Genomic DNA, 55,000 nt, shown 5'->3' on the forward strand with positions numbered 1-55,000 from the left:
TCCTCCCTCCACTCAGACTGACACAGTGGGAACAGGACACACATGGTTACATATCAGTACTCTACAGGGTGGCTATAGCTTAGAATGGTCTATAATGACATGTATGCTAGGGGCTGTAACCTAGAATGGTCTATAATGACATGTATGCTAGGGGCTGTAACCTAGAATGGTCTATAATGACATGTATGCTAGGGGCTGTAACCTAGAATGGTCTATAATGACATGTATGCTAGGAACTGTAACCTAGAATGGTCTATAATGACATGTATGCTAGGGGCTGTAACATAGAATGGTTCTGGAGTCTAGAATGGTTGTGTTCTCACCTGAGACTTGAAGTAGGTCTCCTGAGGAGCTCCCAGGATGTCAGCTGAGGCAATGTCCAGATGGAGCAGGATCTGACGGAATGATGGACGGTTCCTGGGCTTCCCTTGCCTGGAGAAGAGGAGAAACAGCAAGGAGAGAGGGAGGAGAAGAAGAGAGTGTAATGGAGACAAACCAAAAAGAGGAAGGAGAGGGAGAGAGTGAAAAGGGAGGAGAGATTACATGAATCCATGTGATTATACAGGCAGATATTACCTAGAATATTTGCAGGGCGTGTGATATATATTCCTCTTTAATAATCTAAGATCTGCATATCTCACCATGTTTGCTTCATGAGGATCTTGAACCCGTCGGGACAAGTGGAGGGAACAGGGAGGTGGAGGCTGTTGCTACCCACACCCCAGATGATGGCTGAGGAGTCTACGTCTTTATAGGGGATTTCTCCAGTCAGCAGCTCCCATAACACCACGCCAAACGACCTGCCAACCAGAGGGTTAACATATTATAACACCAAACCAAACGACCTGCCAACCAGAGGGTTAACATATTATAACACCACGCCAAACGACCTGCCAACCAGAGGGTTAACATATTATAACACCACGCCAAACGACCTGCCAACCAGAGGGTTAACATATTATAACACCAAACCAAACGACCTGCCAACCAGAGGGTTAACATATTATAACACCACGCCAAACGACCTGCCAACCAGAGGGTTAACATATTATAACACCACGCCAAACGACCTGCCAACCAGAGGGTTAACATATTATAACACCACGCCAAACGACCTGCCAACCAGAGGGTTAACATATTATAACACCACGCCAAACGACCTGCCAACCAGAGGGTTAACATATTATAACACCAAACCAAACGACCTGCCAACCAGAGGGTTAACATATTATAACACCACGCCAAACGACCTGCCAACCAGAGGGTTAACATATTATAACACCACGCCAAACGACCTGCCAACCAGAGGGTTAACATATTATAACACCACGCCAAACGACCTGCCAACCAGAGGGTTAACATATTATAACACCACGCCAAACGACCTGCCAAGCAAAGGGTTAACATATTATAACACCACGCCAAACGACCTGCCAACCAGAGGGTTAACATATTATAACACCACGCCAAACGACCTGCCAACCACAGAGGGTTAACATATTATAACACCACGCCAAACGACCTGCCAACCAGAGGGTTAACATATTATAACACCACGCCAAACGACCTGCCAACCAGAGGGTTAACATATTATAACACCACGCCAAACGACCTGCCAACCAGAGGGTTAACATATTATAACACCACGCCAAACGACCTGCCAACCAGAGGGTTAACATATTATAACACCACGCCAAACGACCTGCCAACCAGAGGGTTAACATATTATAACACCAAACCAAACGACCTGCCAACCAGAGGGTTAACATATTATAACACCACGCCAAACGACCTGCCAACCAGAGGGTTAACATATTATAACACCACGCCAAACGACCTGCCAACCACACAGAGGGTTAACATATTATAACACCACGCCAAACGACCTGCCAACCAGAGGGTTAACATATTATAACACCACGCCAAACGACCTGCCAACCAGAGGGTTAACATATTATAACACCAAACCAAACGACCTGCCAACCAACCAGAGGGTTAACATATTATAACACCAAACCAAACGACCTGCCAACCAGAGGGTTAACATATTATAACACCAAACCAAACGACCTGCCAACCAGAAGGTTAACATATTATAACACCACGCCAAACGACCTGCCAAGCAGAGGGTTAACATATTATAACACCACGCCAAACGACCTGCCAACCACACAGAGGGTTAACATATTATAACACCACGCCAAACGACCTGCCAACCAGAGGGTTAACATATTATAACACCACGCCAAACGACCTGCCAACCACAGAGGGTTAACATATTATAACACCACGCCAAACGACCTGCCAACCAGAGGGTTAACATATTATAACACCACGCCAAACGACCTGCCAACCAGAGGGTTAACATATTATAACACCACGCCAAACGACCTGCCAACCAGAGGGTTAACATATTATAACACCACGCCAAACGACCTGCCAACCAGAGGGTTAACATATTATAACACCACGCCAAACGACCTGCCAACCAGAGGGTTAACATATTATAACACCAAACCAAACGACCTGCCAACCAGAGGGTTAACATATTATAACACCACGCCAAACGACCTGCCAACCAGAGGGTTAACATATTATAACACCACGCCAAACGACCTGCCAACCAGAGGGTTAACATATTATAACACCACGCCAAACGACCTGCCAACCAGAGGGTTAACATATTATAACACCACGCCAAACGACCTGCCAAGCAAAGGGTTAACATATTATAACACCACGCCAAACGACCTGCCAACCAGAGGGTTAAGATATTATAACACCACGCCAAACGACCTGCCAACCAGAGGGTTAACATATTATAACACCACGCCAAACGACCTGCCAACCACACAGAGGGTTAACATATTATAACACCACGCCAAACGACCTGCCAACCAGAGGGTTAACATATTATAACACCACGCCAAACGACCTGCCAACCAGAGGGTTAACATATTATAACACCAAACCAAACGACCTGCCAACCAGAGGGTTAACATATTATAACACCACGCCAAACGACCTGCCAACCACAGAGGGTTAACATATTATAACACCACGCCAAACGACCTGCCAACCAGAGGGTTAACATATTATAACACCAAACCAAACGACCTGCCAACCAGAGGGTTAACATATTATAACACCACGCCAAACGACCTGCCAACCACACAGAGGGTTAACATATTATAACACCACGCCAAACGACCTGCCAACCAGAGGGTTAACATATTATAACACCACGCCAAACGACCTGCCAACCAGAGGGTTAACATATTATAACACCAAACCAAACGACCTGCCAACCAGAGGGTTAACATATTATAACACCACGCCAAACGACCTGCCAACCACAGAGGGTTAACATATTATAACACCACGCCAAACGACCTGCCAACCAGAGGGTTAACATATTATAACACCACGCCAAACGACCTGCCAACCAGAGGGTTAACATATTATAACACCACGCCAAACGACCTGCCACCCAGAGGGTTAACATATTATAACACCACGCCAAACGACCTGCCAACCAGAGGGTTAACATATTATAACACCACGCCAAACGACCTGCCAACCAGAGGGTTAACATATTATAACACCAAACCAAACGACCTGCCAACCAGAGGGTTAACATATTATAACACCACGCCAAACGACCTGCCAACCAGAGGGTTAACATATTATAACACCACGCCAAACGACCTGCCAACCAGAGGGTTAACATATTATAACACCACGCCAAACGACCTGCCAACCACAGCGGGTTAACATATTATAACACCAAACCAAACGACCTGCCAACCAGAGGGTTAACATATTATAACACCAAACCAAACGACCTGCCAACCAGAGGGTTAACATATTATAACACCAAACCAAACGACCTGCCAACCAGAGGGTTAACATATTATAACACCACGCCAAACGACCTGCCAACCAGAGGGTTAACATATTATAACACCACGCCAAACGACCTGCCAACCACAGAGGGTTAACATATTATAACACCAAACCAAACACTGTGCTATACTAACTTCCTCCCAACATAACCCTACAGTGCATACGGAAAGTATTCAGATCCCTTGACTTCAGATCCCTTGACTTTTTCCATATTTTGTTAAGTTATTCTAAAATTGATTAAATTGTTTGACAAGTAAAAACAGGTTTTTAGAAATGTTTGCAAATGTGTTACAAATAAAAAAAACTGAAAAATGACAGACCCTTTACTCAGTATTTTGTTAAAGCACCTTTGGCAGTGATTACAGCCTCGAGTCTTCTTGGGTATGACGCTACAAGCTTGGCACACCTGTATTTGGGGAGTTTCTCCCATTCTTCTCTGCAGATCCTCTCAAGCTCTGTCAGGTTGGATGGGGAGTGTCGCTGCACAGCTATTTTCAGGTCTCTCCAGAGATGTTCGATCAGGTTCAAGTCCGGGCTCTGGCTGGGCCACTCAAGGACATTCAGAGACTTGTCCCGAAGCCACTTATCTTGGCTGTGTGCTTAGGGTCGTTGTCCTGTCGGAAGGTGAACCTTTGCCCCAGTCTGAGGTCCTCTGGAGCAGTGCTCTGGAGCAGGTTTTCATCAAGGATCTCTCTGTACTTTGCTCCATTCATCTTTCCCTCGATCCTGACTTCTGGAAGGTTCTCCCATCTCCACAGAGGAACTCTGGAGCTCTGTCAGAGTGACCATCGGGTTCTTGGTCACCTCCCTGACCAAGACCCTTCTCCCCCGATTACTCAGTTTGGCCATGCGGCCAGCTCTAGGAAGAGCTCTTGGTGGTTCCAAACTTCTTCCATTTAAGAATGATGGAGGCCACTGTGTTCTTGGGGACCTCCAATGCTGCAGAAATGTTTTGGTACCCTTCCCCAGTTCTGTGCCTCGACACAATCCTGTCTCAGAGCTCTACGGACAATTCCTTCGACCTCATGGTTTGGTTTTTGCTCTGACATGCACTGTCAACTGTGGGACCTTATATAGACAGGTGTGTGCCTTTCCAAATCATGTCCAATCAATTGAATTTACCACAGGTGGACTCCAATCAAGTTATAGAAACATCTCAAGGATGATCAGTGGAAACAGGATGAACCTGAGCTAAATTTTGAGCCTCATAGCAAAGGGTCTGAATACTTTTGTAAATAAGGTATTTCAGTTTTTTTTTATTTTTTATAAATGTGCAAAAGTTTGGAAAATGAGAATATACCCCTATACTGTGGGTCAACTGATACAACGATATGATGCCAAGTTATCCATTCAAGTTCTGCTTCTTCTTAAATCTCATTATTATGAGTTTGTTCGGGTTCGGGTTCAGCTTATTGTTGTCCAAAGAGGTGGAATGGGTTCACACTCATAAAGCTTATAAATAATAATCATCATAAACTTCGTTATTATTCGTCTTTAATGTTTTCACTGCATCAGCGTATGCAGACGTTTCGGCTTTACAGTCTTCTTCAGTGTGTTGGTGCCATTTTCAGATAATATAATAACATGCCATTTATCAGACGCTTTTATCCAAAGCGACTTACAGTCGTGCGTGCATACATTTTTGTGTATGGGTGGTCCCGGGGATCGAACCCACTACCTTGGCGTTACAAGCACCGTGCTCTACCAGCGGAGCTACAGAGGACCAAGCGCCGTGCTCTACCAGCGGAGCTACAGAGGACCAAGCGCCGTGCTCTACCAGCTGAGCTACAGAGGACCAAGCACCGTGCTCTACCAGCTGAGCTACAGAGGACCAAGCGCCGTGCTCTACCAGCTGAGCTACAGCAGGTCCTACTAATCGCGGTTGCCACTCATCTGCCAATTAGTCAAAAAGAGATACAGAATTATAGGGTATTGGATTTTCTAATGAAACTACAAAGTATACCAGTTATTAGTGAAGGAGATTGGTTAGTTACTCTTGATGTCTCATCGCTGAATGACGGAGGTACGGAGGCCCTCAAGTTCTTCCTCTCCAACCGCTTAAGCGCTGTCTACAAATTATATAATTGAACTAGTGCTTACTAAAAAATTATTTTTTATTTGATAAATATTACTACAGACTTTTGGAACAGCAATGGGAAGTCCATTAGCTCACAACTATGCACATCTCTTTATGGGGAAATTCGAATAGGATTTTATTTATACTTTTTATTCGTGGTCCTCTGTAGCTCAGCTGGTAGAGCACGGCGCTTGGTCCTCTGGAGCTCAGCTGGTAGAGCACGGCGCTTGGTCCTCTGGAGCTCAGCTGGTAGAGCACGGTGCTTGGTCCTCTGGAGCTCAGCTGGTAGAGCACGGTGCTTGGTCCTCTGTAGCTCAGCTGGTAGAGCACGGCGCTTGGTCCTCTGTAGCTCAGCTGGTAGAGCACGGCGCTTGGTCCTCTGTAGCTCAGCTGGTAGAGCACGGCGCTTGGAACGCCAAGGTAGTGGGTTCGATCCCCGGGACCACCCATACACAAAAATTTATGCACGCATGACTGTAAGTCGCTTTGGATAAAAGCCTCTGCTAAATGGCATATTATTATTATTATAAGATAATCCTTACAACGATCATGTTAAATACTGGACCCGCTATATAAACGATTGCTTTATGATCTGGACGGGTTCCGAAATTAAATTAAATGAATTTCTTAACAACATTAACTCTAGAGTACAATCAATTTCCTTCACTATGGAAAATAACATTAACTCTATACATTTCTTAGATGTACTTACAAAGGGACAATCTCTAAGTATTACAGTTTACAGAAAACCTACAGATAAAAATACTATATTGACAGCTGATAGTTATCACCCTCTCCCCCTACCAGTCAGCCAACTTCATAGACTGCGTCTCATCTGTGACACAGAGGAAAAATATGATAGACAATCAAACTCTCTCCTTGAGTGTTTCTGCTGTAGAGGAAACCCTGATACCTGGCTTGATAAAGCTATAGAGGATACCCTGATACCTGGCTTGATGAAGCTGTAGAGGATACCCTGATACCTGGCTTGATAAAGCTATAGAGGATACCCCGATACCTGGCTTGATGAAGCTGTAGAGGATACCCTGATACCTGGCTTGATGAAGCTGTAGAGGATACCCTGATACCTGGCTTGATGAAGCTGTAGAGGATACCCTGATACCTGGCTTAATAAAGCTATAGAGGATACCCTGATAAAGCTGTAGAGGATACCCTGATACCTGGCTTGATAAAGCTATAGAGGATACCCTGATAAAGCTGTAGAGGATACCCTGATACCTGGCTTGATAAAGCTAACCCCTGTAGATCATGTACCTCATTAACCCCTGTAGATCATGTACCACATTAACCCCTGTAGATCATGTACCACATTAAGGAAATGTTGTAACTTAGTATGACCTCTGACTTCTAGGTCCAATGAGATAAAGTCATGTATTACATTTTACATTTCAGTCATTTAGCAGATGCTCTTATCCAGAGCGACTTACAGTTAGCGAGTGCATACATTTTTTATTTATGTTTCATACTGGCCCCCCGTGGGAAACGAACCCACAACCCTGCGTTGCAAACGCCATGCTCTACCAACTGAGCTACAGGGGACCTGTATAACTTGCACTTCTAAAGGAGTAATGTACAGTACCAGTCAAAAGTTTTATATTTTATATTTGAGATTCTTCAAATAGCCACCTTTTGCCTTGATGACAGCTTTGCACACTCTTGGCATTCTCTCAACCAGCGTCACCTGGAATGCTTTTCCAACAGTCTTGAAGGAGTTCCCACATATGCTGAGCACTTGTTGGCTGCTTTTCCTTCACTCTGCGGTCCGACTCATCCCAAACCATCTCAATTGGGTTGAGGTCGGGGGATTGTGGAGGCCAGGTCATCTGATGCAGCACTCCATCACTCTCCTTCTTGGTAAAATAGCCCTTACACAGCCTGGAGGTGTGTTGGGTCATTGTCCTGTTGAAAAACAAATCATAGTCCCACTAAGCCCAAACCAAATGGGATGACGTATCGCTTCAGAATGCTGTGGTAGCCATGCTGGTAAAGTGTGCCTTGAATTTTAAATAAATCACAGTGTCACCAGCATAGCACCCCCACACCATAACACCTCCTCCTCCATGCTTTACGGTGGGAGCTACACATGCGGAGATCATCCGTTCATCCACACCGCGTCTCACAAAGACACGGCGGTTGGAACCAAAAACCTCAAATTTGGACTCCAGACCAAAGGACACATTTCCACCGGTCTAATGTCCATTGCTCGTGTTTCTTGGCCCAAGCAGGTCTCTTAGATTTTACATTTACGTCATTTAGCAGACGCTCTTATCCAGAGCCACTTACAAATTGGTGCATTCAACTTATGATAGCCAGTGGGACAACCACCTTTTTTTAAAACATTTTTTTATGGGGGGTGGGGGAAGAAGGATTACTTTATACTATTCCAGGTATTCCTTAAAGAGGTGGGGTTTCAAGTGTCCCAGGAAGGTGGTCAGTGACTCCGCTGTCCTGGCGTTATTGGTGTCCTTTAGTAGTGGTTTCTTTGCAGCAATTCGACCATGAAGGCCTGATTCATACAGTCCCCTCAAAACAGTTGCTGATGAGATGTGTCTGTGACTTGAACTCTGTGAAGCATTTATTTGGGCTGCAATTTCTGAGGCTGATAACTCTAATGAACTTATCCTCTGCAGCAGAGGTAACTCTGGGTCTTCCATTCCTGTGGCGGTCCTCATGAGAGCCAGTTTCATCATAGCGCTTGATGGTTTTTGCGACTGCACTTGAAGAAACGTTCAAAGTTCTTTACATTTTCCGGATTGACTGACCTTCATGTCTTAAAGTAATGATGGACTGTCGTTTCTCTTTGCTTATTTGAGCTGTTCTTGCCATAATATGGACTTGGTCTTTTACCAAATAGGGCTATCTTCTGTATACCACCCCTACCTTGTCACAACACAACTGATTAGCTCAAACGCATTAAAGAAGGAAAGAAATTCCACAAATTAACTTTTAAGAAGGCACACCTGTTAATTGAAATGCATTCCAGGTGACTACCTCATGAAGCTGGTTGAGAGAATGCCAAGCGTGTGCAAAGCTGTCATCAAGGCAAAGGGTGGTTATTTGAAGAATCTCAAATATATTTTGATTTGTTTTACACTTTTTTGGTTACTACATGATTCTATATGTGTTATTTCATAGTGTTGATGTCTTCACTATTATTCTACAATGTAGAAAATAGTACAAAATAAAGAAAAACCCTTGAATGAGGAGGTATGTCCAAACGTTTGACTGGTACTGTATATGTTACAGTGTTCTTGTAATAATATTTATATTGGCAAAACATCCTTGAAAGTACGTCTTGGAGAACGTAAACCCACTATTAGACTTCAAGATATCACCTCTGCCAGTTGCGAGACACTTTATTGAACAAAATCATTCTATTAATGAATTGCGTTGCGTCGGCAAAAAGTGTATCCACCCCGTAGAGGAGGGGACTATGACAACAAACGACTCCATAGAGAAGCCATGTGGATATATACATTAAATTCAGTATCTCCACACGGTTTAAACAAATCATTGGATTTCACCTCCTTCCTACAGTATAAGCCACATTTAGACTGTTATAAAAGAACACTGTCCATATCAGATTTTGCATATGTTTTATGAGTTGGCCCCACATATTTATGAACGGCTTTGCCTGATGTCCTTTGTGGTGGGCTATCTCATGAATTTATATGTATTTAGGTGAGTTGCCCTTCGTGCCCGCCCCCATACCCTATAATTCTTTATCTCTTTGTGACTCATTTGTATACAGGTAGCCACATCCCCTGATTGGCCGATGAGTGGCAACCCTGATTTAGAATCACCTGCTGCTTATTGGTTGTTCTTTACAAACGCTGTTTTGAATTAAAGTAAATGGTACCAACACACTGAAGAAGGCTGTAACGCCGAAACGTCTGCGATGATATCTGATATCTGATATCTGTGATACAACGTCTGCGATGATATCTGATATCTGATATCTGTGATGCAACGTCTGTGATGATATCTGATATCTGATATCTGTGATGCAACACGTCTGTGATGATATCTGATATCTGTGATGCAACATGTTTGAGTGAGAACCTCTTTGTTTGGCTGGTTTGGTTTTTACCAGGCTTCTGGGAGAGAGATGGTTAGACATGGTTTTCTTTTCAGTACTTATTGTTGTACTCACCAGATGTCTACTTTCTCAGACACCGGTTCGTTCCTGATGACCTCTGGGGCCATCCAGGCCACCGTACCAGCGAACGACATCTGAGTGCTCTTATCACTGAGCTCCTTGGATGTCCCGAAGTCACTGATCTTCACTGTGTCTTGTTGGGTCACCAGCACACTGAGGGAGAAGGGGAGCAGAGTGACATCCAGAGCATATACAGTAGGACCTCAATGGACAAAACACAACGTGAAGGACCTCAATGGACAAAACACAACGTGAAGGACCTCAATGGACAAAACACAACGTGAAGGACCTCAATGGACAAAACACAACGTGAATTTGAGGAATTACAAATATGTGGGCAATAACCTATAACCAATAACCAATAACCTATAACCAATAACCTATAACCAATAACCTATAACCTATAACCTATAACCTATAACCAATAACCAATAACCTATAACCAATAACCTATAACCAATAACCTATAACCAATAACCAATAACCTATAACCAATAACCTATAACCTATAACCAATAACATATAACCTATAACCAATAACCTATAACCAATAACCTATAACCTATAACCAATAACCTATAACCTATAACCAATAACCTATAACCAATAACCTATAACCTATAACCAATAACATATAACCTATAACCAATAACCTATAACCAATAACCTATAACCTATAACCAATAACCTATAACCAATAACCAATAACAAATAACCTATAACCAATAACCTATAACCAATAACCTATAACCTATAACCAATAACCAATAACCAATAACCTATAACCAATAACCTATAACCTATAACCAATAACCTATAACCAATAACCAATAACCAATAACCTATAACCTATAACCAATAACCTATAACCTATAACCAATAACCAATAACCTATAACCAATAACCTATATCCAATAACCTATAACCAATAACCTATAACCTATATCCAATAACCTATAACCTATATCCAATAACCTATAACCAATAACCTATAACCTATAGCCAATAACCAATAACCAATAACCAATAACCTATAACCCATAACCAATAACCTATAGCCAATAACCTATAACATATATCCAATAACCTATAACCTATAACCTATAACCTATATCCAATAACCAATAACCAATAACCTATAACCTATAACCTATATCCAATAACCAATAACCAATAACCAATAACCTATAACCAATAACCTATAACCTATAACCTATAACCAATAACCTATATCCAATAACCAATAACCTATAACCTCTAACCTCTAACCTCTAACCTCTAACCTCTAACCTCTAACCTCACCCTGGATTGGTCAATAATATAAAACCTAAGTACAAACAGGAACAGAAACACAACTCTGCCGCCAGAGAAAAATAAGAAAGATTCCTTTCTCATCAAAACATGAGACAGACAGACAGAAGGTATTTGAGACTGACAGACAGACAGAAGGTCTTTGAGACTGACAGACAGACAGAAGGTATTTGAGACTGACAGACGGACAGAAGGTATTTGAGACTGACAGACGGACAGAAGGTATTTGAGACTGACAGACAGACAGAAGGTATTTGAGACTGACAGACAGACAGAAGGTCTTTGAGACTGACAGACGGACAGAAGGTATTTGAGACTGACAGACAGACAGAAGGTATTTGAGACTGACAGACGGACAGAAGGTCTTTGAGACTGACAGACAGACAGAAGGTATTTGAGACTGACAGACGGACAGAAGGTATTTGAGACTGACAGACGGACAGAAGGTATTTGAGACTGACAGACAGACAGAAGGTCTTTGAGACTGACAGACAGACAGAAGGTCTTTGAGACTGACATGCAGACAGAAGGTCTTTGAGACTGACAGACAGACAGAAGGTCTTTGAGACTGACAGACGGACAGAAGGTATTTGAGACTGACAGACGGACAGAAGGTCTTTGAGACTGACAGACAGACAGAAGGTATTTGAGACTGACAGACGGACAGAAGGTATTTGAGACTGACAGACGGACAGAAGGTATTTGAGACTGACAGACAGACAGAAGGTCTTTGAGACTGACAGACAGACAGAAGGTCTTTGAGACTGACATGCAGACAGAAGGTCTTTGAAACTGACAGACAGACAGAAGGTCTTTGAGACTGACAGACAGACAGAAGGTCTTTGAGACTGACAGACGGACAGAAGGTATTTGAGACTGACAGACAGACAGAAGGTCTTTGAGATTGACAGACAGACAGAAGGTCTTTGAGACTGACAGACAGACAGAAGGTCTTTGAGACTGACAGACAGACAGAAGGTCTTTGTGTGGTCTTCGTATTGCAATGATTCTGTTCAGGAAGTCACAGCGAACTACAGCAGATTCCTCCTGTCTCTGTCTTTATACAGCTGACTAATATAGATAAACACAGCTGACTAATATAGATAAACACAGCTGACTAATATAGATAAACACAGCTGACTAATATAGATAAACACAGCTGACTAATATAGATAAACACAGCTGACTAATATAGATAAACACAGCTGACTAATATAGATAAACACAGCTGACTAATATAGATAAACACAGCTGACTAATATAGATAAACACAGCTGACTAATATAGATAAACACAGCTGACTAATATAGTTTAAAATACTGCTGACTAACAGAGTTTAACACTGCTGACTAATATAGATAAACACAGCTGACTAATATAGTTTAAAATACTGCTGACTAACAGAGTTTAACACTGCTGACTAATATAGATAAACACAGCTGACTAATATAGTTTAAAATACTGCTGACTAACAGAGTTTAACACTGCTGACTAATATAGATAAACACAGCTGACTAATATAGTTTAAAATACTGCTGACTAACAGAGTTTAACACTGCTGACTAACATAGTTAAACACTGCTGACTAACATAGTTAAACACTGCTGACTAACAGAGTTTAAAATACTGCTGACTAACAGAGTTTAACACTGCTGACTAACATAGTTAAACACTGCTGACTAACAGAGTTTAAAATACTGCTGACTAACAGAGTTTAACACTGCTGACTAACATAGTTAAACACTGCTGACTAACATAGTTAAACACTGCTGACTAACAGAGTTTAAAATACTGCTGACTAACATAGTTAAACACTGCTGACTAACATAGTTAAACACTGCTGACTAACATAGTTAAACACTGCTGACTAACAGAGTTTAAAATACTGCTGACTAACATAGTTTAATACTGCTGACTAACAGAGTTTAATACTGCTGACTAACAGAGTTTAATACTGCTGACTAACAGAGTTTAATACTGCTGACTAACAGAGTTTAATACTGCTGACTAACAGAGTTTAATACTGCTGACTAATAGAGTTTAATACTGCTGACTAACATAGTTTAATACTGCTGACTAATAGAGTTTAATACTGCTGACTAACAGAGTTTAATACTGCTGACTAATAGAGTTTAATACTGCTGACTAACAGAGTTTAATACTGCTGACTAACCTCTCCCACACTAACTTTACAAAATGCAAACTTGCAATGCTTTTGTTCGATTTTTTTATTGATTTTTTATGCATGGATACGATGGCTCATTGTTCGTTGTTGGCATTTCCTGCCTAAGTTTGCCCACTTTGTCAATGAAGTAATCATTAAAATAATTGGCAACATTAAAAGGTTTTGTGATGAATAAGCCATCTGATTAGCTGAAAGATGGAGTCGAATTTGTCTTTCTGCCATAGTCTTCTTCCATCATTCTTTAAATCATTGATCTTGGCTTCATAATACAGTTTCTTCTTTTTGTTGAGTTTAGTCACATCATTTCTCAATTTGCAATAAGAAATTGTGTTTTTTACATTGGATAAAAGTAGAGACTCAGAGCTAGAAAATGGTATATCATACACTGCAGTTGAGGAAAAATGGGAAAGTAATTCTGCTTTGAAAGTTGATAAACTTGTAACCCCACTATTGAGAAAATGGCCCCTTGAATGTTTTGGTACCTACTGGAGAGCTCTTCTTTGTCTACACCCATTCAGCATCGTTCACGCCCTCTTAAGCCTTAGCCCCACCCATCTCTTTACGGATTCACATGTGAGGCCATGTGCTAAACACACGCTATATTAAATAAAATCTAAGTTTATTTGTCACATGCACAGGATACAGAAGGTGTAAACGGTACAGTGATAGTACTTGCATACTTGCATAATTGCAATTTCAAAAACAAATATTTTATCGTTATTAGATGACGTTTACCCAACACACTTGTCTAAATTGATGGGTCATGTGAAGGAAATGCTATAACCCCCCCCCCCCCCCCAGCCACATCTAGCTGAGTGGACGGGTCACTATTGTCTAGACATGTACACATGTTCATGAAATACAATCGATGGCCGTTATCACTCCGGTTCACACTGACCGTGGCGTGTTCACACTGACCGTGGCGTGTTCACACTGACCGTGGCGTGTTCACACTGACCGTGGCGTGTGCAGAAAGTAGCCCATCACTCTTTCCTACTGATATGTCAATAGCGCCTGCTAAATTCAGGGCATCAATGTTGTTGAGAAAATAAGCAAAACTTGTGTAGTTTTCGATGGCTAACGTTATATCTATAAAATACGGCGTGGTAGAAAGGACTGTCAACACATCCTGACCAGCTCATGTTATAGACAGAAGGATGCTACATGGCAGACCAATCCAAACTCATAGACAGAAGGATGCTACATGGCAGACCAATCCAAACTCATAGACAGAAGCATGCTACATGGCAGACCAATCCAAACTCATAGACAGAAGGATGCTACATGGCAGACCAATCCAAACTCATAGACAGAAGGATGCTACATGGCAGACCAATCCAAACTCATAGACAGAAGGATGCTACATGGCAGACCAATCCAAACTCATCTTGCGGCATGTCCAGCCCATACATTATCTCAGCCAATCATGGCTATTGGGAAGGTTCCAGTCGTTTTCCATGGCTAAACCAACTAGGCTTGTAATTTAACAATTTTATTCGTATTTATGGATGGAATACAAGTTTGTTATTAAGGCACATGAAAGTTCACATGTTCCAGAAGGCATTTCTGGCAAAAAAATTAATAAATGCTGCTCCTGTGAAGTAGTGACTTGCGACCTATGAATAGTTTCCTGAAATGAGTCACATATTATTTAGATACTGACTGTTAGCACTTGGTAACTATAGCAACACCCCAAAATAAAAAGCCTTTACATGTGCCAGGTGAACCTGCAACCACAACACTTCAATAACACACGTCATAAGATCTTCTCTAAGCATTACAGGGATATGGCTTTGAATATATACAGCAACCCCCCCCCCTCAGAGATCATTTCCCTCACTTTGTCCTCAGACTCCGTCCAGGTCTCGTGGAGATTCTGCAATTCCATCCACAACGTTGTTCCGTCTTGATTGTCCCCCTTGTCTGATTTATCCTTCATTGTTATCATGGATTCACACACAGAACTGATGTCCTCTCTCAATGACTTACAGATTGCTGTCATCTTGCTGTTCTCCTGTTTCAACTAATCGAGCTGACCCTGGAAGAACTGCAAACTGTTCTTCAGGTCCTGGACCTCTCTGGTCAAACTGTTCTTCAGGTCCTGGACCTCTCTGGTCAAACTGTTCTTCAGGTCCTGGACCTCTCTGGTCAAACTGTTCTTCAGGTCCTGGACCTCTCTGGTCAAACTGTTCTTCAGGTCCTGGACCTCTCTGGTCAGGTCGTCCATTCTTTTATTAGTTGACACCACCATTATTTGGACAAAACACTTGAAGATATTTTCTTGTTGTAACAACGCCTTGTAGAACTCGTTTTCTTTGTTTAAAATATCCTTCACCTGTGATAGAGAGACACCACTGTCCTCAACGGTACTCCCGCCGGCTTTGGTCTTTGTCATGGTAACAATGTAGGTTACGCTGTTACTCCTCGTAGTTCCAGACAGGGCAGGTCCCAGGAAAGACTGGAAACAACAACAACAAACAGCAGGGATCTAGACAGCCACAAGCCCGGGACAATCCGCGGTTCCAGCCACAAGCCCGGGACAATCCGCGGTTCCAGCCACAAGCCCGGGACAATCCGCGGTTCCAGCCACAAGCCCGGGACAATCCACGGTCCCAGCCACAAGCCCGGGACAATCCGCGGTTCCAGCCACAAGCCCGGGACAATCCGCGGTTCCAGCCACAAGCCCGGGACAATCCGCGGTTCCAGCCACAAGCCCGGGACAATCCACGGTCCCAGCCACAAGCCCGGGACAATCCACGGTCCCAGCCACAAGCCCGGGACAATCCGCGGTTCCAGCCACAAGCCCGGGACAATCCGCGGTTCCAGCCACAAGCCCGGGACAATCCGCGGTTCCAGCCACAAGCCCGGGACAATCCGCGGTTCCAGCCACAAGCCCGGGACAATCCGCGGTTCCAGCCACAAGCCCGGGACAATCCGCGGTTCCAGCCACAAGCCCGGGACAATCCACGGTCCCAGCCACAAGCCCGGGACAATCCACGGTCCCAGCCACAAGCCCGGGACAATCCACGGTCCCAGCCACAAGCCCGGGACAATCCGCGGTTCCAGCCACAAGCCCGGGACAATCCGCGGTTCCAGCCACAAGCCCGGGACAATCCGCGGTTCCAGCCACAAGCCCGGGACAATCCGCGGTTCCAGCCACAAGCCCGGGACAATCCACGGTCACAGCCACAAGCCCGGGACAATCCGCGGTTCCAGCCACAAGCCCGGGACAATCCACGGTCCCAGCCACAAGCCCGGGACAATCCACCGTCCCAACCACAAGCCCGGGACAATCCGCGGTTCCAGCCTCAAGCCTGGGACAATCCATGGTCACAGCCACAAGCCCGGGACAATCCACGGTCACAGCCACAAGCCCGGGACAATCCGCGGTTCCAGCCACAAGCCCGGGACAATCCACGGTCCCAGCCACAAGCCCGGGACAATCCACCGTCCCAACCACAAGCCCAGGACAATCCACGGTCCCAGCCACAAGCCCGGGACAATCCGCGGTTCCAGCCACAAGCCCGGGACAATCCGCGGTTCCAGCCACAAGCCCGGGACAATCCACGGTCCCAGCCACAAGCCCGGGACAATCCACGGTCCCAGCCACAAGCCCGGGACAATCCGCGGTTCCAGCCACAAGCCCGGGACAATCCGCGGTTCCAGCCACAAGCCCGGGACAATCCGCGGTTCGAGCCACAAGCCCAGGACAATCCGCGGTTCCAGCCACAAGCCCGGGACAATCCGCGGTTCCAGCCACAAGCCCGGGACAATCCGCGGTTCCAGCCACAGGCCCGGGACAATCCGCGGTCCCAGCCACAAGCCCAGGACAATCCACGGTCCCAGCCTCAAGCCCGGGACAATCCACGGTCCCAGCCACAAGCCCGGGACAATCCGCGGTTCCAGCCACAAGCCCGGGACAATCCGCGGTTCCAGCCACAAGCCCGGGACAATCCGCGGTCCCAGCCACAAGCCCGGGACAATCCGCGGTCCCAGCCACGTTCAAGCCCTCAAGAAACCCTGCTAGCTTGATAGGCAGCTAGCTAGCAGATAGGCTAGCTGCTATGCCAAACAGCTCAGCAGACCCTTGGTCGGCAGGATCACTGGACAGATAGCAGCGGTCCCAGCAACTGATGCCAACCGCGTCGCGGGATCCAAATTCAAACGTTAGCTAGCTAGTAACCAAACTTTTTCAATAGAATTTCAAAACTTTCCAAAACAACAAACTTTCCAAAACAACAAACCGAGCTCTCCCTCGTTCAACAGGAAGTGATGACAGGAAGTGACGAGTAAGACAGCACAGTGATTACAGTAGGTAGGCACAGTGATTACAGTGGGAAAGCACAGTGATTACAGTAAGAAAGCACAGTGATTACAGTTGGAAAGCACAGTGATTACAGTGGGAAAGCACAGTGATTACAGTAAGAAAGCACAGTGATTACAGTAGGAAAGCACAGTGATTACAGTAGGAAGAGAAGCAGAAAGCAGGTCAGTGCAGTATGTACAAAGATAGGCCCGCTCATATGTCTGACATGTTAAATACAGTTGAAGTGAGAAGTTTACATACACCTTAGCCAAATACATTTAAACTAAGTTTTTCACAATTCCTGACATTTAATCCTAGTAAAAATTCCCTGTTTTAGGTCAAGTTAGGATCACCACTTTATTTTAAGAATGTGAAATGTCAGAATAATAGTAGAGAGAATTATTTATTAAAGCTTTTATTTCTTTCATCACATTCCCAGTGGGTCAGAAGTTTACATACACTCTATTAGTATTTGGTAGCATTGCCTTTAAATTGTTTAACTTGGGTCAAACATTTCGGGTAGCCTTCCACAAGCTTCCCACAATAAGTTGGGTGAATTTTGTCCCATTCCTCCTGACAGAGCTGGTGTAACTGAGTCAGGTTTGTAGGCCTCCTTGCTCGCACACGCTTTTTCAGTTCTGCCCACACATTTCCTATAGGATTGAGGTCAGGGCTCTGTGATGGCCACTCCAATACCTTGACTTTGTTGTCCTTAAGCCATTTTGCCACAACTTTGGAAGTATGCTTGGGGTCATTGTCCATTTGGAAGACCCCATTTGCGACCAAGCTTTAACTTCCTGACTGATGTCTTGAGATGTTGCTTCAATATATCCACATAATTTTGCTTCCTCATGATGCCATCTATTTTGTGAAGTGCACCAGTCCCTCCTGCAGCAAAGCACCCCCACAGCATGATGCTGCCACCCCCGTGCTTCACGGTTGGGATGGTGTTCTTCGGCTTGCAAGCATCCCCCTTTTTCCTCCAAACATAACGATGGTCATTATGGCCAAACAGTTTCAATTTTTGTTTCAAAACACCAGAGGACATTTCTCCAAAAAGTACGATCTTTGTCCCCATGTGCAGTTGCAAACCGTAGTCTGGCTTTTTTATGGCGGTTTTGGAGCAGTGGCTTCTTCCTTGCTGAGCGGCCTTTCAGGTTATGTCGATATAGGACTCGTTTTACTGTGGATATACAGTGAGGGAAAAAAGTATTTGATCCCCTGCTGATTTTGTACGTTTGCCCACTGACAAAGACATGATCAGTCTATAATTTTAATGGTAGGTTTATTTGAACAGTGAGAGACAGAATAACAACAAATAAATCCAGAAAAACGCATGTCAAAAATGTTATCAATTGATTTGCATTTTAATGAGGGAAGTAAGTATTTGACCCCTCTGCAAAACATAACTTAGTACTTGGTGGCAAAACCCTTGTTGGCAGTCACAGAGGTCAGACGTTTCTTGTAGTTGGCCACCAGGTTTGCACACATCTCAGGAGGGATTTTGTCCCACTCCACTTTGCAGATCTTCTCCAAGTCATTAAGGTTTCGAGCCTGACGTTTGGCATCTCGAACCTTCAGCTCCCTCCACAGATTTTCTATGGGATTAAGGTCTGGAGACTGGCTAGGCCACTCCAGGACCTTAATGGGATTCTTCTTGAGCCACTCCTTCGTTGCCTTGGCCGTGTGTTTTGGGTTATTGTCATGCTGGAATACCCATCCACGACCCATTTGCAATGCCCTGGCTGAGGGAAGGAGGTTCTCACCCAAGATTTGACGGTACATGGCCCCGTCCATTGTCCCTTTGATGCGGTGAAGTTGTCCTGTCCCCTTAGCAGAAAAACACCCCCAAAGCATAATGTTTCCACCTCCATGTTTGACGGTGGGGATGGTGTTCTTGGGGTCATAGGCAGCATTCCTCCTCCTCCAAACACAGCGAGTTGAGTTGATGCCAAAGAGCTCGATTTTGGTCTCATCTGACCACAACACTTTCACCCAGTTCTCCTCTGAATCATTCAGATGTTCATTGGCAAACTTCAGGCAGCCCTGTATATGTGCTTTCTTGAGCAGGGGGACCTTGCGGGCGGTGCAGGATTTCAGTCCTTCACGGCGTAGTGTGTTACCAATTGTTTTCTTGGTGACTATGGTCCCAGCTGCCTTGAGATCATTGACAAGATCCTCCCGTGTAGTTCTGGGCTGATTCCTCACCGTTCTCATGATCATTGCAACTCCACGAGGTGAGATCTTGCATGGAGCCCCAGGCCGAGGGAGACTGACAGTTCTTTTGTGTTTCTTCCATTTGCGAATAATCGCACCAACTGTTGTCACCTTCTCACCAAGCTGCTTGGCGATGGTCTTGTAGCCCATTCCAGCCTTGTGTAGGTCTACAATCTTGTCCCTGACATCCTTGGAGAGCTCTTTGGTCTTGGCCATGGTGGAGAGTTTGGAATCTGATTGATTGATTGCTTCTGTGGACAGGTGTCTTTTATACAGGTAACAAACTGAGATTAGGAGCACTCCCTTTAAGAGTGTGCTCCTAATCTCAGCTCGTTACCTGTATAAACCTGGGAGCCAGACATCTTTCTTATTGAGAGGGGGTCAAATACTTATTTCCCTCATTAAAATGCAAATCAATTGATAACATTTTTGACATGCGTTTTTCTGGATTTTTTGTTGTTATTCTGTCTCTCACTGTTCAAATAAACCTACCATTAAAATTATAGACTGATCATTTATTTGTCAGTGGGCAAACGTACAAAATCAGCAGGGGATCAAATACTTTTTTCCCTCACTGTAGATACTTTTGTACCTGTTTCCTCCAGCATCTTCACAAGGTCCTTTGCTGTTGTTCTGGGATTGATTTGCACTTTTCGCACCAAAGTACGTTAATCTCTAGGAGACAGAACGTGTCTCCTTCCTGAGCGGTATGACGGCTGCGTGGTCCCATGGTGTTTATACTTGCGTACTATTGTTTGTACAGATGAACGTGATACCTTCAGGCATTTGGAAATTGCTCCCAAGGATGAACCAGACTTGTGGAGGTCTACATTTTTTGGGGGCTGATTTCTTTTGAGTTTCCCATGATGTCAAGCAAAGAGGCACTGAGTTTGAAGGTAGGCCTTGAAATACATCCACAGGTACACCTCCAATTGACTCAAATGATGTCAATTAGCCTATCAGAAGCTTCTAAAGCCATTACATCATTTTCTGGAATCCAAGCTGTTTAAAGGCACAGTCAACTTAGCGTATGTAAACTTCTGACCCACTGGAATTGTGATACAGTGAATTATAAGTGAAATAATCTGTCTGTAAACAATTGTTGGAAAAATTGCTTGTGTCATGCACAAAGTAGATGTCCTAACTGACTTGCAAAACTATAGTTTGTTAACAAGAAATTTGTTGAATGGTTGAAAAACGAGTTTTAATGACTCCAACCTAAGTGTTTGTAAACTTCCGACTTCAACTGTAAAGTTCAAATCATTACCGATGACCAAGACACGTTATATAGAGCTCCCAAAGTTCAAATCACTACCAATGTCATTTATGAAAAAACTGTTGTAGGTAGAAGCATCCGACAAGGCTTTTCTCTATTACCTTTATTATTTGGAGGCTCTCCTTTCCTCCTTCTTCTCTGTTACTGAGTTGATTTATTTACCTAAACTGCTGCATCTTTGATGTCTTACATTTTTTACATGTTAGTCATTTAGTAGACGCTCTTATACAGAGTTGGGGTTAGGGGAGGGTTAGGGGAGGGTTGGGGTTAGGGGAGGGTTAGGGTTAGGGGAGGGTTGGGGTTAGGGGAGGGTTGGGATTAGAGTTAGGGGAGGGTTGTGGTTACGGTTAGGGGAGGGTTGGGATTAGGAGAGGGTTGGGGTTAGGGAAGGGTTGGGGTTAGGGGAGTGTTGGGGTTAGGGAAGGGTTGGGGTTAGGGGAGGGTTGGGGTTAGGGGAGGGTTGGGGTTAGGGGAGGGTTGGGGTTAGGGTTAGGGGAGGGTTGTGGTTAGGGGAGGGTTGGGGTTAGGGTTAGGGGAGGGTTGGGGTTAGGGGAGGGTTGGGGTTAGGGTTAGGGGAGGGTTGTGGTTGGGGTTAGGGGAGGGTTGGATGGAGGGATAGGGGAGGTTGGGGTTAGGGTTAGGAGATGGACACTCACTTGGGTGACTTGAGGTCTCTGTGTATGATCTTGTGGAGGTGCAGGTAGTTCATCCCAGAGGCGATCCCTGAGGCCCAGTCCACCAGCAGTCTGGGGGTTACCTTCCGTCCAGCCCTCAGAACCTCATAGAGCTGGCCCTGGGAACAGTACTCCATTAATATACAGTAACACGGAGCCTGGGTGCACACACCCCTGGAGAGGAGAGAGAAGAGAGGGAGGAGAGGAAGGAGAAGAGGAGAAGAGAGGATGAGTTATAAAGTAAAAAAGATGTGACACTGTACTCCATAATGGTACAATAGAACGGAGCTGGGGTGCACGACAGAAGGGCGACACTGAGAGAGACATTTAGGGCAGATTTCCTAGACACAGATTAAGTTTAGTACTAGACTGAAAAGCAACTTGACATCATACAACAGCAAAAACTCCTGTAGCAACTCCTCAAACAATAGTTCCGCTTGATGGTCTCAGGGTGTTTTCACATATAGTCCTCTTTAAAAGAACTGATCTCAGTCCTCTTTAAAAGAACTGATCTCAGTCCTCTTTAAAATAACTGATCTCAGTCCTCTTTAAAATAACTGATCTCAGTCCTCTTTAAAAGAACTGGTCTCAGTCCTCTTTAAAAGAACTGATCTCAGTCCTCTTTAAAAGAACTGATCTCAGTCCTCTTTAAAAGAACTGATCTCAGTCCTCTTTAAAAGAACTGATCTCAGTCCTCTTTAATGTGAACTCTGGGGTAAAAAAAAGCCAAAGAACTCACGTATCTTGCCCTTGCCTTTGAATGATGACTCAACTCTTTCACCAGTTCACTTCAACTATTTTGTGGACCGAGTCCTCTTTGCATTCACATTGCTATGTTTAGAAAGGAACCAAGATATTTTTCCAACATGCACTCTGGGTTTTTACAAAGTGCAGGACAAGCCATTCAATCAGAATGTATTATCAGACAGCTAGATATACCTACTTACATTATGGAAGCTAATAGATTGCATTTAGTTAAAATATGAGACATAATAATTGTAATCAGAAGATATTATTAACATGTACATTTGATTGGTAACAGAATAAATAGTAATAGAATAACTGCAGAATAAATAATGATGTAATGAATTGAAGACCCAAAGTAGGCAACTGCCCCTTTAAGAGCTAGAATGGATATTGTACCCTGTTGTGATTTTTACCAGATATGTTGTTGTCTTCTGACACTATTCAAACCCCACAATCAATAAACAGCTTATGAAGCTCTCCATAAATATTTTGGAATTTCTGTGCTAATCAATATTAAAAAACAGCACACATTTTTTTCCGCGAACCTGCACATCATCATCTTCTATCTTTTGTGGCACCAATGTGAGGGGTTATGGCAGGGGAAACAGTGTTGCAGTAGTCTAGTGTGAGGGTTTATGGCAGTAGTCTAGTGTGAGGGGTTATGGCAGTAGTCTAGTGTGAGGGGTTATGGCAGTAGTCTAGTGTGAGGGTTTATGGCAGTAGTCTAGTGTGAGGGGTTATGTCAGTAGTCTAGTGTGAGGGGTTATGGAAGGGGAAACAGTGTTGCAGTAGTCTAGTGTGAGGGGTTATGGCAGTAGTCTAGTGTGAGGGGTTATGGTAGTAGTCTGGTGTGAGGGGTTATGGCAGTAGTCTAGTGTGAGGGGTTATGGCAGTAGTCTGGTGTGAGGGGTTATGGCAGTAGTCTAGTGTGAGGGGTTATGGCAGTAGTCTAGTGTGAGGGTTTATGGCAGTAGTCTAGTGTGAGGGTTTATGGCAGTAGTCTAGTGTGAGGGTTTATGGCAGTAGTCTAGTGTGGGGGGCTATGGCAGCAGTCTAGTGTGAGGGGTTATGGAAGGGGAAACAGTGTTGCAGTAGTCTAGTGTGAGGGGTTATGGCAGTAGTCTAGTGTGAGGGGTTATGGCAGTAGTCTAGTGTGAGGGGTTATGGCAGTAGTCTAGTGTGAGGGGTTATGGCAGTAGTCTAGTGTGAGGGGTTATGGCAGTAGTCTAGTGTGAGGGGTTATGGCAGTAGTCTAGTGTGAGGGGTTATGGCAGTAGTCTAGTGTGAGGGGTTATGGCAGTAGTCTAGTGTGAGGGGTTATGGCAGTAGTCTAGTGTGAGGGGTTATGGCAGGGGAAACAGTGTTTCAGTAGTCTAGTGTGAGGGGTTATGGCAGTAGTCTAGTGTGAGGGGTTATGGCAGTAGTCTAGTGTGAGGGGTTATGGCAGTAGTCTAGTGTGAGGGGTTATGGCAGTAGTCTAGTGTGAGGGGTTATGGCAGTAGTCTAGTGTGAGGGGTTATGGCAGTAGTCTAGTGTGAGGGGTTATGGCAGTAGTCTAGTGTGAGGGGTTATGGCAGTAGTCTAGTGTGAGGGGTTATGGCAGTAGTCTAGTGTGAGGGGTTATGGCAGTAGTCTAGTGTGAGGGGTTATGGCAGTAGTCTAATGTGAGGGGTTATGACAGGGGAAACAGTGTTGAAGTAGTCTAATGTGAGGGGTTATGACAGGGGAAACAGTGTTGCAGTAGTCTAGTGTGAGGGGTTATGGCAGTAGTCTAGTGTGAGGGGTTATGACAGGGGAAACAGTGTTGCAGTAGTCTAGTGTGAGGGGTTATGGCAGTAGTCTAGTGTGAGGGGTTATGGCAGTAGTCTAGTGTGGGGGGTTATGACAGGGGAAACAGTGTTGCAGTAGTCTAGTGTGGGGGGTTATGGCAGTAGTCTAGTGTGAGGGGTTATGGCAGTAGTCTAGTGTGAGGGGTTATGACAGGGGAAACAGTGTTGCAGTAGTCTATTGTGAGGGGTTATGGCAGTAGTCAGTTGTGAGGGTTTATGGCAGTAGTCTAGTGTGAAGGGTTATGGCAGTAGTCTAGTGTGAGGGGTTATGGCAGTAGTCTAGTGTGAGGGGTTATGGCAGTAGTCTAGTGTGAGGGGTTATGGCAGTAGTCTAGTGTGAGGGGTTATGGCAGTAGTCTAGTGTGAGGGGTTATGGCAGTAGTCTAGTGTGAGGGGTTATGGCAGTAGTCTAGTGTGAGGGGTTATGGCAGTAGTCTAGTGTGAGGTGTTATGGCAGTAGTCTAGTGTGGGGGGTTATGGCAGTAGTCTAGTGTGAGGGGTTATGGCAGTAGTCTAGTGTGAGGGGTTATGGCAGTAGTCTAGTGTGAGGGGTTATGGCAGTAGTCTAGTGTGAGGGGTTATGGCAGGGGAAACAGTGTTGCAGTAGTCTAGTGTGAGGGTTTATGGCAGTAGTCTAGTGTGAGGGTTTATGTAAGGGGGAAAGTTTTGCAGTGTTGCAGTAGTCTAGTGTGAGGGGTTATGGCAGTAGTCTAGTGTGAGGGGTTATGGCAGTAGTCTAGTGTGAGGGGTTATGGCAGGGGAAACAGTGTTGCAGTAGTCTAGTGTGAGGGTTTATGGCAGTAGTCTAGTGTGAGGGTTTATGTAAGGGGGAAAGTTTTGCAGTGTTGCAGTAGTCTAATGTGAGGGGTTATGGCAGGGGAAACAGTGTTGCAGTAGTCTAGTGTGAGGGGTTATGGCAGTAGTCTAGTGTGAGGGGTTATGGCAGTAGTCTAGTGTGAGGGGTTTATGGCAGTAGTCTAGTGTGAGGGGTTATGGCAGTAGTCTAGTGTGAGGGGTTATGGCAGTAGTCTAGTGTGAGGGGTTATGGCAGTAGTCTAGTGTGAGGGGTTATGGCAGTAGTCTAGTGTGAGGGGTTATGGCAGTAGTCTAGTGTGAGGGGTTATGGCAGTAGTCTAGTGTGGGGGGTTATGGCAGTAGTCTAGTGTGAGGGGTTATGGCAGTAGTCTAGTGTGAGGGGTTATGGCAGTAGTCTAGTGTGAGGGGTTATGTCAGGGGAAACAGTGTTGCAGTAGTCTAGTGTGAGGGTTTATGGCAGTTGTCTAGTGTGAGGGATTATGGCAGTAGTCTAGTGTGAGGGGTTATGGCAGTAGTCTAGTTTGAGGGTTTATGGCAGGGGAAACAGTGTTGCAGTAGTGTAGTGTGAGGGTTTATGGCAGTAGTCTAGTGTGAGAGGTTATGGCAGTAGTCTAGTGTGAGGGTGTATTGCAGTAGTCTAGTGTGAGGGGTTATGGCAGTAGTCTAGTGTGAGGGTTTATGGCAGTAGTCTAGTGTGAGGGGTTATGGAAGGGGAAACAGTGTTGCAGTAGTCTAGTGTGAGGGGTTATGGCAGTAGTCTAGTGTGAGGGGTTATGACAGGGGAAACAGTGTTGCAGTAGTGTAGTGTGAGGGTTTATGGCAGTAGTCTAGTGTGAGAGGTTATGGCAGTAGTCTAGTGTGAGGGTGTATTGCAGTAGTCTAGTGTGAGGGGTTATGGCAGTAGTCTAGTGTGAGGGGTTATGGCAGTAGTCTAGTGTGAGGGGTTATGGCAGTAGTCTAGTGTGAGGGGTTATGGCAGTAGTCTAGTGTGAGGGGTTATGGCAGTAGTCTAGTGTGAGGGGTTATGGCAGTAGTCTAGTGTGAGGGGTTATGGCAGGGGAAACAATGTTGCAGTAGTCTAGTGTGAGGGGTTATGTCAGGGGAAACAGTGTTGCAGTAGTCTAGTGTGAGGGTTTATGGCAGTAGTCTAGTGTGAGGGTTTATGGCAGTAGTCTAGTGTGAGGGTTTGTGGCAGGAGAAACAGTGTTGCAGTAGTCTAGTGTGAGGGTTTATGGCAGTAGTCTAGTGTGAGGGTTTATGGCAGTAGTCTAGTGTGAGGGTTTATGGCAGTAGTCTAGTGTGAGGGTTTATGGCAGTAGTCTAGTGTGAGGGGTTTATGGCAGTAGTCTAGTGTGAGGAGTTATGGCAGTAGTCTAGTGTGAGGGTTTATGGCAGTAGTCTAGTGTGAGGGTTTATGGCAGTAGTCTAGTGTGAGGGTTTATGGCAGTTGTCTAGTGTGAGGGGTTATGGCAGTAGTCTAATTTTGAGGGTTTATGGCAGTAGTCTAGTGTGAGGGGTTATGGCAGGGGAAACAGTGTTGCAGTAGTCTAGTGTGAGGGGTTATGGCAGGGGAAACAGTGTTGAAGTAGTCTAGTGTGAGGGTTTATTACAGGGGAAACAGTGTTGAAGTAGTCTAGTGTGAGGGTTTATGGCAGTAGTCTAGTGTGAGGGTTTATGGCAGTAGTCTAGTGTGAGGGGATATGGAAGGGGAAACAGTGTTGCAGTAATCTAGTGTGAGGGTTTATGGCAGTAGTCTAGTGTGAGGGGTTATGGCAGTAGTCTAGTGTGAGGGGTTATGGCAGGGGAAACAGTGTTGCAGTAGTCTAGTGTGAGGGGTTATGTCAGGGGAAACAGTGTTGCAGTAATCTAGTGTGAGGGGTTATGGCAGTAGTCTAGTGTGAGGGTTTATGGCAGTAGTCTAGTGTGAGGGTTTATGGCAGTAGTCTGGTGTGAGGGTTTATGGCAGTAGTCTAGTGTGAGGGGTTATGGCAGTAGTCTAGTGTGAGGGGTTATGGCAGTAGTCTAGTGTGAGGGGTTATGGCAGTAGTCTAGTGTGAGGGTTTATGGCAGTAGTCTAGTGTGAATGTTTATGGCAGTAGTCTAGTGTGAGGGTTTATGGCAGTAGTCTAGTTTGAGGAGTTATGGTAGAAGTCTAGTGTGAGGGTTTGTGGCAGGAGAAACAGTGTTGCAGTAGTCTAGTGTGAGGGGTTATGTCAGGGGAAACAGTGTGCAGTAATCTAGTGTGAGGGGTTATGGCAGTAGTCTAGTGTGAGGGTTTATGGCAGTAGTCTAGTGTGAGGGTTTATGGCAGTAGTCTAGTGTGAGGGTTTATGGCAGTAGTCTAGTGTGAGGGTTTATGGCAGTAGTCTAGTGTGAGGGGTTATGGCAGTAGTCTAGTGTGAGGGGTTATGGCAGTAGTCTAGTGTGAGGGGTTATGGCAGTAGTCTAGTGTGAGGGGTTATGGCAGTAGTCTAGTGTGAGGGTTTATGGCAGTAGTCTAGTGTGAGGGGTTATGGCAGGGGAAACAGTGTTGAAGTAGTCTAGTGTGAGGGGTTATGGCAGGGGAAACAGTGTTGCAGTAGTCTAGTGTGAGGGTTTATGGCAGTAGTCTAGTGTGAGGGGTTATGGCAGGGGAAACAGTGTTGCAGTAGTCTAGTGTGAGGGTTTATGGCAGTAGTCTAGTGTGAGGGTTTATGGCAGTAGTCTAGTGTGAGGGTTTATGGCAGTAGTCTAGTGTGAGGGTTTATGGCAGTAGTCTAGTGTGAGGGGTTATGGCAGTAGTCTAGTGTGAGGGGTTATGGCAGTAGTCTAGTGTGAGGGGTTATGGCAGTAGTCTAGTGTGAGGGGTTATGGCAGTAGTCTAGTGTGAGGGGTTATGGCAGTAGTCTAGTGTGAGGGTTTATGGCAGTAGTCTAGTGTGAGGGGTTATGGCAGGGGAAACAGTGTTGAAGTAGTCTAGTGTGAGGGGTTATGGCAGGGGAAACAGTGTTGCAGTAGTCTAGTGTGAGGGGTTATGGCAGGGGAAACAGTGTTGCAGTAGTCTAGTGTGAGGGGTTATGTCAGGGGAAACAGTGTTGCAGTAGTCTAGTGTGAGGGTTTATGGCAGTAGTCTAGTGTGAGGGTTTATGGCAGTAGTCTAGTGTGAGGGTTTATGGCAGTAGTCTAGTGTGAGGGGTTATGGCAGTAGTCTAGTGTGAGGGTTTATGGCAGTAGTCTAGTGTGGGGGGTTATGGCAGTAGTCTAGTGTGAGGGGTTATGGCAGTAGTCTAGTGTGAGGGGTTATGGCAGTAGTCTAGTGTGAGGGTTTATGGCAGTAGTCTAGTGTGAAGGTTTATGGCAGTAGTCTAGTGTGAGGGGTTATGGCAGTAGTCTAGTGTGAGGGGTTATGGCAGTAGTCTAGTGTGAGGGGTTATGGCAGTAGTCTAGTGTGAGGGGTTATGGCAGTAGTCTAGTGTGAGGGGTTATGGCAGTAGTCTAGTGTGAGGGGTTATGGCAGTAGTCTAGTGTGAGGGGTTATGGCAGTAGTCTAGTGTGAGGGGTTATGTCAGGGGAAACAGTGTTGCAGTAGTCTAGTGTGAGGGGTTATGGCAGGGGAAACAGTGTTGCAGTAGTCTAGTGTGAGGGGTTATGGCAGTAGTCTAGTGTGAGGGTTTATGGCAGTAGTCTAGTGTGAGGGGTTATGGCAGTAGTCTAGTGTGAGGGGTTATGGCAGGGGAAACAGTGCTGCAGTAGTCTAGTGTGAGGGGTTATGGCAGTAGTCTAGTGTGAGGGGTTATGGCAGTAGTCTAGTGTGAGGGGTTATGGCAGTAGTCTAGTGTGAGGGGTTATGGCAGTAGTCTAGTGTGAGGGGTTATGGCAGGGGAAACAGTGTTGCAGTAGTCTAGTGTGAGGGGTTATGGCAGGGGAAACAGTGTTGCAGTAGTCTAGTGTGAGGGGTTATGGCAGGGGAAACAGTGTTGCAGTAGTCTAGTGTGAGGGGTTATGGCAGTAGTCTAGTGTGAGGGGTTATGGCAGTAGTCTAGTGTGAGGGGTTATGGCAGTAGTCAGTTGTGAGGGTTTATGGCAGTAGTCTAGTGTGAGGGGTTATGGCAGGGGAAACAGTGTTGCAGTAGTCTAGTGTGAGGGGTTATGGCAGTAGTCTAGTGTGAGGGGTTATGGCAGTAGTCTAGTGTGAGGGGTTATGGCAGTAGTCTAGTGTGAGGGGTTATGGCAGTAGTCTAGTGTGAGGGGTTATGGCAGTAGTCTAGTGTGAGGGGTTATGGCAGTAGTCTAGTGTGAGGGGTTATGGCAGTAGTCTAGTGTGAGGGGTTATGTCAGGGGAAACAGTGTTGCAGTAGTCTAGTGTGAGGGGTTATGGCAGGGGAAACAGTGTTGCAGTAGTCTAGTGTGAGGGGTTATGGCAGTAGTCTAGTGTGAGGGTTTATGGCAGTAGTCTAGTGTGAGGGGTTATGGCAGTAGTCTAGTGTGAGGGGTTATGGCAGGGGAAACAGTGCTGCAGTAGTCTAGTGTGAGGGGTTATGGCAGTAGTCTAGTGTGAGGGGTTATGGCAGTAGTCTAGTGTGAGGGGTTATGGCAGTAGTCTAGTGTGAGGGGTTATGGCAGTAGTCTAGTGTGAGGGGTTATGGCAGGGGAAACAGTGTTGCAGTAGTCTAGTGTGAGGGGTTATGGCAGGGGAAACAGTGTTGCAGTAGTCTAGTGTGAGGGGTTATGGCAGGGGAAACAGTGTTGCAGTAGTCTAGTGTGAGGGGTTATGGCAGTAGTCTAGTGTGAGGGGTTATGGCAGTAGTCTAGTGTGAGGGGTTATGGCAGTAGTCAGTTGTGAGGGTTTATGGCAGTAGTCTAGTGTGAGGGGTTATGGCAGGGGAAACAGTGTTGCAGTAGTCTAGTGTGAGGGGTTATGGCAGTAGTCTAGTGTGAGGGGTTATGGCAGTAGTCTAGTGTGAGGGGTTATGGCAGGGGAAACAGTGTTGCAGTAGTCTAGTTTGAGGGGTTATGGCAGGGGAAACAGTGTTGCAGTAGTCTAGTGTGAGGGTTTATGGCAGTAGTCTAGTGTGAGGGGTTATGGCAGGGGAAACAGTTTAGCAGTAGTCTAGTGTGAGGGGTTATGACAGGGGAAACAGTGTTGCAGTAGTCTAGTGTGAGGGGTTATGGCAGGGGAAACAGTTTAGCAGTAGTCTAGTGTGAGGGGTTATGGCAGTAGTCTAGTGTGAGGGGTTATGGCAGGGGAAAAAGTGTTGCAGTAGTCTGTGTGAGGGGTTATGGCAGTAGTCTAGTGTGAGGGGTTATGTCAGGGGAAACTGTGTTGCAGTAGTCTAGTGTGAGGGGTTATGGCAGTAGTCTAGTGTGAGGGTTTATGGCAGTAGTCTAGTGTGAGGGTTTATGGCAGTAGTCTAGTGTGAGGGGTTATGGCAGTAGTCTAGTGTGAGGGGTTATGGCAGTTGTCTAGTGTGAGAGGTTATGGCAGTAGTCTAGTGTGAGGGGTTAAGGCAGTAGTCTAGTGTGAGGATTTGTGGCAGGAGAAACAATGTTGCAGTAGTCTAGTGTGAGGGTTTATGGCAGTAGTCTAGTGTGAGGGTTTATGGCAGTAGTCTAGTGTGAGGGTTTATGGCAGTTGTCTAGTGTGAGGGGTTATGGCAGTAGTATAATTTTGAGGGTTTATGGCAGTAGTCTAGTGTGAGGGGTTATGGCAGGGAAAACAGTGTTGCAGTAGTCTAGTGTGAGGGGTTATGGCAGGGGAAACAGTGTTGAAGTAGTCTAGTGTGAGGGTTTATTACAGGGGAAACAGTGTTGAAGTAGTCTAGTGTGAGGGTTTATGGCAGGGGAAACAGTGTTGAAGTAGTCTAGTGTGAGGGGTTATGGCAGTAGTCTAGTGTGAGGGGATATGGCAGTAGTCTAGTGTGAGGGTTTATGGCAGTAGTCTAGTGTGAGGGGATATGGAAGGGGAAACAGTGTTGCAGTAATCTAGTGTGAGGGTTTATGGCAGAAGTCTAGTGTGAGGGTTTATGGCAGTAGTCTAGTGTGAGGGTTTATGGCAGTAGTCTAGTGTGAGGGGATATGTCAATATGTCAGGGGAAACAGTGTTGCAGTAGTCTAGTGTGAGGGGTTATGGCAGTAGTCTAGTGTGAGGGGTTATGGCAGTAGTCTAGTGTGAGGGGTTATGGCAGTAGTCTAGTGTGAGGGTTTATGGCAGTAGTCTAGTGTGAGGGGTTATGTCAGGGGAAACAGTGTTGCAGTAGTCTAGTGTGAGGGGTTCTGTCAGGGTAAACAGTGTAGCAGTAGTCTAGTGTGAGGGTTTATGGCAGTAGTCTAGTGTGAGGGGTTATGGCAGTAGTCTAGTGTGAGGGTTTATGGCAGGGGAAACAGTTTAGCAGTAGTCTAGTGTGAGGGTTTATGGCAGTAGTCTAGTGTGAGGGGTTATGGCAGTAGTCTAGTGTGAGGGGTTATGGCAGTAGTCTAGTGTGAGGGTTTATGGCAGTAGTCTAGTGTGAGGGTTTATGGCAGTAGTCTAGTGTGAAGGTTTATGGCAGTAGTCTAGTGTGAGGGTTTATGGCAGTAGTCTAGTTTGAGGAGTTATGGTAGAAGTCTAGTGTGAGGGTTTGTGGCAGGAGAAACAGTGTTGCAGTAGTCTAGTGTGAGGGGTTATGTCAGGGGAAACAGTGTGCTGTAATCTAGTGTGAGGGGTTATGGCAGTAGTCTAGTGTGAGGGTTTATGGCAGTAGTCTAGTGTGAGGGTTTATGGCAGTAGTCTAGTGTGAGGGGTTATGGCAGTAGTCTAGTGTGAGGGTTTATGGCAGTAGTCTAGTGTGGGGGGTTATGGCAGTAGTCTAGTGTGAGGGGTTATGGCAGTAGTCTAGTGTGAGGGGTTATGGCAGTAGTCTAGTGTGAGGGTTTATGGCAGTAGTCTAGTGTGAAGGTTTATGGCAGTAGTCTAGTGTGAGGGGTTATGGCAGTAGTCTAGTGTGAGGGGTTATGGCAGTAGTCTAGTGTGAGGGGTTATGGCAGTAGTCTAGTGTGAGGGGTTATGGCAGTAGTCTAGTGTGAGGGGTTATGGCAGTAGTCTAGTGTGAGGGGTTATGGCAGTAGTCTAGTGTGAGGGGTTATGGCAGTAGTCTAGTGTGAGGGGTTATGTCAGGGGAAACAGTGTTGCAGTAGTCTAGTGTGAGGGGTTATGGCAGGGGAAACAGTGTTGCAGTAGTCTAGTGTGAGGGGTTATGGCAGTAGTCTAGTGTGAGGGGTTATGGCAGTAGTCTAGTGTGAGGGGTTATGGCAGGGGAAACAGTGCTGCAGTAGTCTAGTGTGAGGGGTTATGGCAGTAGTCTAGTGTGAGGGGTTATGGCAGTAGTCTAGTGTGAGGGGTTATGGCAGTAGTCTAGTGTGAGGGGTTATGGCAGTAGTCTAGTGTGAGGGGTTATGGCAGGGGAAACAGTGTTGCAGTAGTCTAGTGTGAGGGGTTATGGCAGGGGAAACAGTGTTGCAGTAGTCTAGTGTGAGGGGTTATGGCAGTAGTCTAGTGTGAGGGGTTATGGCAGTAGTCTAGTGTGAGGGGTTATGGCAGTAGTCTAGTGTGAGGGGTTATGGCAGGGGAAACAGTGTTGCAGTAGTCTAGTGTGAGGGGTTATGGCAGGGGAAACAGTGTTGCAGTAGTCTAGTGTGAGGGTTTATGGCAGTAGTCTAGTGTGAGGGGTTATGGCAGGGGAAACAGTTTAGCAGTAGTCTAGTGTGAGGGGTTATGACAGGGGAAACAGTGTTGCAGTAGTCTAGTGTGAGGGGTTATGGCAGGGGAAACAGTTTAGCAGTAGTCTAGTGTGAGGGGTTATGGCAGTAGTCTAGTGTGACGGGTTATGGCAGTAGTCTAGTGTGAGGGGTTATGTCAGGGGAAACGGTGTTGCAGTAGTCTAGTGTGAGGGTTTATGGCAGTAGTCTAGTGTGAGGGTTTATGGCAGTAGTCTAGTGTGAGGGTTTATGGCAGTAGTCTAGTGTGAGGGGTTATGGCAGTAGTCTAGTGTGAGGGGTTATGGCAGTTGTCTAGTGTGAGAGGTTATGGCAGTAGTCTAGTGTGAGGGGTTAAGGCAGTAGTCTAGTGTGAGGATTTGTGGCAGGAGAAACAATGTTGCAGTAGTCTAGTGTGAGGGTTTATGGCAGTAGTCTAGTGTGAGGGTTTATGGCAGTAGTCTAGTGTGAGGGTTTATGGCAGTTGTCTAGTGTGAGGGGTTATGGCAGTAGTCTAATTTTGAGGGTTTATGGCAGTAGTCTAGTGTGAGGGGTTATGGCAGGGAAAACAGTGTTGCAGTAGTCTAGTGTGAGGGGTTATGGCAGGGGAAGCAGTGTTGAAGTAGTCTAGTGTGAGGGTTTATTACAGGGGAAACAGTGTTGAAGTAGTCTAGTGTGAGGGTTTATGGCAGGGGAAACAGTGTTGAAGTAGTCTAGTGTGAGGGGTTATGGCAGTAGTCTAGTGTGAGGGGTTATGGCAGTAGTCTAGTGTGAGGGTTTATGGCAGTAGTCTAGTGTGAGGGGATATGGAAGGGGAAACAGTGTTGCAGTAATCTAGTGTGAGGGTTTATGGCAGTAGTATAGTGTGAGGGTTTATGGCAGTAGTCTAGTGTGAGGGGTTATGGCAGTAGTCTAGTGTGAGGGGATATGTCAATATGTCAGGGGAAACAGTGTTGCAGTAGTCTAGTGTGAGGGGTTATGGCAGTAGTCTAGTGTGAGGGGTTATGGCAGTAGTCTAGTGTGAGGGGTTATGGCAGTAGTCTAGTGTGAGGGGTTATGGCAGTAGTCTAGTGTGAGGGGTTATGGCAGTAGTCTAGTGTGAGGGTTTATGGCAATAGTCTAGTGTGAGGGGTTATGTCAGGGGAAACAGTGTAGCAGTAGTCTAGTGTGAGGGTTTATGGCAGTAGTCTAGTGTGAGGGGTTATGGCAGTAGTCTAGTGTGAGGGTTTATGGCAGGGGAAACAGTTTAGCAGTAGTCTAGTGTGAGGGTTTATGGCAGGGGAAACAGTGTGCAGTAATCTAGTGTGAGGGGTTATGGCAGTAGTCTAGTGTGAGGGTTTATGGCAGTAGTCTAGTGTGAGGGTTTATGGCAGTAGTCTAGTGTGAGGGGTTATGGCAGTAGTCTAGTGTGAGGGGTTATGGCAGTAGTCTAGTGTGAGGGTTTATGGCAGTAGTCTAGTGTGAGGGTTTATGGCAGTAGTCTAGTGTGAAGGTTTATGGCAGTAGTCTAGTGTGAGGGTTTATGGCAGTAGTCTAGTTTGAGGAGTTATGGTAGAAGTCTAGTGTGAGGGTTTGTGGCAGGAGAAACAGTGTTGCAGTAGTCTAGTGTGAGGGGTTATGTCAGGGGAAACAGTGTGCAGTAATCTAGTGTGAGGGGTTATGGCAGTAGTCTAGTGTGAGGGTTTATGGCAGTAGTCTAGTGTGAGGGTTTATGGCAGTAGTCTAGTGTGAGGGGTTATGGCAGTAGTCTAGTGTGAGGGGTTATGGCAGGGGAAACAGTGTTGCAGTAGTCTAGTGTGAGGGGTTATGGCAGGGGAAACAGTGTTGCAGTAGTCTAGTGTGAGGGGTTATGTCAGTAGTCTAGTGTGAGGGATTATGGCAGTAGTCTAGTGTGAGGGATTATGGCAGTAGTCTAGTGTGAGGGATTATGGCAGTAGTCTAGTGTGAGGGATTATGGCAGTAGTCTAGTGTGGGGGGTTATGGCAGCAGTCTAGTGTGAGGGGTTATGTCAGGGGAAACAGTGTTGCAGTAGTCTAGTGTGAGGGTTTATGGCAGTAGTCTAGTGTGAGGGGTTATGGCAGTAGTCTAGTGTGAGGGGTTATGGCAGTAGTCTAGTGTGAGGGGTTATGGCAGTAGTCTAGTTTGAGGGGTTATGGCAGTAGTCTAGTGTGAGGGGTTATGGCAGTAGTCTAGTGTGAGGGGTTATGGCAGTAGTCTAGTGTGAGGGGTTATGGCAGAAGTCTAGTGTGAGGGGTTATGGCAGGGGAAACAGTGTTGCAGTAGTCTAGTGTGAGGGGTTATGGCAGGGGAAACAGTGTTGCAGTAGTCTAGTGTGAGGGGTTATGGCAGGGGAAACAGTGTTGCAGTAGTCTAGTGTGAGGGTTTATGTCAGGGGAAACAGTTTTGCAGTAGTCTAGTGTGAGGGGTTATGGCAGTAGTCTAGTGTGAGGGGTTATGGCAGTAGTCTAGTGTGAGGGGTTATGGCAGTAGTCTAGTGTGAGGGGTTATGGCAGTAGTCTAGTGTGAGGGGTTATGGCAGTAGTCTAGTGTGAGGGGTTATGGCAGTAGTCTAGTGTGAGGGGTTATGGCAGTAGTCTAGTGTGAGGGTTTATGGCAGTAGTCTAGTGTGAGGGGTTATGGCAGTAGTCTAGTGTGAGGGGTTATGGCAGTAGTCTAGTGTGAGGGATTATGGCAGTAGTCTAGTGTGAGGGATTATGGCAGTAGTCTAGTGTGAGGGATTATGGCAGTAGTCTAGTGTGAGGGGTTATGGCAGTAGTCTAGTGTGGGGGGTTATGGCAGCAGTCTAGTGTGAGGGGTTATGTCAGGGGAAACAGTGTTGCAGTAGTCTAGTGTGAGGGTTTATGGCAGTAGTCTAGTGTGAGGGGTTATGGCAGTAGTCTAGTGTGAGGGGTTATGGCAGTAGTCTAGTGTGAGGGGTTATGGCAGTAGTCTAGTTTGAGGGGTTATGGCAGTAGTCTAGTGTGAGGGGTTATGGCAGTAGTCTAGTGTGAGGGGTTATGGCAGTAGTCTAGTGTGAGGGGTTATGGCAGTAGTCTAGTGTGAGGGGTTATGGCAGGGGAAACAGTGTTGCAGTAGTCTAGTGTGAGGGGTTATGGCAGGGGAAACAGTGTTGCAGTAGTCTAGTGTGAGGGGTTATGGCAGGGGAAACAGTGTTGCAGTAGTCTAGTGTGAGGGGTTATGGCAGTAGTCTAGTGTGAGGGGTTATGGCAGTAGTCTAGTGTGAGGGGTTATGGCAGTAGTCTAGTGTGAGGGGTTATGGCAGTAGTCTAGTGTGAGGGGTTATGGCAGTAGTCTAGTGTGAGGGGTTATGGCAGTAGTCTAGTGTGAGGGTTTATGGCAGTAGTCTAGTGTGAGGGGTTATGGCAGTAGTCTAGTGTGAGGGGTTATGGCAGTAGTCTAGTGTGAGGGGTTATGGCAGTAGTCTAGTGTGAGGGGTTATGGCAGTAGTCTAGTGTGAGGGGTTATGACAGGGGAAACAGTGTTGCAGTAGTCTAGTGTGGGGGGTTATGGCAGCAGTCTAGTGTGAGGGGTTATGGCAGTAGTCTAGTGTGAGGGGTTATGGCAGTAGTCTAGTGTGAGGGGTTATGGCAGTAGTCTAGTGTGAGGGGTTATGGCAGTAGTCTAGTGTGAGGGGTTATGACAGTAGTCTAGTGTGAGGGGTTATGGCAGTAGTCTAGTGTGAGGGGTTATGGCAGTAGTCTAGTGTGAGGGGTTATGGCAGTAGTCTAGTGTGAGGGGTTATGGCAGTAGTCTAGTGTGAGGGTTTATGGCAGGGGAAACAGTGTTTCAGTAGTCTAGTGTGAGGGGTTATGTCAGGGGAAACAGTGTTTCAGTAGTCTAGTGTGAGGTAATATTATATTACTCTCGTCTGAGTGTGCCAGAGCGCAGAATAACTGACAAATTTACGAACGCTCATCACCCGTTGAATATGGCCGGTGTCAGTAAACATGGCAAAAAAGCGTAATTAAATTGTTGCCAGCAGCACAGTTGCAGTCACCAACGCTCTGGATAACATGAAAACAGCCTAACCAGCTCTGCTAGGGCGAGTAAAATGGTCAGATTGAGATGTTCTCTCATTTGTGTCTGGAAGTAGCTAGCAAGCTAGCCAACGTTAGCTAGTTAGCTTGGGTGCTTGACTGCTGTTGTTAGGTCAGAAAGCTCGGATCAACGCTACTCCTCTTCTTCTTGAAATCTTTGGTCTGAGAGTCCTTTCGGTACCTTTTGGCAAACTCCAAGAGGGCTGTCATGTGCCTTTTACTGAGGAGTGGCTTCTGTCTGGCCACTCTACCATAAAGGCCTGATTGGTGGAGCTGCAGAGATGGTTGTCCTTCTGATAGTTTCTCCCATCTCCACAGAGGAACTCTGGAGCTCTGTCAGAGTGACAATCGGGTTCTTGGTCACCTCCCTGACCAAGGCCCTTCTCCCCCGATTGCTCAGTTTGGCCGGGCGGCCAGCTCTAAGAAGAGTCTTGGTGGTTCCAAACTTCTTCCATTTAAAAATGATGGAGGCCACTGTGTTCTTGGGGAACTTCAATGCTGCAGAAATGTTTTGGTACCCTTCCCCATATCTGTGCCTTGACACAATCCTGTCTCGGAGCTCTACGGACAATTTCTTTGAACTCTTGGCTTGGTTTTTGCTCTGACATGCACTGTCAACTGTGGGACCTTATATAGACAGGTGTGTGCCTTTCCAAATCATGTATAATCAATTGAATTTATCATAGGTGGTCTCAAATCAAGTTGTAGAAACAGCTCAAGGATGATCAGTGGAAACAGGATGCACCTGAGCTAAATGTTGAGTCTCATAGCAAAGGGTCTGAATACTTACGTAAATAAGGTATTTTCTGTAATGTAACAGTAAGTGGAAAAAGTCAAGGGGTTTGAATACTTTCCGAATGCACTGTATACTCATGATTAGATGGAAGGTTATGTATATACTCATGATTAGATGGAAGGCTCTTTATATACTCATGATTAGATGGAAGGCTCTGTGTATACTCATGATTAGATGGAAGGCTCTGTGTATACTCATGATTAGATGGAAGGCTCTTTATATACTCATGATTAGATGGAAGGCTCTGTGTATACTCATGATTAGATGGAAGGCTCTGTATATACTCATGATTAGATGGAAGGCTCTGTGTATACTCATGAGTAGATGGAAGGCTCTTTATATACTCATGATTAGATGGAAGGTTCTGTGTATACTCATGATTAGATGGAAGGCTCTTTATATACTCATGATTAGATGGAAGGCTCTGTGTATACTCATGATTAGATGGAAGGCTCTTTATATACTCATGATTAGATGGAAGGCTCTGTGTATACTCATGATTAGATGGAAGGCTCTTTATATACTCATGATTAGATGGAAGGCTCTTCATATACTAATTATTTAATAAATTACTATTATTATAATAACTATAATTATAATAATTATTACTTGAAGCTGATGATGTTGGGTTAGTGTTAGGGTTAGTGGACCTACTTGAAGCCGATGATGTTGGGTTAGTGTTAGGGTTAGTGGACCTACTTGAAGCCGATGATGTTGGGTTAGTGTTAGGAGACCTACTTGAAGCCGATGATGTTGGGTTAGTGTTAGGGTTAGTGGACCTACTTGAAGCCGGTGATGTTGGGTTAGTGTTAGGGTTAGTGGTAGGGGACCTACTTGAAGCCGGTGATGTTGGGTTAGTGTTAGGGTTAGTGTTAGGGGACCTACTTGAAGCCGGTGATGTTGGGTTAGTGTTAGGGTTAGTGGACCTACTTGAAGCCAGTGATGTTGGGTTAGTGTTAGGGTTAGTGGACCTACTTGAAGCCAATGATGTTGGGTTAGTGGTAGGGGACCTACTTGAAGCCGGTGATGTTGGGTTAGTGTTAGGGTTAGTGATAGGGAACCTACTTGAAGCCGGTGATGTTGGGTTAGTGTTAGGGGACCTACTTACATTTAGATTTTAGTCATTTAGCAGGCGCTCTTATCCAGAGCGACTTAAAGTTAGTGAGTGCATACATGTTTATTTATTTATTTTTTCATACTGGCCCCCCGTGGGAAACAAACCCACATCCCTGCCGGCCAAACCCTCCCCTACCTTGGACGACGCTGGACCAATTGTGCGCCGCCCATGGGTCTTCCAGTCGCGGCCAGCTGCGACAGAGCCTGGACTCGAACCAGGATCTCTAGTGGCACAGCTAGCACTGCGATGCAGTGCCTTAGACCACTGCGCCCCTCGGAAGAACTTGAAGCCAATGATGTTGGGTTAGTGTTAGGATTAGGGTTAGTGGACCTACTTGAAGCTGATGATGTTGGGGTGTTTGAGCTTCCTCAGGTGTTTGATGTCAGTCTCCTTCTGCTCGCGGACCTTCTTGATGGCCACCTCATTGCCATGGAGCTTCCCCAGAAAGACAGCCCCCTGCGCCCCGCTGCCCAGCCACTGCAGCTCCGAGATCTCCTCAAACGGGACCTCCCACATGTCTGGAGAGAAGACAGACAGACAGACAGGCAGACATGTTGCTAACGGGACCTCCCATATGGCTTGAGAAGGAGAGGACAGACAGAGACAGACCGACAGACAGACATGTTACTTACGGGACCTCCCACATGTCTAGAGAGGACAGACAGACAGGCAGACAGACAGGCAGACAGACAGACAGACAGACAGACAGACAGACAGACAGACAGACAGACAGACAGACAGACAGACAGACAGACAGACAGACATGTTACTTACGGGACCTCCCACATGTCTAGAGAGGACAGACAGACAGACAGACAGACAGACAGACAGACAGACAGACAGACAGACAGACAGACAGACAGACAGACAGACAGACAGACATGTTACTTCATAGGCGGAGCGTGAGTTTCAAGTTTGGGGAAGCTTACAATTTATGCTACCATTTCTACCGTTCTGCCAGTTATGATTTTCATATGCACATTTTCATGGAACAGTTCCGTTTCAAAAATTACAGTTTTGTTTCTCAAAATCTTAAAAATCTGAATTAAAATGATACAAATCTAAAAGTTAAAAGTCAACTAATGCGAGATCACCAGCCGCGAGATCACCAGCCTCTGCCCATTAGTTCCTGCCAAGGCAGCAGCTACTCTTCCTGGGGTTTATTATGGATCCCCATTAGTTCCTGCCAAGGCAGCAGCTACTCTTCCTGGGGTCCAGCAAAATTAAGGCAGTTATACATTTATAAAAACATAACAATACATTCACAGATTTCACAACACACTGTGTGCCCTCAGGCCCCTACTCCACCACTACCACATACAGTGGGGAAAAAAAGTATTTAGTCAGCCACCAATTGTGCAAGTTCTCCCACTTAAAAAGATGAGAGAGGCCTGTAATTTTCATCATAGGTACACGTCAACTATGACAGACAAATTGAGAATTTTTTTTCCAGAAAATCACGTTGTAGGATTTTTAATGAATTTATTTGCAAATTATGGTGGAAAATAAGTATTTGGTCACCTACAAACAAGCAAGATTTCTGGCTCTCACAGACCTGCAACTTCTTCTTTAAGAGGCTCCTCTGTCCCGTATTAATGGCACCTGTTTGAACTTGTTATCAGTATAAAAGACACCTGTCCACAACCTCAAACAGTCACACTCCAAACTCCACTATGGCCAAGACCAAAGAGCTGTCAAAGGACACCAGAAACAAAATTGTAGACCTGCACCAGGCTGGGAAGACTGAATCTGCAATAGGTAAGCAGCTTGGTTTGAAGAAATCAACTGTGGGAGCAATTATTAGGAAATGGAAGACATACAAGACCACTGATAATCTCCCTCGATCTGGGGCTCCACGCAAGATCTCACCCCGTGGGGTCAAAATGATCACAAGAACGGTGAGCAAAAATCCCAGAACCACACCTAGTGAATGACCTGCAGAGAGCTGGGACCAAAGTAACAAAGCCTACCATCAGTAACACACTACGCCGCCAGGGACACAAATCCTGCAGTGCCAGACGTGTCCCCTCGCTTAAGCCAGTACATGTCCAGGCCCGTCTGAAGTTTGCTAGAGTGCATTTGGATGATCCAGAAGAGGATTGGGAGAATGTCATATGGTCAGATGAAACCAAAATATTACTTTTTGGTAAAAACTCAACTCGTCGTGTTTGGAGGACAAAGAATGCTGAGTTGCATCCAAAGAACACCATACCTACTGTGAAGCATGGGGGTGGAAACATCATGCTTTTGGGCTGTTTTTCTGCACAGGGACCAGGACGACTGATCCGTGTAAAGGAAAGAATGAATGGGGCCATGTATCGTGAGATTTTGAGTGAAAACCTCCTTCCATCAGCAAGGGCATTGAAGATGAAACGTGGCTGGGTCTTTCAGCATGACAATGATCCCAAACACACTGCCCGGGCAATGAAGGAGTGGCTTCGTAAGAAGCATTCCAAGGTCCTGGAGTGGCCTAGCCAGTCTCCAGATCTCAACCCCATAGAAAATCTTTGGAGGGAGTTGAAAGTCCGTGTTGCCCAGCGACAGCCCCAAAACATCACTGCTCTAGAGGAGATCTGCATGGAGGAATGGGCCAAAATACCAGCAACAGTGTGTGAAAACCTTGTGAAGACTTACAGAAAACGTTTCACCTGTGTCATTGCCAACAAAGGGTATATAACAAAGTATTGAGAAACTTTTGTTATTGACCAAATACTTATTTTCCACCATAATTTGCAAATAAATTCATTAAAAGTCCTACAATGTGATTTTCTGTATTTTTTTTTCTCATTTTGTCTGTCATAGTTGACGTGTACCTATGATGAAAATTACAGGCCTCTCTCATCTTTTTAAGTGGGAGAACTTGCACAATTGGTGGCTGACTAAATACTTTCTTTCCCCACTGTATATACAATACAAAATCCATGTGTACCTTGTGTGTATAGTGCGTATGTTATCGTGTGTGTGTATGCATGTGTCTGTGCCTATGTTTGTGTTGCATCACAGTCCCCGCTTTTCCATAACGTGTATTTTTATCTGTTTTTAAATCTAACTTTACTGCTTGCATGAGTTACATGATGTGGAATGGAGTTCCATGTAGTCATGGCTCTATGTAGTACTGTGCACCTCCCATAGTCTGTTCCGGACATGGGGACTATGAAGAGACCTCTGGTGGCATGTCTTGTGGGGTATGCATGGGTGTCCGAGCTGTGCGCCAGTAGTTTAAACAGACAGCTCGGTGCATTCAGCTTGTCAACACTTCTTACAAAAACAAGTAGTGATGAAGTCAATCTCTCCTCCACTTTGAGCCAGGAGAGATTAACATGTATTTATTAATGTTAGCTCTCTGTGTACATCCAAGGGCCAGCCGTGCTGCCCTGTTCTGAGCCAATTGCAATTTTCTTAAGTCCCTCTTCGTGGCACCTGACCACACGACTGAACGGTAGTTCAGGTGCAAACAAAACTAGGGCCTGTAGGACCTGCCTTGTTGATAGTGCTGTTAAGAAGGCAGAGCAGCGCTTTATTATGGACAGACTTCACCCCATCTTAGCTACTGTTGTATCAATATGTTTTGACCATGACAGTTTACAATCCAGGGTTACTCCAAGCAGTTTAGTCTCCTCAACTCGCTCAATTACCACATTATTCATTACAAGATTTGGTTGAGGTTTAGGGTTTAGTGAATGATTTGTCCCAAATACAATGCTTTTAGTTTTTGAAATATTTAGGACTAACTTATTCCTTGCCACCTATTCTGAAACTAACTGCAGCTCTTTGCTAATTGTTGCAGTGATTTCAGTCACTGTAGTAGCTGACGTGTATAGTGTTGAGTCACCCGCATACATAGACACACTGGCTTTACTCAAAGCCAGTTGCATGTCATTAGTAAAGATTGAAAAAAGTAAGGGGCCTAGACAGCTTCCCTGGGGAACTCCTGATTCTACCTGGATTATGTTGGAGAGGCTTCCATTAAAGAACACCCTCTGTGTTCTGTTAGACAGGTAACGCTTTATCCACAATATAGCAGGGGGTGTAAAGCCATTACACATACGTTTTTCCAGCAGCAGACTATGATCGATAATGTCAAAAGCCGCAAAAAGTCTAACAAAACAGCCCCCAAAATATTTGTATCATCAATTTCTCTCAGCCAATCATCAGTCATTTGTGTAAGTGCTTGTTGAATGTCCTTCTCTATAAGCGTGCTGAGAGTCTGTTGTCAATGTGTTTACTGTGAAATAGCATTGGATCTGGTCAAACACCATTTTTTTAAAAAGTTGACAAAGGGTTGGTAAGAGGTGGATTGGTCGGCTATTTGAGCCAGTCGGTAGGGGAATCACTTTTGCTTCCCTCCAGGCCTGAGGTTGAGGGCACACACTTTCTAGTGGGTGTAAATTGAAGACATGGCAAATAGGAGTGGCAATATCATCCGCTATTATCCTCAGTAATTTTCCATCCAAGTTGCCAAGTTGTCAGACCCTGGTGGCTTGTCATTGTTGATAGACAACAAAAATTGTTTCACCTCTTCCACACTTATGTAACCCTCTCACCAGGCTCGAATTTGACTCTCACAATATTACCTTATTTAGAATATCTGAACAGCATGGGATATTAGGTGAGAAGGACATCTCCAATAAGAATCCCTATTGTAAACTTGCTAGGGTGAATGACAAATAGGGTATTACTTCAGATAGAATGATTATAGACTTGGTTATTATTATAAGGATATGCTTTCCCATGCATTAAATGAAACTGAAACAGTAAATGACTCCACCAATACAACAGACATAAGGTTCAATATCTATATTAATCAAATTTTCAATGTATCACATCAAAATAAATAAAAATAATAAACCCCAATGATTTTTCCACAACCCATGTCCAAATTATTTGCAAGCTTGCTTAAACCCTGGGCGCGCGTTGGAGCTCATAAAAAAATGACGACATACATAAAGTCCTGAAGTCCACCCCACATTTGTAGTTACTCACTACTTGTAGATAATGCCTCAGCAAAATATAGTAGTTCCGTGCAGGTGTCCTCACAAGATCCACAGCGAACACAGCCGTCAATGCAGCCGGTACTCCGTAGCAGCAACAGACATCCGTTGGAAACCCGAACTCGTTGATCGTCACAAGCAATTCTCTCCAAGTCTCGCACGATGCTAGGCTAACCTCTAGGATGTCGAATGTCTCCACAATGCGACGGCAGCTTCAGTCTCCACTAGGTCTTTCTTAACGAAATAATAAACACTCTCTTATAGAAATAAAATCAGGATTTCCCTTCAAAAAACTCTGTAGGTATGGTTTTGTTCTCTCTTTATCGTTTCCTTTGGTCGTTTTTTCCTTCACCAACCCCACTAACTTTTCTCTCCCAGCAACCAGTCCACTCTCCCATTGGCCACAACTTAACAAGTTACCTCATTGGTCAAAACTTTTAACGAGATACGTGGGAAACTTAAACTTAAAAGTAAACCAACCTATTCACTTGTACATTTTTTAAAAACATTGCTTCAAAAGAAATGCATTAATGAAATTACAAATCAGGAGCTATTCGATCACCTTTTAAATCTAATACCAATGAATTATAACAAATAAACTCTATACTTGGTTTTAGCAAGGTATTACACTTACATTACGGAATTCAAAATTACCCAATGCTTGTCTTTCATAATTTGGTCAGATATACTTGGATGTGTAGTGTCAGCGTTTGTTAATGGCATGTAATGCCTAAGTTTGCTAATCTTGCTAATGAAAACATAATTAAAGTAGTTGGCAATATCAGTGGGTTTTGTGATGAATGAGCCATCTGATTCAGTGAATGATGGAGCTGAGTTTGCCTTTTTGCCCAACATTTCATTGAAGGTGCTCCAAAGCTTTTTACTATCATTCTTTATGTCATTTATCTTTGTTTCATAGTGTAGTTTCTTATTTTTATTCAGTTTAGTCACATGATTTCTCAATATGCTGTACGTTGCCAATCGGCTGTACGGCCAGACATTGTATCAATAGTGATATACAGGGGTCCTGCTGAACCCATAGTGTTAAGGAAAGGGGGATATCTAGTCAGTTGTACAACTGAATGCATTCAACTGAAATGTGTCTTCCGTATTTAACCCAACCCCTCTGAATCAGAGAGGTGCAGGTGCTGCCTTAATCAACATCCACGTCTGGGTTAACTGCCTTGCTCAGGCACAGAATGACAGATTTTTACCTTGTCAGCTCTGGGATTCGATCCGGCAACCTTGCAGTTACTGGCCCAACGCTCTAACCGCTAGGCTACCTGCCGCCCAGTTGTACCTTAGTGGAAACCAGATGGCCAGCTGACCAACCACAAAGCCAAACCCATGTCTGTCTGACCACAACCCATATCGTTATGACTAGGCGTGTGCCCAGCTGGTGCAACCGACCCTGGGGGATAGGATTTCACCTTTACCCCCAGTTCACCCTGGGGGATAGGATTTCACCTTTACCCCCAGTTCACTCTGGGGGATAAGATTTCACCTCTACCCCAGGATTTCACCTCTACCCCAGGATTTCACCTTTACCCCCAGTTCACTCTGGGGGATAAGATTTCACCTCTACCCCAGGATTTCACCTCTACCCCCAGGATTTCACCTCTACCCCCAGGATTTCACCTCTACCCCCAGTTCACTCTGGGGGATAAGATTTCACCTTTACCCCCAGTTCACTCTGGGGGATAGGATTTCACCTCTACCCCAGGACTTCACCTTTACCCCCGGTTCACTCTGGGGGGATAGGATTTCACCTCTACCCTCAGGATTTCACCTCTACCCCCAGGATTTCACCTCTACCCTCAGGATTTCACCTCTACCCCCAGGATTTCACCTCTACCCTCAGGATTTCACCTCTACCCCCAGGATTTCACCTCTACCCCCAGGATTTCACCTCTACCCTCAGGATTTCACCTCTACCCCCAGGATTTCACCTCTACCCTCAGGATTTCACCTCTACCCTCAGGATTTCACCTCTACCCCAGGATTTCACCTATACCCCCAGGATTTCACCTCTTCCCCCAGGATTTCACCTCTTCCCCCAGGATTTCACCTCTATCCCCAGGATTTCACCTCTTCCCCCAGGATTTCACCTCTACCCCCAGGATTTCACCTCTACACCCAGGATTTCACCTCTACCCTCAGGATTTCACCTCTACCCCCAGGATTTCACCTTTACCCACAGTTCACTCTGACAGCTGCATATGAGTAGTAGGCATTTGGCACCATAGGAATGTGTACCTTGTTGCTGCAGCTTGTATTCCGTGCTGTAGGTCTTCCCTATGATATTCCAGACGGGTCTCAGACAGCCGAACAGCCCATCCAGGAACCCCCCTCCTCCCGGTGCTCTGTGGAAGTGCAGTTTGATGTCATCACGGGGGTGAGGCTGGTTGTGTGTTCCAGACCCAGGGTGGTGTTGGTGTATGGGACACATCCCCTCCCCTGTCCCCTCCCCCTCGCCCCCACTGCCACACTCCCCCTGGCCACATGACGTCGGTGACTCCGCCTCCTCGTGCTCCTGCAATTGGAGCACGCTGTTGTCAAAGTGTCTCTGCTCCCGCCCAGAGTCCTCACTGAGCGCTGTGATTGGTGGGCTGGTGCCCAGCATAGCCTCCTCGTCCTGGCCTGAGGGCGGGGCGAGCGTCATCAGGGGAACCAGGAGGTGTGTGGGAGGAGCTAGATCTGTGATGATCTGGGGGGGTAGAGGAAGGGGAGGGGCTGGGGCGTTGGGAGAGGAAGTTTTCTTAACGCCGTCCCCCACCACAGTGTTCTTTAGCTCCTCCTTCAGCTTGCCAACAAGCAGGCTGGGGCACGACGCCCATGACAGCACCTCTGGAGAGCTACCCATGGTGCACTGCGGGAGCATGGGCTGCCCAGCGACGCGGACGGAGAGAGGCCGTTCCTAGCAGGAGGGGTTCTCTGAACTCAGGGAGTCACCTGCAGAGAGAGAGAGAGAGAGTGAGAGAGAGAGAGAGAGAGAGAGAGAGAATGGGAGGGGGAGCGATAGAGAGAGAGAGAGAGAGAGAGAGAGAGAGAGAGAGAGAGAGAGAGAGAGACAGAGAGAGAGAGAGAGAGAGAGAGAGAGAGAGAGAGAGAGTGAGAGAGAGAGAGAGAGAGAGAGAGAGGGTCTGGTTAATAGGAGTACTACAGGGTTAATAGGGTTAATAAAAGTGAAGAGTAGTAGAGAGATCATACAGTAATCATTATCTAAAGTTAGCTACAGAGGACATGTTTATATAAACACCATTAATCCTTCCTCTCCCATCACATCTCAACCTCATGGATCATGGATGTGGGACTGGGGGGACTTATTTGAATAATGATTATAGTTTAACTCTACATCAACAGAGAGAGAGAGAGAGAGAGGAGAGAGAGAGAGAGAGAGAGAGAGAGAGAGAGAGAGAGAGAGAGAGAGAGGGAGAGCGAGAGAACAGAGAGAGAGAGAGAGAGAGAGAGAGAGAGAGAGAGAGAGAGAGAGAGAGAGAGAGAGAGAGAGAATGGGAGGGGGAGCGATAGAGAGAGAGAGAGAGAGAGACAGAGACAGAGAGAGAGACGAGAGAGAGAGAGAGAGAGAGAGAGAACAGCTATGGGCCTGTATGATTTATAGTGTAGTTTATACTCTCTCTCTCTCTCTCTCTCTCTCTCTCTCTCTCTCTCTCTCTCTCTCTCTCTCTGTCTCTGTCTCTGTCTCTCTCTCTCTCTCTCTCTATCGCTCCCCCTCCCATTCTCTCTCTCTCTCTCTCTCTCTCTCTCTCTCTCTCTGATTAATCCAGTGGCATCAGAGTATTAGGAGATCTGATTTGGGAGCTAAACATCTGGCAGACCTACACTCGGGCTGTCCCAAATGGCTCCCTATTTCCTGTATAGTGCACTACTGTTGACCAGGGCCTATAGGGTATAAAGTAGTGCACTAAACAGGGACTAGGGTGCCATTTGGGATGCTTCATTCAGCCACAGGAAATCCACTGAGCTGCTGCTGCTGCTGCTGCAAACTTAGCAACAGTTTTCCAGCTACCCGGAGTACACACCACATGGAGAACATCCATACAGGCCTAATCTCCCGCTGCAGTTATGCAAGGCCCGGATGGGGACAGGGACAAGGCCCGGATGGGGACAGGGACAAGGTCCCGGCCGGCCCGGATGGGGACAGGGAGGTGTAGAGACAGGGACAAGGTCCCGGCCGGCCCAGATGGGGACAGGGAGGTATAGAGACAGGGACAAGGTCCCGGCCGGCCCGGATGGGGACAGGGACAAGGTCCCAGGCGGCCCGGATGGGGACAGGGACATGGTCCCGGCCGGCCCGGATGGGGACAGGGAGCGAGAGAGACAGGGACATGGTCCCGGCCGGCCCAGATGGGGACAGGGAGGTATAGAGACAGGGACAAGGTCCCGGCCGGCCCGGATGGGGACAGGGAGGTATAGAGACAGGGACAAGGTCCCGGCCGGCCCGGATGGGGACAGGGAGGTGTAGAGACAGGGACATGGTCCCGGCCGGCCCGGATGGGGACAGGGAGCGATAGAGACAGGGACATGGTCCCGGCCGGCCCGGATGGGGACAGGGAGCGAGAGAGACAGGGACATGGTCCCGGCCGGCCCGGATGGGGACAGGGAGCGAGAGAGACAGGGACATGGTCCCGGCCGGCCCGGATGGGGACAGGGAGGTATAGAGACAGGGACAAGGTCCCGGCCGGCCCGGATGGGGACAGGGAGCGAGAGAGACAGGGACAAGGTCCCGGCCGGCCCGGATGGGGACAGGGAGGTGTAGAGACAGGGACAAGGTCCCGGCCGGCCCGGATGGGGACAGGGAGGTATAGAGACAGGGACATGGTCCCGGCCGGCCCTGATGGGGACAGGGAGGTATAGAGACAGGGACATGGTCCCGGCCGGCCCGGATGGGGACAGGGAGCGATAGAGACAGGGACAAGGTCCCGGCCGGCCCGGATGGGGACAGGGAGGTATAGAGACAGGGACATGGTCCCGGCCGGCCCGGATGGGGACAGGGAGCGATAGAGACAGGGACATGGTCCCGGCCGGCCCGGATGGGGACAGGGAGGTGTAGAGACAGGGACATGGTCCCGGCCGGCCCGGATGGGGACAGGGAGCGAGAGAGACAGGGACATGGTCCCGGCCGGCCCGGATGGGGACAGGGAGGTATAGAGACAGGGACAAGGTCCCGGCCGGCCCGGATGGGGACAGGGAGCGAGAGAGACAGGGACAAGGTCCCGGCCGGCCCGGATGGGGACAGGGAGGTGTAGAGACAGGGACAAGGTGCTGTTGGATCTGACAATTAATCTTGATGTACAGTCGTCTCAAATAAAACTGTGAAGGACCTCGGCGTTACTCTGGACCCTGATCTCTCTTTTGTCGAACGTATGAAGAATATTTCAAGGACAGCTTTTTTCCATCTTCGTAACATTGCAAAAATCTGAAACTGTTTGTCCAAAACTGATGCAGAAAAGCTAATCCACGCTTTTGTCACTTCTAGATTTGACTACTACAATGCTCTACTCTCCGGCTACCCAGATAAAACACTAAATAAAGGTGAATGGCAAGGCACTGGAGCGACGAACCGCCCTTGCTGTCTCTGCCTGGCCGGCTCCCCTCTCTCCACTGGGATTCTACTACAATACTCTACTCTCCGGCTACCCAGATAAAGCACTAAATAAAGGTGAATGGCAAGGCACTGGAGCGACTAACCGCCCTTGCTTGTCTCTCCCTGGCCGGCTCCCCTCTCTCCACTGGGATTCTCTGCCTCTGACCCTATTACGGTGGCTGAGTCACTGGCTTACTGGTGCTCTTCCATGCTGTCCCTAGGAGGGGTGCATCACTTGAGTGGGATGAGTCACTGACTTGATCTTCCTGTCCGGTTTTGCGTCCCCTCGTGCTCATGCGGTGGAGGAGATCTTGGTGGGCTATACTCAGCCTTGTCTCAGGGTAGTAGGTTGGTGGTCTGTTGATATCCCTCTGGTGGTGTGGGGGCTGTGCTTTGGCAAAGTGGGTGGGGTTATATCCTGCCTGGTTGTGAAATGTCAGAATAATAGTAGAGAATTATTTACTTCAGCTTTTATTTACTTCATCACATTCCCAGTGGGTCAGAAGTTTACATACACTCAATTAGTATTTGGTAGCATTGCCTTTAAATTGTTTAACTTGGGTCAAACGTTTCGGGTAGCCTTCCACAAGCTTCCCACAATAAGTTGGGTGAATTTTGGCCCATTCCTCCTGACAGAGCTGGTGTAACTGTGTCAGGTTTGTAGGCCTCCTTGCTCGCACACGATTTTTCAGTTCTGCCCACAAATGTTCTATAGGATTGAGGTCAGGGATTTGTGATGGCCACTCCAATACCTTGACTTATTTGTCCATAAGCCATTTTGCCACAACTTTGGAAGTATGCTTGGGGTCATTGTCCATTTGGAAAACCCATTTGTGACCAAGCTTTAACTTCCTGACTGATGTCTTGAGATGTTGCTTCAATATATCCACATAATTTTGCTTCCTCATGATGCCATCTATTTTGTGAAGTGCACCAGTCCCTCCTGCAGCAAAGCACCCCCACAGCATGATGCTGCCACCCCCGTGCTTCACGGTTGGGATGGTGTTCTTCGGCTTGCAAGCATCCCCCTTTTTCCTCCAAACATAACGATGGTCATTATGGCAAAACAGTTCTATTTTTGTTTCATCAGACCAGAGGACATTTCTCCAAAAAGTACGATCTTTGTCCCCATGTGAAGTTGCAAACCGTAGTCTGGCTTTTTTATGGCGGTTATGGAGCAGTGGCTTCTTCCTTGCTGAGCGGCCTTTCAGGTTATGTCGATATAGGACTCGTTTTACTGTGGATTTAGATACTTTTGTAACCGTTTCCTCCAGCATCTTCCTTTGCTGTTATTCTGGGATTGATTTGCACTTTTCGCACCAAAGTACGTTCATCTCTAGGAGACAGAATGCGTCTCCTTTCTGAGCGGTATGACGGCTGCATGGTCCCATGGTGTTTATACTTGCATACTATTGTTTGTACAGATGAAAGTGGTACCTTCAGGCGTTTGGAAATTGCTCCCAAGGATGAACCAGACTTGTGGAGGTCCACAATTTATTTTCTGAGGTCTTGGCTGATTTCTTTTGATTTCCCATGATGTCAAGCAAAGAGGCACTGAGTTTGAAGGTAGGCCTTGAAATACATCCACAGGTACACCTCCAATTGACTCAAATGATGTCAATTGGCCTATCAGAAGCTTCTAAAGCCATGACATAATTTTCTGGAATTTTCCAAACTGTTTAAAAGCACGGTCAACTTAGTGTATGTAAACTTCTGACCCACTGGAATTGTGATACAGTGAATTATAAGTGAAATAATCTGTCTGTAAACAATTGTTGGAAAAATGACTTGTGTCATGCACAAAGTAGATGTCCTAACCGACTTGCCAAAACTATAGTTTGTTAACAATAAATTTGTGGAGTGGTTGAAAAACTAGTTTTAATGACTCCAACCTAAGTGTACCTAAACTTCCGACTTCAACTGTATACACCTGTTCTGAAAGGCCCCAGAGTCTGCAACACCACTAAGCAAGGGGCACCACCAAGCAAGCGGCACCATGAAGACCAAGGATCTCTCCAAACAGGTCAGGGACAAAGTTGTGGAGAAGTACAGATCAGGGTTTGGTTATAAAAAAATATCCGAAACTTTGAACATCCCACGGAGCACCATTAAATCCATTATTTAAAAAATGGAAAGAATATGACACCACAACAAACCTGCCAAGAGAGTGCTGCCCACCAAAACTCACGGACCAGGCAAGGAGGGCATTAATCAGAGAGGCAACAAAGACACCAAAGATAACCCTGAAGGAGCTGCAAAGCTCCACAGCGGAGATTGGAGTATCTGTCCATAGGACCACTTTAAGCCATACACTCCACAGAGCAGGGCTTTACGGAAGAGTGGTCAGAAAAAAGCCATTGCTTAAAGAAAAAAATAAGCAAACACGTTTGGTGTTCGCCAAAAGCCATGTGGGAGACTCCCCAAACATATGGAAGAAGGTACTCTGGTCAGATGAGACTAAAATTGAGCTTTTTGGCTATCAAGGAAAACTCTATGTCTGGCGCAAACCCAACACCTCTCATCATCCCGAGAACACCATCCCCACAGTGAAGCATGGTGGTGGCAGCATCATGCTGTGGGGATGTTTTTCTTCGGCAGGGACTGGGAAACTGGTCAGAATTGAAGGAATGATGGATGGCACTAAATACAGGGAAATTCTTGAGGGAAACCTGTTTCAGTTTTCCAGAGATTTGAGACTGGGACGGAGGTTCACCTTCCAGCAGGACAGTGACCCTAAGCATACTGCTAAAGCAACACTCGAGTGGTTTAAGGGGAAACATTTAAATGTCTTGGAATGGCCTAGCCAAAGCCCAGACCTCAATCCAATTGAGAATATATTGTAGGACTTAAAAATTGCTGTACACCAGCGGAACCCATCCAACTTCAAGGCGCTGGAGCAGTTTTGCCTTGAAGAATGGGAAAAAATCCCAGTGGCTAGATGTGCCAAGCTTATAGAGACATATCCCAAGAGACTTGCATCTGTAATTGCTGCAAAAGGTGGCTCTACAAAGTATTGACTTTCGGGGGTGAATAGTTATGCACGCTCAAGGTTTCTTTTTTTGGGGGTCTAGGCTTCGAGGGGACTCCTATGGTAGGTACACCTATAGCTCATCTCTTGGCAGTAGTACTGTAGACTACTTTATCACTGACCTCAACCCAGACTCTCTCAGAGCGTTCACATTCAGCCCACTGACACCCCTATCAGATCACAGCAAAATCACAGTCTACTTGAACAGAGCAATACTCAATCATGAGGCATCAAAGCCAAAGGAACTGAATAATATTAAGAAATGCTATAGATGCAGTGCTTAATTTGAGAACAGGATCTGGCACCTCTCAGTTTTGGACTGTTTCGTTCCGGAACCCATTTGCCAGGATCCGGTACCTCTCGTGGCATGAAAAATACTTTTCACTGTTTGCAATGTAAAAATTATAATAAAAGCAATCAGAGTTAGGCCAATTCAAGTTGACTCCTCTGTAATTCTCCTGAAAAACATAATGTGAAAACTGATAATTGATTCGTGTTGGGCCGGCCCGGGTTTATGATTTGAGCAACTTTGTAGCCTATTGCTGTGGTGAGAGAGAGAAGCCTGTATAATGAGATTCACTTTCTATGACCTCTCTGCCCTGATAGACATGAGCCTGCAACTTGCATCTCTCCAGGGCTGCACTTCATCATTTATTTCCTTATAGAATCATAGCCGTGAGAAGGGTTCTGGAGGTGTCGCTGCACCCAGACTATTTGCATTGTCTAGCTGTGGATTGTGCGTAGCATAAATAGTTATTAAGATGGCGCCGGAGGAGATGGCTGCTGTTTTACGGCCCTAACCAATTGTGCTATTATGTGTGTTTTTTCGTGTTATTTGTAATTTATTCTGTACATAATGTTTCTGCCACCGTCTCTTATGACCAAAAAAGAGCTTCTGGATATCAGGACAGCGATTACTCACCTCGTATTTGGACAAAGATTTTTTCTTCAAAGAGTCGGACGCGAAGGATATTCTACAGACAACCGACAAGGCCCAAATCCCCGTCATTCGCGTGAGAAAGAGACGGAGATATCGTGGACGTAGGTCGGGGTGCCTTGTAAGGATCCGACGGCCAGCGGGTAATATGCCGCTCCCATCAATCCTATTAGCCAATCTTCAATCATTGGAAAATAAATTGGATGACCTAAGATTACGGTTATCCTACCAACGGGACATTAAAAACTGTAATATCTTATGTTTCACCGAGTCGTGGCTGAACGACGACATGGGCAACATACAGCTAGCGGGCTATACGCTACATCGGCAGGATAGAACGGCTGACTTCGGTAAGACAAGGGGTGGCGGTCTGTGTATATTTGTAAACAACAGCTGGTGCACGAAATCTAATACTAAGGAAGTCTCAAGGTTTTGCTCGCCTGAGGTAGAGTATCTCATGATAAGCTGTAGACCACACTATTTACCAAGAGAGTTTTCATCTATATTCTTCGTAGCTGTCTATTTACCACCACAAACCGATGCTGGCATTAAGATTGCACTGAATGAGCTGTATAAGGCCATAAGTAAACAGGAAAACGCTCATCCAGAGGCAGCGCTCCTAGTGGCCGGGGACTTAAATGCAGGGACTCTTAAATCCGTTCTACCTAATTTCTACCAGCATGTTAAATGTGCAACCAGAGGAAAAAAAACTCTAGACCACCTTTACTCCACACACAGAGGCGCATACAAAGCTCTCCCTCGCCCTCCATTTGGCAAATCTGACCATAACTCTATCCTCCTGATTCCTGCTTATAAGCAAAAACTAAAGCAGGAAGCACAAGTGACTCGGTTAATAAGGAAGTGGTCATATGACGCAGATGCTAAACTACAGAACTGTTTTGCTAGCACAGACTGGAATATGTTCCGGGATTCTTCCGATGGCATTGAGGAGTACATCACATCAGTAACTGGCTTCATCAATAAGTGCATCGATGACGTCGTCCCCACAGTGACTGTACGTACATACCCCAACCAGAAGAAATGGTTTACAGGCAACATCCGCACTGAGCTAAAGGGTAGAGCTGCCGCTTTCAAGGATGAAGGAATCATGAGGCATCAAAGCCAAAGGAACTGAATAATATTAAGAAATGCTATAGATGGAAGGAAAGTAGTGTAGAAACCTACCAAAAAACAATTAGGCAACAACAAATTCAAATCCCTTTTAGACAAC

The 55,000-nt window shown here is 46.0% G+C and overlaps 1 protein-coding gene across 1 annotated transcript; it reads right to left on the reverse strand.

The window, feature by feature from the left end:
• Positions 1–323: 323 nt before the first annotated feature.
• Positions 324–47,126, reverse strand: LOC311126312 (mitogen-activated protein kinase kinase kinase 13-B-like; the record flags this gene model as incomplete). The annotated part of the gene is made up of 6 exons (XM_084200322.1): positions 46,453–47,126; positions 39,540–39,723; positions 22,115–22,306; positions 10,158–10,316; positions 642–800; positions 324–432 (listed from the first exon to the last, which is right to left on the reverse strand). Coding segments are annotated over exons 1-6 (1,428 nt in total), but the record flags the coding sequence as incomplete, so codon positions are not given.
• Between the last annotated feature and the right edge of the window lie 7,874 nt (positions 47,127–55,000).

This window comes from Coregonus lavaretus (assembly GCF_964263955.1).
Source record: "Coregonus lavaretus genome assembly, contig: HAP1_SCAFFOLD_3414, whole genome shotgun sequence".
Classification (NCBI taxonomy): domain Eukaryota; kingdom Metazoa; phylum Chordata; class Actinopteri; order Salmoniformes; family Salmonidae; genus Coregonus; species Coregonus lavaretus.